Below are 71745 nucleotides of genomic sequence, written 5' to 3'. Positions count from 1 at the left end.
CAAAAATCTCAGACTGCCCAAAGGTTGAGGACACAGATGGTCTACGTGAGTTCAAATACGATCATGGTAACTGTCGTCTACGAAAGATAGCAATTTGTCGAGTTCCCAACCGCTCTTGGGATTACACGAACTATGAAGTTGTTGCTATCTTCGACAAGCTTGTTGCCTTCCTTACTTCCACGCCTCGATGGATATTTCTCAAAAATTAGTTTCTATACACGGATGAGTACTGTGATGCAATTCAATACGAGGATCTTGTGTTTGCTGCCACCACTCGTGGCACTGTTTTTGCATGGAATCCTCATGATTTCGGTATGTTTGTCTTCCACCATAATTATAATTGTTTCATCCACATGCATGTAGGTTAGCTAGTTTCCCTTTACTAATTAACCTTCTTGTGTTTCCAAGGTCCTATGGACATTCCACCACCTATAGTTGAAAATTTTATTCACGAGCATGAGGACGAGCAGGACCCATACACTCAGTGGCGCCTGGCAACTTATTCCGATGGATCACCTCTTCTTGTCTATATACGGGGCACTGCTGATGTTACTAAGGAAGCAGCTGTTGTCTCGTATGGTCGCACTCTCCGGATCTATTCCAACATCCGTTGCAGGGTATTCGGGATGGATACTGGTGTACTAGCGCCAACACCTTCTCCCTGGTTCAGTATTGAAAGTCTTGGAGGAAACTCGCTCTTCCTTGGACAAAACTATCCAATGATGGTGGAAGGCGATCCAGCTGCCGTTGACAGAACATTACTACCATTTATGAGAAGCAACTGTATCTATACCTCGGACATTACTATGTTTCCCTACCATCCCAATATGGGTATTGAAATAGGCCGCCTCAGCCTGGATGATCAGTCCCGTGTTGGTCTCGAGATTGACAGTAGCTGGCCCTTCTCAGAGAAACACTTCTGATTCAAAGCAAGTGTTTCCAACGCCGACGAGTGGTTGGGCTGAAGTTCATTTCATCGCTTTGATATTTGTTGTGTGAGAAAAACTTTACTAGAATGTTTTGTTGGAAATGATCTATAATCCAACGTGTATCCTCGTTGTCGTTGTGGGTTGATGACTTGTTCTATGTAATCAATGGTACGTTTGCATATGCGTCCATGAACTCACGCCTGCTAGTGGTGTCCATATGAACAGTGCTAGTGGTTTTAGTTGCAAAAATTAGATAGTGCTAGTGATTTGTAGCTGCATATTTTGACAAATCGCAATGTTACAAGGTTGACAAATGGCAATGTTACTAGATAAACAAATGTCAATCTTTCCAGTTTGAGAAATGGCAACATACCCAAAATGACAGAAATGCAAATCTTGCCCAATTGTTTGTACGTGGTTGCACATGGGTCATGTAAAACAACCGTTTGAGTTGAAGGGATGCAGAAATCCTGCTCGGCAAATTTTCCCTTGGCTTCCTAGGGAAGTTGTCGGTTTGCATACGGGGTATCTAACTAAAACGTTTGCGATGAGTGTTTTATATTTAAAAACCATTGACATTTTTTTCAAAAGAAAATCATTTGATAAGTCTGTACGTTAAGAGAGAAAATCCCAAGTTCGTTCAAACCATATCTTTCATTCAGCCACACTGCGAATTTATATTCATATGATCGAGAATTCGAGATACAGTATTAAACCCCAAAAAACTATTTCTGGCGGCGGCGGAGGCGGCGTGCCGCGCCGTTGTTGTCGTTGTCATCCTCCGGGACGCCGTTGTTGAAGTCTTCAAGGCAGCACAAAATGTTCTTCACTTGTAAATCAAACATCATGTCGTCACGCGATCGACGGGCGGGGCGCGGGAGGATGGCAACTGGCGCCGCTGAGAGGTAGCGATCGACGGCAGCGTCCCATGCCGTTGATGGGGGGCGCACGGGCATGGGCATGGGCATGGGCGAGGTGGGTGCAGCCAAATGCATTGGAACCGGCGCCGCGGTGGGTGGAGGGGCGCGCACGGGCGCGGCAGATGCAGCCAAACGCACGGGGCCGGCGGCACGATGGGTGGAGGGGCGCGCACGGGCACGGGCGCTGGCATGTACACGAGCTCGCGCTGGTCCGCGGAGACCTCGCTGACGCCCGCGGCTTCCAGCTCTGCGATAGTGCTCGGCGACCAGCCCGTCAATGCTACGGGGATGGGCGCTGGCGCGGGCGCGTGGATGGGAGCTGGGACGGGAGCGGGGGCAGCAACTGCCGCGGCCAGCTCGTTCTGGGCCATGTCCATGTGGCCCCATTCCTCCTTATTTTCTATCTCCTCCGGCTCGGAGTCGACTTCACCAAACCTGAAGACTAGTGGCAGATGATCATTCTGTGCCATGGCGGTGGAGGTCTGCGGGGGGGAGGGAGGGGAATGGGAGACAAACAGTAAGGCCGCCCATATTAAACAGCGGCTCGGGTGCCATTAATGGAGAGGAAGGTGGGCGGCCATGGAAGTCAAAGGGCTCGCTTCCCAGTGAGCCTGCGCAGCATAAAGCTCGCACGCTTCCCGGTGAGCCTGCGCATTGGAGGACAGCTTGCACGCCTCTCGGTCAGCCTGCGCACCGGACTGCGCTCGCACGCCTCCCGTTCAGTCAAGGTCAAGCAGCTATCCACACGGCACCTCCTACAGCCATTAAAACCAAGACACGTGGCGTCACGTGAATGGTTAACAGAACGCACATGTTTTGAATTATACAAAAGTTTGAGATATTAAGTGGCAGCTATTTTTTCAAAATGCCTTTGTTGGTTGTCATTATTCGAGTGCGCCTTCTCTCAAAATGGACACGAAAAATACCACATCATGTCGGGCGCCATTCCATGATAGCGTGCCAAGTTTCATGAATTTCACACGAGTTTTGGATTTACTAGAATTTAAAAACCAAGCATCTCAATGTTTTGTCGGCAATCAACGATACCCTAGTGTTTGAAATTCATTCCCATTTATTGCATGGGACCTAAGCATGCACCCAAGGACACAAATTTGATTTTTCAACCAATTTATATGCACTGGAGCATGTGCATGTAGTTCAAATTTGAATTATGCACATAAATGCATTGAAAACTCAGTTAATGCATAAAAATGTCCAAAAGAACCCCAAAAAATCACAAAAATTGACACAACACTCCTGTTGTTCTATGTTGACACGAGAAATTTTTTGGAAGCAATAAGAGGCAGTGGATATCATTTCGTCCCCAAAGGTGGGACGTTCCCTACCGAAACCATGATGCTTGTTGTGAGAAGCATATACCGAAACCTGCCCCAAACGGGACAAAATTTTTACCACGGCATGTTGATGCCGCTCCATGAAAGCATGCCAAGTTTCATGAATTTCAGACGAGTTTTGGATTTACTAGAATTTAAAAACGAGGCATCTCAATGTTTTGCCGGCAATCAACGGTGCCCTGGTGTTTGAAATTCATTCCCATTTCTTGCATGGGACCTAAGCATGCACCCAAGGACACAGATTTGATTTTTCAACCAATTTATATGCACTGGAGCATGTGCATGTAGTTCAAATTTGAATTATGCACATAAATGCATTGAAAACTCAGTTAATGCATAAAAATGTCCAAAAGAACCCCCAAAAATCCCAAAAATTGACACAACACTCATGTTGTTCTATGTTGACATGAGAAATTTTTTGAAAGCAATAAGAGGCAATGGATATCGTTTTGTCCCCAAAGATGGGGCGTTCCCTACCAAAACCATCATGCTTGTTGTGAGAAGCCCTGGTTCGTGAGAAGCATATACCCAAACCTGCCCCAAGTGGGAAAAAATTAACACGGCATGTTGATGCCGCTCCATGATAGCATGCCAAGTTTCATGAATTTCAGACAAGTTTTGGATTCACTAGAATTTAAAAACCAGGCATCTCAATGTTTTGTCGGCAATCAATAGTGCCCTAGTGTTTGAATTTCATTCCCATCTCTTGCATGGGACCTAGAAATTCACCCAAGGACACATATTAGATTTTTCAACCAACCTTAGTGCATTGGAGCATGTGCTTGTAGTTCAAATTTGAATTATGCACACAAAATGCCTAGAAAACCCAGTTAATGCATAAAAATGTCCAAACGAACCCCGAAAAATCACAAAAAATGACACAACACTCCTGTTGTTCTATGTTGACACTAGAAAATATTTGAAAGCAATAAGTGGCAATGGATATTGTTTCGTCCCCAAAGGTGGGACGTTCCCTATCGAAACCATCATGCTTGTTGTGAGAAGGTTATACCCAAACCTGCCCCAAACAGGACAATTTTTTTACCATGGCATGTTGATGCTGCTCCATGATAGCATGCCAAGTTTCATGAATTTCAGACGAGTTTTGGATTTACTAGAATTTAAAAACCAGGCATCTCAATGTTTTGTCGGTAATCAACAGTGCCCTGGTGTTTGAATTTCATTCCCATCTCTTGCATGGGACCAAGAAATTCACTAAGGACACACATGTGATTTCTCAACCAACTTTAGTGCATTGGAGCATGTGCTTGTAGGTCAAATTTGAATTATGCACATAAAATGCCTAGAAAACCCAGTTAATGTATAAAAAGGCCAAACTAACCCCGAAAAATTCCAAGGTTGAACACAACACTCCTGTTGTTCTATGTTGACACTAGAAATTTTTTGAAAGCAATAAGAGGCAACCAATGTCGTCCCCTCACCAAAGGTGGTACGTTCCCTATCGAAACCATCATGCTTGTTGTGAGAAGCTCTGGTTTGTGAGAAGCTTATACCCGAACCTACCCCAAATGGGACAAAATTTTCACCAGGCATGTTGATGCCGCTCCATGATAGCATGCCAAGTTTCATGAATTTCAGATGAGTTTTGGATTTACTAGAATTTAAAAACCAGGCATCTCAACGTTTTGCCGGCAATCAATAGTGCCATGGTGTTTGAATTTCGTTCCCATCTCTTGCATGGGACCTAGAAATTCACCCAAGGACACACATGTGATTTTTCAACCAACTTTGGTGCATTGGAGCATGTGCTTGTAGTTCAAATTTGAATTATGCACATAAAATGCCTAGAAAACCCAGTTAATTTATAAAAAGGCCAAACGAACCCTGGAAAATTCCAAGATTGAACACAACACTCCTGTTGTTCTATGTTGACACTAGAAATTTTTTGAAAGCAATAAGAGGCAACGGATATCGTCTCGTCCCCAAAGGTGGAACGTTCCCTATCGAAACCATCATGCTTGTTCTGAGAAGCTCTGATTTGTGAGAAGCTTATACCCAAACCTGCCCCAAATGGGACAAAAATTTTACCACGACATGTTGATGACGCTCCATGATAGCATTCCAAGTTTCATGAATTTCAGACGAGTTTTGGATTTACTAGAATTTAAAAAACAGGCATCTCAACGTTTTGCCGGCAATCAACAGTGCCCTAGTGTTTGAAATTTATTCCCATCTCTTGCATGGGACCTAGAAATTCACCCAAGGACACAAATGTGATTTTTTTAACCAACTTTGGTGCATTGCAGCATTTGCTTGTAGTTCAAATTTGAATTATGCACATAAAATGCGTAGAAAACTCAATTAATGTATAAAAAGGCCAAACGAACCCCGAAAAATTCCAAGATGGAACACAACACTCCTGTTGTTCCATGTTGACACTAGAAATTTTTTGAAAGTAATAAGAGGCAACGGATATCGTCTCATCCCCAAAGGTGGTACGTTCCCTATCGAAACCATCATGTTTGTTGTGAGAAGCTCTGGTTTGTGAGAAGCTCTGGTTTGTGAGAAGCTTATACCCAAACCTGCCCCAGATGGGACAAAATTTTCACCACGGCATGTTGACGCCGCTCCATGATAGCATGCCAAGTTTCATGAATTTCAGACGAGTTTTGGATTTACTAGAATTTAAAAACCAGGTATCTCAACGTTTTGCCGGCAATCAACAGTGCCCTGGTGTTTGAAATTCATTCCCATCTCTTGCATGGGACCTAAAAATTCACCCCAAGGACACGCATGTGATTTTTTAACCAACTTTAGTGCATTGGAGCATGTTCTTGTAGTTCAAATTTGAATTATGCACATAAAATGCCTAGAAACCCCAGTTAATGTATAAAAAGGCCAAACAAACCCCAAAAAATTCATTTCTATTTCTTCCATGGGACCTAAGCATGCACTGAAGGACACAGATTTGATTATTTTTTCAACCATTTTGTATGCACCGGAGCATGTGCATGTAGTTTAATTTTGAATTGTGCACCTGAAATGGCTAGAAAACCAGCTTAATGTATGAAATGTCCAAACGAACCCTGAATAATTCCAATTCTTTTACGACACACATACAGTTGCATGTTCACTGCAGATAAAGGTCTAGCAATTCCAACACCGTCCATTGCCGCTGTGACCCCATTTTGTAATTCAAATCAAGTAGATCCCACATAGTTTATTCTCACCAACCGTGTGAGATGTAGTACAAAATATCTTGGAGCACCGTCGGTGTATAGTACGCCTACGGCTTACGCGAGAAGGTGCGTCGGCTACAGTCCACAGCTGATGTGTCAAGCACACCAGCTCGCTCCCCCAAAACTCCCGCCTCTGCATCCCTCTCTGCTTCAGTCCCATGATTCAAATTTTCAGTAGCCTCGGCATTTTACTCCCGCCTCTCCATCCCTCGCAATCTCAAAAATATCTGCTCGGCCTTGATCCAAATTTTCAGTAGCCCCGCCTTGTTACTCCCACCTAGTAAAAAATTTAGTTGCCGCAGTATTTCCTCAAACACAACCTCCGCTCACACAGACACACACAACCTTCGAAACCATTGGTAGGTCGCCGCCATCGCCCGCCTCCATCCTCAACCTCTGCCTGTTTGCTGGGGAGCTGGAGTAGCCAATGGCCAAAAAGAGGTTTATCGCGGCCTTTTCGCCCGACGCCTGCGAGGTGGCCGCCGAGGTGTCCCCGTCGTCCTCCACGGGCCCGATCCGTCGTCGCCGATCCCCCGATCCGCCCGCCGCCACGCCCCTATGCCTATTCGACGACTTCCTCGTCCTCCCGCGGACCGGGCAGCCGACAAAGTCCTACCTCGGGGTCCGGCAGCGGCGGTGGGGGACGTGGGTCACCAAGATTACAAATCAAGAGACCCACACCCGCCGGTGGCTCGGTAGCTTCCACACGGCCGAGCTCGCGGCCATGGAGTACGACCGCTGGCAGGTCCGCTACCACGGCGCGGTGGCTAGGCTCAATTTCCCATTCGGCACACTTCCGGTCCATCTCGTTCCGCCGGAGCCAGGGATGGTGAGCTCGGCTATGGCGCGGGAGGACCGCGAGGCGTGGGAGCGTCTCGAGGCCAAGGCCGCCGACGAGGCCTACATGCAAGAGCTCCGCCAGCAGCACCCGGAGCTCGTGGAGGCGGAGCGGGCGATCTTTGCCGGCGCGGAGGGCGGCGAGGTTATCGCGCTCTCCTCCGATGACTTGGTCGAAGGCGGCGAGGACGGCGACGCGGAGGGCGGCGAGGTTATCGCGCTCTCCTCTGATGATGAGGTCGAAGGCGGCGCGGAGGGCATCGAGGTGGGCCCCTAGGACGAGGAGATCGGCGTTGACGAGTGGAGAGTGCCTTCCCCAACGACCCCGATGACGGTACTGGCCCGGACCCGGCTCGCGGCACACCGTACATGACGAGGAAGGATTGGCTCGACCTCTACTTCGACCGAAAGTAGTTTAGCTTAGTTTAAATTTATGTTTTATGTTCGGTTATGCAAAACTATCTATGTTTATGTTTGAATGCATGCTACTTTCGGTTGAACCTGCTTTGAACTTGATCAAATTGAAGTTTACAACCTTAAGTTTAGGGGATCGACTAGAAAAGGCCAAAAATTGTTGGAGTATATATATATCCACTAAGGGTTTTAGTCCTTTAACTTTTTAAGGATCGCCTAGAGATGTCCTTATGACTTGTTTATTTCAGTTCTTCACAATGTGATGCTCTATATGCGCAACTATTTGCCGTGCAGTCCAATTTCATCAATAACAGTTTCAACAGTACCACTATGAATTACGATATTTGGTTGTTGTTAAGGATATTGCAGTTAACATGCCTTTTCATTTTTCAATTGTTGTTTAGCAACATGCATTGTACTGAATGACTAAATATGCAATCCCAGGCTACATAGCAACAAGGAAGAGTGTTACCTTAATGTTCTGATGATGTCTAGATATACATGTAATAAAATCTTATATAATGGGATGGATGGAATGTTGTACTACATCATTTTTCAATTGTTGTTTAGCTTCTAATATTAACTTGGTGCTTTTAGGTACATATATCATTGCCAAAGATCCACACTTCGACCCTTTCTGCGCATGGGGCAATGAGATATTCATGAACCAGCATCAAGTGAGGAAACTGATAAAGATTCTTACTAAAATGGGTCAAAAGATGTCAATCGAACTATTTGTTTACACTTTATGCAAGACAACAGTGAACTGCAGGATGGTAAGTAAGAACCCTGTAGCCTTCTTTTTACTGCCCGTAATGAGTTGTGTTATATGACAATATCTGAATCTTTTTTCTTTTGCAGTGGATCCTGAAGCATTTTACTCAAGATTACCTCTCAAACTACATGATTGGCGGTCGGCCATCACAAGGGGTTGGACTAGAGTCCTGCATGCCTTCTACATCCAGGAGAGCACAATAGGGCCATTCCGCTTCATCTTGTTCAGCAACTGGAATGTTTGTCGCCTCTTTCTTTACCATCTGTAATAGTACAAGTATAGAACCCTGGTACATCATTCTTTATTTGGTGCTTATGTAATTCTTAAAAATATGTACCTATGAATCGAATAATGCATTGGTTGTTTGAACCTGATGGATATGAACAAAGCTATAGCTTACTTTCAAGTTTAAATTAGGTACAATTTTAAATAGCAGCAATTAAATTAGGGCGAAATTATGTTGTGCGGGTCATTACGGCACACACACGGTTGGTAAAACACAAACGTTGCGATATACACCATAATCCGAGACGGTTCACAGAGAGGAAACGTGTGCAAGAATGCACATAGTTGTCGTTCGCAAAGCGTGTGTGATGTCAGACACTATCACATACGGTGCGGGAAAACCAAATGTGTGTGATTGTCTACCCATCGTACACGGTTTATAATCATGACTGTTTGTGATGTGCTAGGCATCATAAATCTCCCGTGCTTGGAATCTGCCTAGAATCTTCTTGGAAAGCTCCCGTGCCTAGAATCTGCCTGGTTTAGGCAGAACCACAAAACTCCGACTGCGATGGCAATGCAAGCACAAACGAGTAGCAAGGATGGAGCATTTGGGATATTTGAGATATCGGAAACGGTTATATAGGGAAAACTGTATGCATCAAGGCTCCCTATCCCCGACGGTTTCTGGGTCGTGTGGGAAGGACCCCCCTATCGCCCACACTCACTTGCCGACGGTTCCAAATGCCATCGTGGAAAGGGGTAAAAACCCGTTTGTTTAGGACCGACGCGCACCAGTGTTATGTCATTGATATGAGTCATTATAATCTTTAAGAGTTATTGTCGACATGGTTAGTTATAATGCTGGCTGAAAACCTGGGTGCTGTCTAAACTTACTTATGCAAACAAGAGCAAAATAGTTCGTAAAAGTTTTTCTTTCTCACTTTCAGTTTATCAACTGAATTGCTTGAGGACAAGCAAAGGTTTAACCTTGGGGGAGTTGATACGTCTCCAACATATCTACATTTCTCACGCTTTTCCTCTTGTTTTGGACTCTAATTTGCATGATTTGAATGAAACTAACCCCGGACTGACGCTGTTTTCAGCAGAGCTACCATGGTGTTGTTTTTGTGCAGAAATAAAAGTTCTCGGAATGGAACGAAACTTCGTGAGGATTTTTTATATAATAAATAAGAATTTCTGGAGCCAAGACCTACCGGAGAGGGCCCCCTGGGTGGGCACAACCCACCAGGGCGCGCCCCCTCTCCTGGCGCGCCTAGGTGGGTTGTACCCACCTAGTCGCCCCATAGACCTCAACCCTGACACTATAAATTCCTATTTTCGGAGAAAAAATCAGGGAGAAAGAATTATCACGATCCACGAGATCGAGCCGCCGCCAAGCCGCGTTCTTCCTCGGGAGGGCGTATGGAGTCCATTTGGGGCTCCGGAGAGGGGGGATCTTCGTTCTTCATCATCACCAACCCTTCTCCATCGCCAATTCGATGATGCTCCCCACCGGGAGTGAGTAATTCCTTCATAGGCTCGCTGGTTGGTGAGGAGTTGGATGAGATTCATCATGTAATTAATCGAGTTAGTTTTGTTAGGGCATGATCCCTAGTATCCACTATGTTCTTAGATTGATGTTGCTATGACTTTGCCATGCTTAATGCTTGTCACTTTGGGCCCAGGTGCCATGATTTCAGATCTGAACCGTTTATGTTATCACCATTATATCCATGTTCTAGATCCTATCTTGCAAGTTATAGTCACCTACTACGTGTTATGATCCGGCAACCCCGGAATGACAATAACCGGGACTACTCCCGGTGATGACTGTAGTTTGAGGAGTTCATGTATTCACTATGTGTTAATGCTTTGTTCCGGTTCTCTATTAAAAGGAGGCCTTAATATCCCTTAGTTTCCAATATGGACCCCGCTGCCACGGGATGGTAGGACAAAAGATGTCATGCAAGTTCTTTTAACAAAGCATGTATGACTATTTACGGAATACAGACCTACATTATATCGATGAACTGGAGCTAGTCCCGTATCGCCCTAGGTTATAACTGTCACATGATGAATATCGTCCAACAAGTCACTGATCCAATGCCTACAAATTTATCTTATATTGTTTCTGAGAAGTTACTACTGCTATCATCACTGTTACACTTGCTATAAGATTACTGCAATCACTGTTACTGTTACTATTGCTGCTGTCACTACTGTCAAAACTATCAAACTACTTTGCTACTGATCACTTTGTTACTGTTACTATTTCGGTTACTGTTCCGGTTCTCTATCAAACTACTTTGTTACTGTTACTGTTACTATTGTAGTGGTGTTTGCTTGTGATAAATTTAGACCTTATATTGTTGATTCCAAAGTAACTATCCACACATACCATGCTGTTATTAAATATCTTATGGAAAAAAAGATGCTAAACCTAGACTTATTCAATGGGTTCTCTTGTTACAAGAATTTGATTTACATATCATTGATAGAAAAAGAGCTGAGAACCCAGTAGCTGATAATCTGTCTAGGCTTGAAAATGTGCTTGATGACCCACTACCTATTGATGATATTTTTCCTGATGAGCAGTTAGCTGCAATAAATGTTTCTCACAGTACTCCTTGGTATGCTGACTATGCTAATTACATTGTTGCTAAATATTTACCACCTAGCTTTACCAACGAAAGAGAAATTCTTCTATGATTTAAGACATTACTTTTGGGATGACCCACATCTTTACAAAGAAGGAGTAGATGGTATTATTAGACGTCGTGTACCTGAGCTTGAACAGGGACAAATCCTACGGAAATGTCACTCCGAAGCTTATGGAGGGCATCATGCTGGAGATAGAACTGCTCATAAGGTATTGCAATCTGGATTTTATTGGCCTACTCTCTTCAAGGATGTCGTAAGTTCGTCTTATCTTGTGATGAATGCCAAAGAATAGGTAATATCGGTAAGCGTCAAGAAATGCCTATGAATTATTCACTTGTTGTCGAACCATTTGATGTTTGGGGATTGGATTATATGGGACCTTTTCATTCCTCTAATGGGTATACACATATTTTGGTTGTTGTTGATTATGTTACTAAATGGGTAGAAGCTATTACAACCAGTAGTGCTGACGACAACACCTCTATTAAAATGCTTAAGGAAGTTATTTTCCCAAGGTTTGGATTCCCTAGATATTTAATGACTGATGGTGGTTCACACTTTATTCATGGTGCTTTCCGTAAAATGCTCGCCAAGTATGATATTAACCATAGAATTGCATAACGTTATCATCCTTATTCTAGTGGTCAAGTTGAACTTAGCAATAGAGAAATAAAATTAATTTTTCAAAAGACTGTTAATAGGTCCAGGAAGAATTGGTCTAAGAAATTAGATGATGCACTTTGGGCTTATAGAACAGCATATAAAAATCCTATGGGTATGTCTCCTTATAAAATGGTTTATGGAAAAGCTTGCCATTTGCCTCTTGAGTTAGAACATAAAGCATTTTGGGCAATCAAAGTAATCAATTATGATTTCAAACTTGCCGGTGAAAAGATGTTATTTGGTATTAGCTCTCTAGATGAATGGAGAACCCAAGCTTATGAAAATGCAAAATTATTCAAAGAAAAAGTTAAAAGATGGCATGACAAAAGAATTCAAAAGCGTGAGTTTAAAGTCGGAGAATATGTTCTTTTATACAACTCTCGTTTCAGATTCTTTGCAGGAAAACTCCTCTCAAAATGGGAAGGCACATATGTCATCGAGGAGGTTTATTGGTTTGGAGCCATCAAAATAAATAATTCTGAAGGTACTAACCTGAAGGTTGTTAATGGGCAACGAATAAAGCATTATATCTCAGGTACGCCTATTAGTGTTGAAAGTAATATTATCCAAACTTTGGCACGGAAACGGAACACTCTAGAATCTTAAAAATAAGGAGGTACGTGATACGGTAAGTAAACGGACTCCGAAAAATCCGCAAAAATATTTTTTATTAGTTTTGGAATATTTAAGAATTTTAGAAATAAAGAAACTTCCAGGAAGCATCCCCTGGTGGGCACAAGACACCAGGGCGCGCCAGGTGCCTGGCGCGCCCAGGTGGGTAGTGCCCACCTGGGACACCTTCCGTACTCCGTTTTTCTACAATATGCTTATCCTCCAAGATAAAAAAATCTATATATACTTTTCGAACCTGTTGATCACCGTATCGCAGAGAAATCCTCTGTTCTCTTTTCTTGCTGTTTTCTGTCAGATCTGTCGGGCCAGGCATCATGTCTTCTTCTTCCTCCAACAACATGGAAGGGGATGCTTGGTTGATGAAGATCGAGCTGAAGAGAGAAGAGCTCATGGAAGCCGTCGGAGGAGATGTGAGCAAGGAGGTTACCGTAGATCAGCCTCTGGTCTTCGAACAAGCACTGCCAGCTGAGGAGGAGGAGGAAGATATCCTTAAACCTTACCTTACTCATCTTACTCCTGCTGAGATTGAAGCCTTTCTCATCATTGAAATAGTTCGCATACAAAATAAGTGTCTCACTCGTGAAAATATTCTGCATCAAGAGCACATCACCCACCTCCGGAGCGGCATCCTTCGATTGGAGAATCTCTTAATCCTTAAGGATAGAATCGCTTCATCACCACCATCATCTTCTTCATCACCAAAAGAGAATAAAGTATCGGTTATGGGCACTCCCCTTGGCTTCCGCCAAGCTTGGGGGAGGTGCCCCGGTATCGTATCATCCCACTATCTTTTTGCTTTTACTTATTTTTAGTTCAATCTTTGGCTTTAGATGAATAAAAGTAGTTCGATCCCTTCTTCTTTGAGAGTTTGCTTAGTGACATATCCTTGTAATCATGTGCAAGTTATATAATAAAGTTTAGTTTGAGTTTTTGCTTTCTTTACTTTCGTATTGCAGAAATAAGAAAGAATAAAAGAAAGGGAAAAATAATGAAAAGATTATATACTAATCCTATGGTAGGTGATGGAACCACATAAGGAAAGGTATAAGTAGAAAATTTTATTAGAGATTGACAAACATAGCATGAGTCAATGATGCAACTCATGAAATAATTAATAAGGGAAGAGAAGATTCACATATAAATATACTATCCTAGAAATCTTTTATGGTTGTGAGCCCTCATCAAAATATTATATACCAAAATTGTTGAAGTTGGACAAGGAAGACAACTTAATGATTTATATTTGTTCATATTCACATAGAAGTCATATTGTCATGGATCCTTTAACATGTGGTGCTTGCCCCCTATCTTTGTTAGCCAAAAATTCCGCACTAAGTAGAGATACAACTTGTGCATCCAAAAAACCTTAAACCCAAATCTCATTTTCAAGTGTCCACCTACCTAGGGAGTGAGCAAGATCCCTCAAGTAAGTTGTCATCGGTGCAAAAAGGCAATAAAAATTGCTTCTAAAAATGCGAGATCATTTAGTGTAAGAGAAAATTGAGCGTTGCACGAACTTGTGATGGTGAAGAATAAAAGCAACAGACTGCATGATAAAGGTCGCTATCACAAGGGGCAATGTAACGTGGCGTTCTTTTGCACTAAGGGATTGAGCATACAAACAAATAAGCGCATGGCAACGTCTTCTTCCCTCTGCGAAGGGCCTATCTTTTACTTTTATGCAAGAGTCAAAGTTTTTCTCTCTATTCCTTTTATTTTTCTCCTTTGGCAAGCATCATGTGGTGAGGAAAGATCTAGGAACATATGTCCAGTTGAATATGGGTGGCATGAGTTATTATTGTTGACATCACCTTTGAGGTGAGTACGTTGGGAGGCGAAACCATAAGCCCCTATCTTTCTATGTGTACGGTTGAAACGTTTTGCTCATGTGTACGCGGTGAGTGTTAGCAATCATAGAAGACTATATGATGGTTGAGTATGTGGACATTCCTAAAGGCTCCGACACGTGACCCTTCCTGAAAAGATGATGAATTGTAGTTGCAAAGTTGACTGAGAACATAGTTTGTTGGTTTCTAATAGAGTTTTTGCTTTATACTTGGATTGTGTGATGAACTATTACTTATTCATGAGAAGTATATGATAAAAGTCCTATGTTTAATTGTGTTGTTGTTATAATAATCAACATGATGCTTCTATGTCCGTATTTTGTTTTTATCGACACCTCTCTCTCAAAACATGTGGACATGTTTTTCGATTTCGGTTTTCGCTTGAGGACAAGCAAGGTCTAAGCTTGGGGGATTTGATACGTCCATTTTGCATCATGTTTTCTTACTGTTATTTATAATGTTTTTATACATAATAATGTTTTTTTGAGTAATTCTAATGCCTTTTACCTCATAATTTGTAAGGTACACACCAAGAGGGAGAATTCCGGTAGCTGGAAATCTGGACCTGGAAAAGCTACGTCAGGCTACCTATTTTGCACAACTCCAAACAAGCTGAAACTTCACGAGAATTTTTTATGGAATATATAAGAATTATTGGAGCCAATAAGTACCAGAGGGGGCCTACCAGGTGGGCACAACCCACCTGGGCGCGCCAGCGAGCCCAGGCGCACCCTGGTGAGTTGTGCTCCCCTCGGCCCACCTCCGGTGCCAATCTTTTGGTATATAAGTCATTTTTACCTAAAAAAATATAGGACTTTCGGGACGAAGCGCCAACGCCTCGAGGCGGAACTTGGGCAGGAGCACTTTTGCCCTCCAGCGAAGCGATTCCGCCAGGGAAACTTCACTCCCTGAGGGGGAAATCATCGTCGTCATCATCACCAACAACTCTCCCATCTTGAGGAGGGCAATCTCCATCAACATCTTCAACAACACCATATCCTCTCAAACCCTAATTCATCTCTTGTGTTCAATCTTGTTACCGGAACTATAGATTGGTACTTGTGGGTGACTAGTAGTGTTGATTACATCTTGTAGTTGATTACTATATGGTCTATTTGATGGAAGATTATATGTTCTGATCCAATATGCTATTTAATACTCCTCTGATCATGAGCATGTTTATCATTTGTGAATAGTTACCTTTGTTCTTGAGGTCACGGGAGAAATCATGTTGCAAGTAATCATGTGAATTTGATATGTGTTCGATATTTTGATAGTATGTATGTTGTGATTCCCTTAGTGGTGTCATGTGAACGTCGACTACATGATACTTCATCATATTTGGGTCTAAGGGAATGCATTGTGGAGTAGCAATTAGATGATGGGTTGCTAGAGTGACAGAAATTTAAACCCCAGTTTATGCGCTATTTCAAGGGATCGATTGGATCCAAAAGTTTAATGCTATGGTTAGAATTTATTCTTAATACTTTTCTCGTAGTTGTGGATGCTTGCGGGAGGGTTAATCATAAGTAGGAGGTTTGTTCAAGTAAGAATAACATCTAAGCACCGGTCCACCCACATATCAAATTATCAAAGTACCGAATACGAATTAAACCAACATGATGAAAGTGATTAGATGAAATTCCCGTGTACCCTCAAGAACGCTTTGCTTATCATAAAAGACCATTTGGCTTGTCCTTTGCCTCAAAAGGATTGGGCTACCTTGCTGCACTTTTGTTACTACTATCATTACCTGCTCGTTACAAATTATCTTATTATCAAACTACACTGCTACTTACAATTTCAGCACTTGCAGACATTACCTTACTGGAAACCACTTGTCATTTCCTTCTGCTTCTCGTTGGGTTCGACACTCTTACTTATCAAAAAGAGCTACAATTGATCTCCTATACTTGTGGGTCATCAGCCATTAGGCCCATTACGTACTCTAACACCTGTCCTTCTCCCACTTGTTCCCTATCACCTACCATTTTTCTCTCGGCATAGTGACTTGTATGTCTGCCCCACCATTTTCTTCTTCTTCGTCATCCAATCCAATCGATAGTGGAACTAGACCCATGGATTTTTCTTCATCTTCTTCGTGCTGCTTTCAATCTCCTCGAGGACGGTTTGCCACTTAGGTTTTCCGTTCAATTTCATCCAACAATGTGACATATTGAATGGCTTCTTCTCGGGTTGATGGCACAAAGTCCTCGTCAAAGTTGCATGGGTTTGAAGTCCAATGCCGCTTTGGTTCCGGCTAACAGCTTGTTTGTGAAAACCAACAAATTGGCTCACATTTTCTTGGATGGTGGACAAACTATGTTGTATTGATTGGGTGTGGCCTCATAGGGTGTTTTTGCTCATGATAAAATATGTGAATTTTTTCCCAATATTTCTCGCCTTTTTTCACATATCGGATCCATGCTAGTGTTCAACCAACTATCAACCAATAAAACATCTTCAAATTGTGTGAATGCCGGACCTTTGGCTTCACTACCTTCTTCTTTTTAGTGTGTGATGTTTGCCCAACTTCAAACACTGAGGAGATTAGCATTCCCCATGTTAAATTGCAACCAACTTTAAACACCGAGGAAATTAGTATTCCCCATGTTAAATTGCAAAGACTTTTGACCATCAATTTTTTATCATGTTAAGTAATATTTGTTTTTTTAGACAAACTCGCAAAGCTTTTATTAATTCGTCACAACGTTTACATGGACAGATGGGAGATTGCCGGCATGACCTAACCAAATATGGCGGCCACCACCGAGTGCAAGAGAGCGCTTCTCTAAATTGTGAGCTCCTAAATTCATGAACTATTTTACGAGAAATAAAAGCAGTAGAATGGTCCGATATTTCATGTATAATCGCACCATAACTTGCTGCATTCCTTTGCTTGATGTCACTGACAACCACCATGCAGTCTGAAAGCAATGCTCCCACAATATGCATCACACTTGCACGCGGGGGACTTGGCAACACGAAGCTTCGTAGTACTACGGTAGCACTGATTTTCTATCTTATGCCTCGTGAAATTCCAAAATCTCCGCCTCTACTGCTCGTCCTATTCGTTGCGGCTGCCGGGAAGCTGAAAGGTGTAAATGCGTAAATCAACCTTAAGCGCTTGGCTCTTCGCATCCCAACCCAGAATTAATTGACAGGCAGACGGAATCCCACCGGCCCGCTACCGTGCGTGCCCTTTTATATCCATCGTCGACGGCGACACACCTTGCTGCAACCTGAAACCAAGCCCCACGCATTTGCAAGGCCTGCGACCGATCAAAAACTTCTGTCGCCGGAGCCCGGCGGCGCGGGAGTGGCAAGATGAGCTTCTACAGCTACGACAGCTACGACGACGACGACGACCTCGTGCTCGTGCGGCAGGGAAGCGAAATGACTGCACGGGCGGCAAATGATAGCAGGTACAGCATGTGGACGCAGACCGAGATAAAGAAGCAGATGTTCTCGTGGTCATTTGAGCAGGTGCGCAACAGGAATCTTCTCAAGAAAAAGGTAATTCTTCTCAGTTACGTAGCTTGTTCTACCTGTTTATCTTCCTTTGTTTTCCAGATGATTGCCTAGGTGTTACATAGGCAAGTTAGCAGATGTCTCTTCTACACTTCTGAATAATCAAGGCATGTTCGATCGTCAAAAAATAAGTGTCTACCTTTCGTGCAGACAGATTTGTTATAGGCGTTTTAGTGTCAAAGCATGCACTTCGTTTCTGTTAGAATTTTCAGTACATTTTTTATAGGATTTTGTAAGATGCTTTGGTTTTGTTAGAAAATAGTAAGTATCTGAGACGCGTCGTCCCAAAATACCAGTATACGTCTGAAAGGAAACATGACTGATCAATAAGGTTTGATAAAAGATCTATCAATTTGAGCATAGTATGTTCATCAAACTGTAAAGGTCAAATACACATTCATGGAACAAATATAAATATATTCACCCTGAAGCCCATATTTTTTTTTCGAAAAGGGGGACTCCCCGGCCTCTGCATCAGAATGATGCATACGGCCATCTTATTAACCAAATAAAGAAGTGCCAACAAGGTTCCAAAGTCTCCAAAAGTAATGAAAAGCAAAGAAAGCTCACATAGAGCTAAAAAGAGGCTAGAAACACCAACTAGCCATGAACAGACGCCACAACCGGCTGGCTAAAGCTAGGTAGGTAAACTAAACGCCTATCGTATTACATGGCCGCCATCCAAACCGGTTGAAGATATCCCGAGCTACCATCTCCCAGCGGAAAGATCACCCTGAAGCCCATATAATTCATGGACCAGCTAGGTATTTCTTATGTATCTCCTATATTTTGTTCTTCAATTGTTCTATCAGATTTATTAAGCTTTTCTTAATAACTGTAAATATGTTCGTTTCCTTAATAACTGTAAGGAGTACTACTGTTTTGTTGTGCACAGTTGGCTCGGTCCTGCACTCTGTGTTCTGTGCTCTAGTCTTATTCTGTTGCATTTACATCAGGTTAAGAAGGTACCAAGAACTTTCACTTCACTAGAGGAGTACATGGGATCATTTACCCTACCACTGATTGAAGAAACTCGTGCTGATCTCTACTCTGCGCTGGAGTGTATCAAACACGCACCAGCCACTGAAGTGAAACGGATCGACGAGCTTTGTTCAAAGCAGTCCATCTTCAGCATCTTGGTCAAGAAGGCTGACCCTATGAACACAAACCCGGGGGAAGTATATGCCCTCAAGGATGCAGACATACTTGTGTTCTTGGATAGGAAGCCGAGGCACATCTCGGACCTGGGGCGCAGCAAGGTGCCCTACGTGATTGCCTCGGTGCTGAAAGCAGAGGACGCCAACGGCAATGCGATCGTGAGGCTGTCAGGCGGGAAACGGGACCTTGTGCCGCCCCTCGTCGCGGTGTTCCTGATCAACATGACAACGTACAATCGTATATGGAATGCACTGGACATGCATGTTGCTGGTCTCAGGAACACTAGCATCATTGAGAAGATTGTACGTTATGCTCCAAAAGTTTGTACTCCAATTTACATTCGACAGGCTTTAATTTTATCTTGTAGGAACTACATCTTTAAGCAATGTAAATGTGTGTTTACTTTTTTGATGGTGGTTGGCCAGGAGGACAGTTCAGAACTACCTCTACATTTGCCAGACAGATCACTTGGCCTTGAAAAATTTAGGCTAAACAGGTCACAGCAGACTGTGTTTCAGCAATGGAGCAGCAGGGTACATATCCGGTGCGTCTGATATGGGGGCCTCCCGGCACAGGGAAGACGAAGACGATCAGCACGCTCCTGTGGTCCATGATGGTCAAGAACCACAGAACGCTGACCTGTGCTCCGACCAACACTGCGGTGGTGGAGGTCGCGTCTCGGATCCTCAGCCGGAGGTGGAAATGGCTGCTTTCTGAGTGATGTTGTCCTGTTCGGAAATGAGGATAGGATGAACGTCGATCAGGACCTCACGAAGATTTTCTTGGAGAAGCGCGTTCGCCGTCTCCAGAAGTGCTTGACGCCAGGTTCGGGGTGGACCAGCTGCCTGAGCTCTATGGTACGAATTCTCGAGGAACCTTTGGTTCAGTATGCTTCCTACGTTGAGCACACTGAAAGGCTGATCAAGGAACTTGCCAAGAAAGAAAAAGAGGAACTTGCGAAGAAGAAGGCGAAGAACAAAGGGGTGGAGGTGAAGGAGGATGTTGCTAAGAAGGAAGCAGATAAGAAAAGCATAAAGATACAGTCGTTCAAAGAATATTTCACGAGTAGCTACAAACGAATCGAGGATGAGCTCCGCACCTGCATCGAGACTTTCTGCGACGATCTCCCAAGATCAGCCACATCTAGGCAGAATTTCCGTTGCATGACGGAGGTTCTGCCCCTGCTTACAGAGTTTGGGAAACAAGTGCAGTCCGAGCCAGAGAAGCAGCTGCAGACGCTGTTCAGAGACACGTCGGACGGGAAGAACAGCTGCCTGTTTCAGAGTCTGGTGTCATACGCGGAAGACAGCGTGCGCTCAGAACTTAAGCAAGCGAGAGCCCAGTGCGTCGAGAAGCTGAATCACCTGTCCAACAACTTCGACCTCCCGGACATTTTCGACAAGCGGTCCATCGAGGAGTTCTTGCTGCAGAAGAGCAAGAGCGTGCTCTGCACCGCGTCCAGCTCCGCCCGCCTGCACTACCTGCAGAAGGCCGAGCCGTTCGACATCCTCGTCGTCGACGAGGCCGCGCAGCTCAAGGAGTGCGAGTCGATGATACCTCTGCAGATTCCTGGGATCCGGCTCGCCGTTCTCATCGGCGATGAGTACCAGCTTCCGGCGCTCGTGAAGAGCCAGGTGACACGGCATTGTCCTTGGTGCTTTTGTTGGTTGTTTTGCCCGTTGATCGCTAGCTAACTCTTGCGTTGCGTGCAGGTGTGTGATGAAGCCGACTTCGGGAGGAGCCTGTTCGAGAGGCTGAGTTCGCTGGGGCACCCCAAGCACCTTCTTAACGTGCAGTACAGGATGCACCCGGGGATAAGCAAGTTCCCGGTCTCGAGCTTCTACGGCGGCCAGATCGACGACGGCGAGAACGTCCTGCGCAGGGACTACGAGCGCAAGCACCTGACCGGCCCGATGTACGGGTCCTACTCCTTCATCAACATCGAAGGCGGAAAGGAGAGCTCCGGCAAGCACGACAAGAGCCTCATCAACACCATCGAGGTCGCCGCCGTGACCCGGATCGTGCAGAGGCTCTTCAGAGGTACGCACGCACGCTAGCTTAGCTTCACTATCCATGGATGAATTCTTTCTCCATTGCTTTGGCCACCGAAGAGATGAATGGATGATTTGTGCATGCTCGTAGAGTCGGTGGAGACGAGGAGGAAGCTTAGCGTGGGCGTGGTGTCGCCGTACAAGGGCCAGGTCCGCGCCATCCAGGAGAAGCTGGGCAAGACGTACGAGATGCACGGCGGGTTCTCGGTGAAGGTCCGGTCGGTGGACGGGTTCCAGGGCGCCGAGGAGGACATCATCATCTTCTCCACCGTGCGGAGCAACAGCACCGGCACCGTCGGCTTCCTCAACAACGTGAACCGCACCAACGTCGCGCTCACACGGGCCAAGTGAGCCGAGTCGAGCTCCCCGGTTCGCCTGCAGCATTTTCCTCCATGAGCTGCATGTGATTTTGTGTTTGCTTGCGCAGGCACTGTCTGTGGATCGTAGGGAACGCGACCACATTGGTGAGCAGCAAGACGGTGTGGCAGAAGATAGTGACTGACGCCAAGGAGAGGGGCTGCTTCTTCGACGCCAACGACGACCAGGACCTCTCGGGCGCGATCGTCAAGGCCGTCATCGAGCTCGACGAAGTGGAGAGCGCGCTGAGCATGGAGATGGGCAACCTCCGCATCGGCGGGTCACGGTCCGGGGTACGAAACAACCAAACCCCGTGCACAAATCCTGGTGCCAATTAGCTGACGGCGTTTTTTACTTCAGGCATTTCTTCTCTCTCTAAATAAACACCATGTTTTTGCTGCAGAAATCCAAGACAAAGTACGTGTGAAATTCTGGATGCTGCTACAAGAAAAGCTTGCACGGTTGTCTGGTCGTCGGCGAGCAGAAGAAATTACCAGCCGTGTGCTCTGCAAGACAGTAGTAGTAACTCTGATGCGGCGACGACTGCGACCAACCTTTCCCTAGTGTGTCTTGTACTGCTGTGTTCAAGACTGTCAATATTGTCTCAAGAACATATTTATTAAACTTCTTAATGGAGCAACCTTTATCAGTATGATATGTCTTGAAGGGCATATGACGAGCATCCACGCAAATATCCTAACTGTCGCGTCAAAGCCCACTGGCTCATCTTAAGCGCCGGGTTTCAGTGAACGATGCACGCTCATACTACTGTACTAAAAGTCCTTCAGTCTAGCCCAATCACCAGCAGCATTGAGCCGTTGAATCACGAGATTCCAACTTGAGCCCATCAACTTTGCTCACGAGATTCTAACTTCTAAGCATCCAATTAACAACGCACCATAACTACTGTCAAAAGACTCTGAACTTACTTAGTTTAGTGATCTAAAAGATCTTATTAGTTTACAGAGGGAGTAGGTAGCACAAATTCTCTATAAAAGCATCATCCTCGTTACAAACACAAGAAGAGACATTTTGAGCTTCCAGTTTGTGCTGCTTTAGCTGCTGGATCGTGCGCAGCATGGACCATGACATGTCCAGGAAGCCTCGAGATCAGCAGCACAAGAGCTGCAGGTCCAGGGCCCTGGTTCTACTTATCGCCGTCGCCACCAACACCGCCATCTTCCTCCTCTTCTCTGACACCAGCTCCGCAATCGGCATTCGCTCCGGTGAGCACGGCTTCTTCTGGAAGTCGACTAAGCTGTCATTCCGCGACATCAACATCACGGAGTATGCGCTGGCCGCTAGCCGCGACGAGCTCCTGCACCTGCACGATCGCCTCGCCACGGCAAGCTCCCTTGTCGTGACGCTCCTGGGCATAAACGACACTTCCAGCGACATGGCAGCCGCCAGGGACGAGCAGAAGCATGCGGGAGCCGACGGACTGTGGCAGCCGGAGCTCACCGGAGAGCTCCGGCTGGCCGTCGGCCCCCACAAACTGCCATTAGGCTTCACGAAGAACCTGGGGTCCGATCAGCTGTTCCCGGCGGTGGGGCAAGCGTGCCGCCGTTTCCCGGACGAGCTGGAGCGATATATGAACTACAAGCCCGGCGGCGAGTGTCCGTCTGACGAGCAGTTCTCACAGCGGCTCATGCTCAAGGGCTGTGAGCCACTGCCACGGCGGCGGTGCCGGACACGCAGCCCGGCAGGGTACGGCGAGCCCACACCACTGCCGGCGAGCCTGTGGTCCATGCCGCCGGACACCAGCATCATGTGGGACGCGTACACGTGCAAGAACTACTCCTGCCTTGCTAATCGCAGCAAGACCAAGGGATTCTACGACTGCAAAGACTGCTTCGACCTGCTCAACGGCCGGGAGAAGGGCCGGTGGACGCGCGACGACGGTGCACTCTCATACTCCATCGATGCCGTGCTTGCAACGAAGCCAAACGGCACAGTGCGCATCGGGCTTGACATTGGCGGCGGGTCAGGCACATTCGCTGCACGGATGCAGGAGCGTGGGGTGACCGTGGTGACCACGTCCATGAACTTTCAATAGCTTCATAGCTTCACGGGGTCTTGTCCCCATGCACCTCGCGATGGGCTTGACATTGGCGGCGGGTCAGGCACATTCGCTGCACGGATGCAGGAGCGTGGGGTGACCGTGGTGACCACGTCCATGAACTTCGATGGCCCATTCAATAGCTTCATAGCTTCACGGGGTCTTGTCCCCATGCACCTCAGCATCGCGAACCGGCTACCGTTCTTCGACGGCACACTCGACATCGTGCACTCGATGCATGTGCTCAGCCACTGGATCCCTGATGTGATGCTCGAGTTCGCGTTGTTCGACATCTACAGAGTGCTGAGGCCTGGAGGATTGTTCTGGCTCGACCACTTCTTCTGCCTCGGCACACAGATGAACACGACGTATGTGCCCATGTTCAATCAAATCGGTTTCAACAAGGTGCGGTGGAATGCGAGACGGAAGCTGGACCGAGGGATCAAGATGAACGAATGGTACCTTTCAGCGCTGCTCGAAAAGCCCACCACCTAAGTGACCATTTGCTATTTCACTCTCTGACATTATACTCCAGCAGTTTCATCATGATGCAGGAGAACAAGTAGATGAAGCAATGTATCCATTCCACAAATTAGTGGTGTACAGCATTAGCATAGACTGTACTTATCAACACTCTCAAAATCGATCATCTTGCCATGATCGCTTCAACTTATTCTCAAACCATGTAAACTGCATAATTCTTAGCCTACATATCAGAACTGCAAAACAGGAATTGCCGTCTCGAATTTCTCTCTGTTTGTATGATTCTATTGTACCATGAGAGCATCATGGTATCCCGCAAAAAAAATGAGAGCATCATGGTTTATTGGTTTTCCAACCTATATTTTTCCTTCAATTCAAAAGAAGGGACCAAATGCCTACCTTATTTGGTGATTCCAAATCCACTGCACTCACATTTTCTTCCCCTCCGCCTCTGTTTCCGCCTTCTCTGTCACGGACTCTCCCTCTGCCTCTGCTCCTGCTTCCACCTCCTTGGTTGCCGAGATCAGCATTGTTAAATTGGCGCTGAATGTCGCTGGCGATCGCGAGCAGAGGGAATTACCAGCCATGTGCTCTGCAAGACGGTAGTAGTAACAATTGGATGTAGCCACGACTGCAACCAACCTTTACCTAGTGTCTGTCTCTCTGTCTTGTGCTGATGTGTTGGAAGACTCTTAAGATTGCCTCAAGAACATGCTTCATTGTCACAACTATTTACACTTCTTAGTGCAGCAATCTTTATTAGTATGATATACATGTCTAGAAGCGCGGATGACCAGCATCCACACAAATATCCTAACTGTCGCGTCAAAGCCCACTGGCTCATCTTAAGCGCCGGGTTTCAGTGAACGATGCACGCTCATACTGAAAGTCCATCAGTCTAGCCCAATCACTAGCATTGAGCCGTTGAATCACGAGATTCCAACTTGAGCCTGTCTACTTTTCTCACCTGTCAAGCAACACCCCAGTTCTAAACTGTCAACTGTGAGGTGAGGTTGGACTCTAAACATTTTTAGTAAGAGTCGTAGTAAAAGAAAGGAGTAGTGGGATAGCACAGTTTCTATAAAAGCATCGTCCTCATTACAAACACAAGAAGAGGCATTTTGAGTTTCCTTGTGCTGCTTTAGTTGTTGTTGCAACATGCGCAGCATGGACTACCACATGTCCAGGAAACCTAGAGATCGGCAGCACAACAGCTGCAGGTCCAGGGCCCTGGTTCTACTTATCGTCGTCGCCACCAACACAGCCACCTTCCTCCTCTTCTCCGACGCCAGTTACTTAGTCGGCAATGGCTCCGGCGAGCACGACCGCAGCGTCCCCTTCTGGAACTCCGGTAACATCACGGATTACGCTCTCGCTGCGAGCCACGATGAGCTCGTGCACCTGCACGACCACCTCGCCACGGCAAACTCCCTTGTCGAGACGCTCCTGGGCCTAAAGGCTACTGCCAGCGACATGGCAGCCGCCAGGGATGAGCAGAAGCATGTCGGGGTTGACGGACTGTGGCAATGGGAGCTCACCAGCGAGCTCCAGCTGGCCGTCGGCCCCCACAAACTGCCATTAGGCTTCACAAAGAACCTGGGGTCCAATCAGCTGTTCCCGACGGTGGGGCAAGCGTGCCACCATTTCCCGGACGAGCTGGAGCGCTATATGGACTACAAGCCCGGTGGCGAGTGTCCGTCCGATGAGCAGTTTGCACAGCGGCTCATGCTCAAGGGCTGCGAGCCATTGCCACGACGGAGATGCCGGCCACGCCGCCCGATAGGGTATGCTGAGCCCACACCACTGCCAGCGAGCCTGTGGGCCATGCCGCCAGACACCAGCATCGTGTGGGACGAGTACACGTGCAAGAACTACTCCTGCCTTGTCAACCGCCGCAAGACCAAGGGTTCCTACGACTGCAAAGACTGCTTCGACCTGCTCAGCGGCCGGGAGAAGGGCCGGTGGATGCGCGACGACGATGCACTCTCATACTCCATTGATGCCGTGCTTGCAACAAAGCCAAATGGCACGGTGCGCATTGGGCTCGACATTGGGGGTGGATCAGGCACGTTTGCTGCACGGATGCAGGAGTGTGGGGTGACCGTGGTGACCACGTCCATGAACTTCGATGCCCCATTCAATAACTTCATAGCTTCGCGGGGTCTTCTCCCCATGCACCTGAGCATCGCGCACCGGCTACCGTTCTTTGATGGCATGCTCGACATTGTGCATTCGATGCATGTGCTTAGCCACTGGATCCCCGATGCCATGCTCGAGTTCACCTTGTTCGACATTTACAGAGTGCTGAGGCCCGGAGGATTGTTCTGGCTCGACCACTTCTTCTGCCTCGGCACGCAAATGAACACAACATATGTGCCCATGTTCAATCAAATCGGTTTCAACAAGGTGCGGTAGAATGCCAGACGGAAGCTGGACCAAGGGATCAAGAGGAACGAGTGGTACCTCTCAGCGCTGCTCGAGAAGCCCACGACCTAGGTGACCATTTCCTATAGATTTTTCACTCCTTGGCATTATATTCCAGCAATTTCATCATGATGTAAGAGAACAAATAAATGAAGCAATGTATCCATTCCACAAATTAGTGGTGTACAGCAGAAGTATAGACTGTACTTATCAACACTCTCAAAATCGATCACCTTACCATGATCGCCTCGACTTATTCTCAAACCATGTAAATTGCATAATTCTTAGCCTACATATCAGAACTGCAAAACAGGAATTGCCGTCTCGAATTTCTCTCTGTTTGTATGATTCTACTGTACCATTAGAGCATCATCATGGCGTTCCAACCTATATTTTCCTTCAAAAGAAAGGGAGCAAATGCCTACCTTATTTGGTGATGATTCCAAATCCGCTGCACTCACAGTTTCTCCCCCTCCGCCTCTGTTTCCGTCTTCTCTGTCACGGGCTCAGCCTCTGCCTCTGCTGCTGCTTCCACCTCCTTGGTCGCCGAGATCGGCATTGTCAAATTGGCGCTGAATTTGTCGCCGGCGATCGCCTGGCAGCGCTCGAGCATCGACTCCGACTCCGCCGCCCTGCCCAGAACAGAGTACAGAACGTACTGGCAGAACAGGGGGCGGTAGTCGCCGGGGTCCTCCCGCGCGAGCTCCTCGAAGGCGGCGATCGCCTCGTCGGCCTTGCCGTCCACGAAGAGCGTCTGCGCTGCGAGGAGCCGAGCATAGTCCTCGCCGCCTCCGGCGGCGGAGAGGCGGGTCCGCGCGGCCTCCGCGCCGCTGACATGGGAGAGGGCGGCGGTCTCGATGATGAGCTTCTCGAAGAGGTGGGAGTCGTCCTGGATGGCGTCCTCGGGCGAGACCGTGACGGTGGGCGCGGGCGGCGTGCACGCGATGGCCGGGGAGGTGGCCGCGAGGAGGACCGCGGCGGAGGCGGCGAGGCGGAGGGAGGAGATGATGGGGTGGTGGGGAACCGAATTCGAATTGGTGGTGGCCTTCACGGCCGTGGGTAGATCGTACCGGCGCCGGGAGGAGGAGACGAGGGCGAAGGGGCTGCGGATGGAGGCTGCGCCGGCGAGGAAGGCCATGGCGGCGGCTAGGGTTTGCGGCGCGGAGATTACCAAGGTTTGAGTTTGTATAAATCACGGACAGGACAGAGGTGGAGAGAGCAGCGGCGGAGTTTTGTTTTGTTTGCTGGAGAAAAGAATTGAAATTTCGGCTGGTACGCTCTATGCTGTTCGGTAGCCTGGCGGTAGGTGGCGTCGGCGCCTCCGACTATTCTTTACTTCTGTTTTTATTTCCTTTTTCTCTTTTCGATGAAAGCCGACTAAAACTGACTAGTACTCTACTGTGTCATGCACACAAATTTGAAAAAAAAAATTAGGGGTACACAAATTTGAAAAAATACCCAAAATGCGCATAAGATTATTTAACCTTTCTGCACATGATTTAACATTTTGTCTTTACATTTTTCAGTTGAACTTTTCGACTGAATTAAACTTTTCTTTTGAGCTGTCCTAAGAGATGATAAAGGCAGATTCATGGCTAGAGGAAATTGGAAAATTGATTGGTGCGTGGACATCCTGACAGCCGAAGCCTTGGCTCTAAGTATTGGCCTATAACTTGCACGCTTAGTTATTAACTTTGATAATTTAGAGGTACCATGAAGAATGGAGGGCGTTCTGATGCAGCGGTGGTGACTGCTTTTAACGATTTTTTATTTTATTGCTTGTGGTTTTCGTCTCGCTACTTTCAAACATTGTAATAAGGAAACTAATAAGGTTGCTTTAAGCGAAATTTTACCCCCTCATAAACGATGCAAACTGTTATTTCGAACGAATAAAGCTTTGTGTTTTTCAAAACAAAAATAGCTTATGAGGAATTTTGCCTGCTCAACAAGTGAAGATGCTTGATTTCTAATCACACCAACAGTAATTAATTACATGAAATTAGCACCCTTAAACTATCAAGTTAGTGGCTACATAAGGTAAGTTCACGCGTAGATTTCAGATCCCTGTCTGTACACATTTTGAACGATCAGACCATAGACCAGCCCTTTTTAAGTCTTGGGGTCGCATTCAGCTATGTTTGCAGCAACTTCTCTATATTTCAGCTCAGAAGGGGACACCGCTTTTATCTCTAGCCGCTGCTGAGGGGATGGTAATGTGCGAGCTTTAGCTTCGAAGGGATCCTCCGCAGAATGTACAGGACAAGAGCCGAAGGAACGATTTCGACAAGCTGTAGAAAAAAGGAGGTTAACATCAATGCCAATGATGGTTTCAATTTATAGACTAGGCAAAAATAAAACGAGGTGGTGACGTATGAGCTGCAAAAGTCACACATACGAGGTAATATATGAAATTCAGAATTGGATGGTCAAGAACATCCAGATCAGCATCTTTATTGAAGGCAGCGAAACACATCTGCAGAAAAACAAAAGTGCGTCAGCAACAGTGAGAAATGAACCATATGACTTGCAATCTCGTTCAAGGATCGGAGGACAGACATCCTTACCATTACGCATCTTGCCAAGAAGCAACAGGAACAAATAGCGGCCACTCTGCCAACCTCGCTCAGCTTTTGTTGCCTCCCTTTAGACTCGATAGGGAAACGCTTCAACATGAGGAATAGCCTGCCAAACAAATCAGGAGCACACGGATACAGTTAGTACCATAGTGTTATAGTTGTATTGTATAATTAAATAGATCAAACCCTGAAACAAATGGGTATAGTCTACAGTACCAAACTACAGAACCGTTACTAGACTGCGGCTAGCGTCACTGATTAACTTGACTGTAAACATGATCTAAGTGAATCATAATTCAAACTTTATGAAAGAGGTATTCTTACCTCCCTCCGTACAGCAGAAAACCCAGAGCAGCGGAAAATGAAAGTCCCGCAATGAATAACTTTGAAAGCACAAGCATAGATGAATTTGGATTCAACCACAACAATACCCACACCAAAACCTGAAAGCAAATGTATTCGAGTATTTTCAGCCAAGGCAGTCAAACGGTGATTGAGCACACATAATAAAAACAGATGAACGGAGCAGTTAGTTAAGCGAGAAGAACTCATGTAGAACAGGCATGTGAGGGTCAGTATTTAAATAAAAAACACCAACCATCAAAGACTACAATAAATGACTAAGTGCAAACTATTTCCCTATTACCTTCATGCATTTGTTTCTGTTATACTGTTCCAGATATGCACTACTCCCTCTGACAAAACATACGGCATCCACACATAACTTTGACCACCAATATAATTTATCTGCCTCGATGCTATAATTTCCATTGCAGATAAGTACAGAACACATATATATTACCAGTCTAATTGATGGTTACAGTTAAACCTCGAAATGCATGACATACATGACCCACATATACTATTGGTCTAACCGATGGTAAGTGTATCATAGTTTTTCATATTGAAAAGAGTTTTCACAAGAATAAATTTTCAGGATTCACCAGTACGATAAAAGGGAAAACATCCTGACATGTATAGGGTTTAGGGTCAGATAGTTCTCGTACAACTATACAAAATACTACTACTTCTATACCAAGATAAGACGTTTTTGCAGTTCAATTTGAACAACAAAAACATCTTATATTTTGATACAGAGGGAGTAGCTATGTACCACAATATAAGACATTTTTGCAGTTCAAAAGACATCACGTCATTACGTCTTATATTTAGTGCAAATTTATATTAAAAAAAACTGCTTTACCTGCATCGCATAAACGACACCGTTAATAGTATAGAAACCTGATCTGAGGCCATCAGTGTCTAGACCACGTGCTTGATAAGATATTTCAGCCCAGAAAAGTGCCAACATTGCATAGGTAGTGAAGAATGCAAGCCCCGGCAGATCAAGAATAACATGCTGAAAGATCTGAAATAAAATAAACACGATTAAAACTCTGATCAATCAAATTGAATATTTCATTCGAGTGACAGAAAATAATGAAGCTATCCAAACCTGAGGGTTCACTAGTTGCACTTGACGACGGAAAGCAAAGATGGAACACCTTGCTGCAGATTAGCAACAGAGTAAAATTAGAATTACACGGGATATAAATGAGCATGCAAATTTTACCCCAGTTGAGACTGAACAATGTACCTCCATTAACCAAGAAATTAAGGAACTGGAAGACCTTTTGTGTTGTCCATCCATATTCAGGAACTCTGTGCTGTATTCTGGCAACTTGGATCTGCATATACACATACATAGCACAGTGTTAATATTGCCTTCTCTTCCTCGAGTAAATTTATTCATCAAGCTGTAAACATTGGCATGTGCACATGACAAGTATAAACCTTACTAAGATATTTATTTATTTATTTGCAAGAAACCGAGGTATTTACAGTTGAGAGTTCATAGAATTATATGCATAATTCGGATGCTACCAGCGCATTCTTATCCACCAAGGTTTTCATGGATTAGAGAGAGATAAGCATGAAAGCAAACACAGGTCCTTGTCCACCTATCCGCATTCAGAATCACAGTTTTCCCCTTGATTGATCTAAAGCTCTGTGAGATGCTATTCGTTCGCATTATCGGCTTTCATACAAAAGCCTAGTATTATGCTCAAGCCACAAAGCAAATAAAAACAGCCTTTATTCTCTAGTGAAATCGCTGGTTGTGACATCACAAATTTATTCATCGGTACCCCTGCCAAATATTCTCTTGCCTCGCCACCAGGGCACCAACCTAGCAGTAGAAGGGGTACAGGTTTGTTCCTAGGACAGATTGGATGCTTACGAAGGAGGAGGCGGCGATGAGGCCGTAGAGTGCGGCGAGGGCCCAGAAGATCCCGTCCTGCCACGCCGGCGAGCCGTTCACGTGCTCCCACCACCCCGCGAAGGCCGCCGGCAGGGGCACCGGCGCCGGAGCCGGTAACAGCGCCGCTGCCGCCATCGCCGCCAGGCTGCACGGAGATCCCTGGAAGAGAGACAGACAGACAGACAGACAGACAGACAGACGGCCTTCCTCTCGGGTAGAATCAAAAATCAAAAATTTTGGGTGGCTTGGGGAATCTGGTGGTGCCGCTGGCGGCGACGTGGGTTTGTAGGGGCGGCTCGCGTCGCCTTCGTAGCTCGGAACACAGGTTGGATCGGAGCCGACGTGTTTGGTAGTTTTGTAGTACAGGTACAGCCGCGCTCTGCTTATATCTGCGCCCGCGTTCTTGGCTAGAATTAGGACGTACTCCGGCTCGGGAGCCCATCCGAGTCCGGGGAAACATCAGCTTTTGTGTCCTTGTTGTCCTAAAAAGAAAAGAAAAGGAAAGGAACCCGCAGGTACGTCGGATCCCGATCAAACGCATACAATTATTTATTGTAGCGCGACGATATTTTCTGATAGTAGTTTTTTACACTACATAAAGTTTTACTTTAGAACATGGTAAATTTTGCACGGCGGCATGATAAATTTATCTGTTTTCACATGTCCAATCTAGATGTTCGCTGGCAAAAGCTGGAAATCCGACGTCGGATTTTTAACATTTAGAAGAAGAAATAAACAGTCTGATTTAGTATGCGAGAGATTCGAAAGTGGAATAAAGAGTGTCTGCAAGAGGCCCCTCTACCCGCCAGCGAGGGAGCGGATCCCTGCCTCCCCTGCTTGCTTCCGCGGCGGGGGGAGTTGGGGACTCGCTCATCTTCTTTAGGCGTGTAGACATGCCATGTAGGTGTCGATTTGGAGAAGGGTTCGTCGCCGATCTGGAGAAATAAATCTGCCACTTCCCTTCTCCCGTGTCGGTGTTGGTTTTCCCGCCATGAGGGCGGCATTGCTATCGGTGTTCTGGGAACTAGGGTATCCAGACCTGCCTGCCTGCAGTCCACGGCGTGGCTCTATTGACGGCCTGGTACGGCCCATCTTCAGCTTCGGTAAGACAAGACCCTCGCGAGGCGGACGACACCAAGACCTCCGGAGGAAGCGGCCTCCCTAGGCTGGCTCCTGGGGGCTCCTGGGGAGCGGAGACTTCTATGCAAGCGTTCACCTCATGAGGCCGAGGTGACGCAAGCCATGACGACCAAGGCTAGACGGGCGCCAGCGGGCGCAGAGCAACAGGTTTCCTCTTTGGTGCTAAGGATGCAAGCGCAGGTGCAACGAGACTAAAACCGCCAGGACGGATGTTATCACCGAGCCCACCGTGGCGTCACGACCGGAAGCTTTGCAGGCGAAGACGACCTTTTGTCAGGATAGGATGTACTTTCTGTCTCCCTTCAAAATTGGCCATTGTGGGATCCCTTCCCGCCTTCGTTTGGGGGAAGAGGACCAATGCCACTATAAATATAGCTGAGCCACCACCGTAGGAGAGAGAGACTTCTCTTGCTCACACCTACACAAGAACAGTCCTCCTGAGGTTGTTCTTCCTCTGTAGTAGTTCATCCTCAGCCCCTCGCGAGGCTAATCCACCCGAAAGTAGGAGTATGGTCTTACACCGCAAGATGACCCGAACCTGAGTAAACTGCCGCTTCTCTTTCCTTCCCTGTTCGTCGAGCTAGGCCGGGAAAGCGACGATCAGTTGGCTTGAGAGGTTGAGTTCTTCGCACACGTCCCAGAGTTCGAACCTTTATTGGGTCTGCGGAGCCCTGAATCCGACAATTGCTCTCCCTTGATCTACGTATCAAACAGTAGTTTGGATCCCATGTCCGTTGGTGGCAGCGACGTTCAGTGGGATAATTTTGCTCATCGTGGGTCTCTGGATCGCTCTGGTTCTTCCATCAAACAGGGAGGCGAAGCGACGTCGGCATCTTCGTCTTGTGAGTTTTGTTCTGCCCTCCCTCCCCGTCATGGCGTCGGTGTATTCCCCATCTTCAGCGCGGTGGCAGAGTCCCAGTGTGCAAGTAGGGATGATCTATGGATTCGCGTGGTGATTCCTCGATGATGGTTATTGCTCCGGTGTGCTGGTCCTTGGTGGCCGAAGTTGGAGACTTCCCATCTGCCATGGCTGACTTCAAAAAGGTGTTGGCTCCGGGAGGAGTGTAGCGGCGGCGGCACGCCCTCAACTCGCTCCGGCGCGTGTAGTCTTCGTGAGGTGGTCTGAGGACCTCGTTGTAAATTTATTTATTTTTAGGATGCTTTGTACTACATCTGAATCATCAATGTTATCCTGAGGTCCTTTTCGCAAAGAAGAAGAAGAAGAAAAAAAACATTTGGATACTTTGTTGGCTGGGCGAGTCATGAAAACACCCGTTTTTGTGTTTGGTTATTATAATCCGACGCGGTCAGGTCCAGCCGTCCAGGGTCCAGCTTAATTGATAACACTCACCTTAATTATGGTCACACTACTTTGTTTTTTTGCAGGTAACTCGCGATTACCTACCATGTATTGATTGATTTTTGTTCCCATGTAGCCTCCCGCAAGCCGCAACTCACCAACCTCCTAACCTACCACAAACCTCACTATCCACAGCGTGTTAGCAATGCCGGTCAAACCTGATGAGCATCGTGCCAATATTCTACGGCACTTGCGTTGTTGTTGGTGGTGTAGCAGCCAGTGCGATGGGAGACGAGACCTTGTCGTTAGGCGACTCGTGAATCGCTGAATTGTTCTGCTACATGTTGCCAAGTTGTTTGTTTCGGATTTTTTCAGAGTGCTGAAAGTTCAGAGGGGGTATTCGGCCCAGAGGTTGCCATCTCACCGGTCCGTGTCACCGTCGGCACACATTCAGACAAAACCAACGATCAGCTTACCAGAACGAGAAGATATGTAACTTTCATATGTAAAAGCCACTTTCGGCTAGTTAGGCCTGTCTTTGTGACCAGAGAACAAGAATCATTCGAGCTTCGGTTCTCCCTTGTATTGTTTTCCTTTAAATGGCAGGATTCAGCATTAATTAAGAAAAAAATAGTTGATCAGTTAACTACAGAAAATCGAGCGAACACCATATTGTTTAATTAATTATAAAGAACCGAGTGAAAAATCATCACAACCGCTGAGCGGCACACATAAAATAGCCCACGCACAATACTTCAAAAAGTGTCTCGTCGAGACAGCAGTCGGGCGTTATCACCATCACTCCTCCCCTAGAAGCGTCATCGCAATTCCTAAACCGTGAGAAAACGACTCTGACTACACCATAGGCGATCGTCGACCCAACCCAACATTGTAGAGGCCATGTGGAGATGTATAAAGATCCGCGCCAAAACTCATGCACTTGTGACCAGACATCGCAGCTCCGACTCTGATAGAGAACCATGGAGGAGAACTAGACATGGCTGGCGCCATGAAAGATCATCGAACGAACCACCTGTTGCCCGTCATCGTACGCAACTGGGACCCTCCACCGCAACTCCGACTTCACAGTAACAAACCAGCCGAGGCAATCCCGCGGACACGTCGGAGAAGAGCCAACTACCTCAACCATAGCCACGTCTCCGACATTGCTCCCCCCATTATCGTTGCCCCAGAGGCCTCAGTGCCAACACCACTGTCTTCCACCGGCCCTGCTCGCCAATACTCAGCTGCAAAGACGAAACCCCCAAGGAGGAATAGGACACCATGGCAGCGACATCGTCCGATCAAACAAGATCAAAGTTTTCCTCCAGAGCTGCAACGATCCACGTGGGAGGGGTGTGGAACGATGCCTCCAAGAAGGTAAGTGACCACCATGGGCACCGCCAACGCTGGTCATGGCGACAATCGAGATAGGGTCTTCACCCAAGCTCACGACGCCACCTCACCGCGTGTCATCTCGCCACAGCGCCCACCTAGCACCACCACCGAGCCAGCTCACAGTTGAAGAAGCCCATCGTCGGAGCAGCCAACCGCACCTTGCAAAGGTAGCCGACCAACACTAGTTGCTAGCCACCGATAGGAAGTCGGGTCACAGGACGCAGCATGAACCATCTATCCTTGCCGAGTATCGCGCCGACAGGGACCAAAGATAAGCCAACCGAGGCCATGAACTACCTTGGCTTCCTGTCGTGACCAAGATCCCACGCGCACGTGCACCACGTGCACCCGCTGGAGAACGCAGAAGAACCAACAGCCGCAAGCGCCCTCCTGCTCCATCACTACACGTTGCTCCACCACGCCACCCACTAGCTGTCGCGCCGCCCGAGCAGCATCCCCTCAGTGCGCCTCTGTCCAACCTCACGGCGACAAATCCTCGCCGCCGGACCCCTTGTGCCGCACCTCCCCACGCAGACTCACCGCGACTCGGCCACGACCAAAGCACCTCACAAGACCACCGCAGAGGAGCCACAAAACAGATCAGCCACAACCAACCCTCCAAGCCCCTCCCACCGTCGCCGCCGCTCGCTACCAACACCTCTAACGGCCGCCATGATCAGGCTCGCCCTGCCGCGCCATTGTAGGCCTCTTGCGCCATCAGCCCCGCGCGTGCCACCATGTCACTGAGCAGCAACAGCGCCACAAAGTGGGCGCCACTACAACGTCCCGAGCAGCCGCCGCCACCGCCCTCATGCCCGCAACTGCTGCACCCACCATGCGGAAGGAGATGCCCTGCTGTCACCATCTTGGGGACCAGCCGAGCTTCGTTGGCGGCTCCTCTAGTGGCAGCAAGACGAGGGAAAGGGCGGGAGGTCGCTCGCGGGTGGTGAAATGCGGCTAGGGGTCCCCGTGCCACCACCAAGGGAGGGTGGCGCGAGGGGGTGGGGTAGGGAAGTACCACTCTTAGGTCGGTTGCGTGGTAAAAGATCGTGGATGTCGAGGGGGGTGAATAGGCGCTTTAAAATAATTACGGTTTTAGGCTTGAACAAATGTGGATTAAAACTGGAGTTTAATTTGTCAAGCACAAAATTTAAAACAACTAAGCTCATCTATGTGCACCAACAACTTATTGTAAGCAAGATAAACAACTAAGTGATGATATATATATATATATATATATATATCATGAAACACTATGGCTACCACAAGGTAAAGTGCATAAGTAAAGGGCTCAGGTAATAGATAACCGAGGCACGCAGAGACGATGATGTATCTCGAAGTTCACACCCTTGCGGATGCTAATCTCCATTTGAAGTGGTGTGGAGGCACAATGCTCCCCAAGAAGCCACTAGGGCCACCGTAATCTCCTCACGCCCTCGCACAATGCAAGATGTCGTGATTCCACTAAGGGACCCTTGAGGGTGGTCACCGAACCTGTGCAATTGGCAACCCTTGGGGTGGTCATGGAACTAGTACACTTTGAAAAACCTTGGGTGCGATCATCGGAACCCGTACAAATTGCTCGGGGCAATCTCCACAACCTAATTGGAGACCCCGGCGCTTGTCCGGAGCTTTACATCACACTGATTGAGTCTGAGACATTACCAACCATCTAGGGCGCCCAAGCACCCAAGAGGAACAAACTCTAGGGTACCAATCACCAATGAGTAATAAGCTTCTCAACTTTTCACTTCCATGAATTACCGTGAAGACCCAAACCGATGCAACTAATGCAATGGCAAGAACACACGAAGTGGTCAAGTCCCTCACTCCCAAATCCCACCAAAGCAATAAAAGCTATGGAGGAATATGAGAGGAAGAACAAGGAGATCACCAAGAACTCCAAGATCTAGATCCAACGGGTTCCCTTCACATAAAGGAGAAAGTGATTGGTGGAAACGTAGATCTAGATCTTCTCTCTCTCTCTTTTCCCTCAAGAACTAGCAAGAATCATTGGAGGGATTGAGAGATAGCAAGCTCGAAGAAGGTCAACAATGGGGGCAAAACACAAGCTCAAGAATAAGGTCCATTGGGGAAGAAGACCCCCTTTTATAGGTGGGGGGAAATCCAACCGTATGCCCTCTGCCCATGCACAAGCGGTACTACCGCTTCAGGTGGTAGTACCAGAAGGTACCGCGATACTAAGTTGGTTGACGGCAAGGCAGTACCGCACAAAAGCGGCACCGGGCAGTACTACCACCCTAGTACCATGAAAGTTGCGAGGGACTACAGAAGTAGAAAGATAAGCGGAAGTGCAAGCGGAGATAGAATGTGGCAGTACCGCACAAGCGGTACCACCGCTTAAATTCCCAGGGCCACAACAAGAGTTGCGGTAGTGAGGCATAAGTGTGAGCCGTAGTGCCACTTGAGTGGTACTACAACTCGCCACTACCTCCCTACTACCAAAAAAGTGTCCAGTAGCCCGAGAACAAGCGGTAGTTCCCATGACGCTGGACCGCAGAAGTACCGCACAAGTGGTACTATCGCTACCTAGGGCGGCACTACCACTAGTGAGCTTCAAAATAGCCTAAGAAAAACAGATGGATGCAAGAAAACCATAACTGCCATAACTTCTGTAAATGAGCTCCAAATACAACGAACTCGAGCTTGTTGGATAGATGACGACAAGTAGTATCCAAAAGTGATGTGAAACCTCCATCTGTGAAGAACGAGCATAAACTACATCATCAAAAACATCATAGAAGATGCATATGAACTTCGTTTTCGATGAAATCGAGGTTGTCATGAAGATGACTACTAGCTCAAAAACTCACATAGAGGAAACACCAAACAAGAACCAAGAAAGATGATGGAAGGATGCAATGGTTTGAGCTCTGTACGAATGATATGATCAAGCTAACCACTTAAGTGCCCCCTTGATAGTATGACAATCGGTCCTATAACCCGGTCTCCCAATTACCATTGTGAGACCGGTAAAATAGAAAACCTATCAAGGGCAAACCTTTGCCTTGTGCATAGTCCACTTGAGCTAGATGATGACGATCTTGTCCTCCTCAAGTAGGACCACCTCTCTTGATTGCGCTGGCTCGATGAAGACTAGTAGATTGCTCCCCCATACTCCACTATGGGTGAGCCCCTCTTCGGCACATCTTCACAAGTCAATTGTCACCACAATGGACGACAAACTTCAAGCATGATCTCTTCGTGATGCTGCACTTGAACTTGCACACCGCAGTCTTGATGACGGTCACCACTTGATGTCATCCTCCATGGGTTGTATGAGAGCTTCCTCTTGAAGGAAGCCCATGGAAACATACCTAACCCCACGTAGAAATCTCATGTAGGCCATGGGTTAGTACACAAAGCGCAATGGACAATACTTACCATATCATAGGATCACTTGATCCTTCTCGGTACATCTTCTACGCTTTTTGTGTTGATCAACTTGATTCACTCTTTGACTTAGTCGTGATCAACCTTGTATCATGTCTTCTCTATGATCAATCTGTTGGGGAATGTAGCATGCAATTTCAAAAAAATTCTTATGATCACGCAAGATCTATCTAGTAGATGCATAGCAACGAGAGGGGGAGAGTGTGTCCACGTACCCTCGTAGACCGAAAGCGGAAGCGTTAGGTTAACGCAGTTGATGTAGTCGAACGTCTTCACGATCCAACCGATCTTAGTACCGAATGTACGGCACCTCTGAGTTCAGCACACGTTCGGCTCGATGACGTCCCTCGAACTCTTGATCCAGCAGAGGGTCGAGGGAGAGTTTCGTCAGCACGACAGTGCGGTGACGGTGATGGTGATATGATCCGTGCAAGGCTTCGCCTAAGCACTACGATGCTATGACCAGAGGAGTAAACTATGGAGGGGGCACTGCACACGGCTAAGAGAACAATTTATGTGCCTTTGGGGTGCCCCCCGCCCCCATATATAAAGGAGGGGAGGAGGAGGCCGGCCGGCCCTAGGGGGGCGCCAAGTGGGGGGAGTCCCACTAGGACTCCTAGTTCTAGTTGGCTCCCCCTTCCTTCCAACGGAGAGGGGGAAAGGGGAAAAGGGGGGAGAGGGAGAAGGAAAGGGGGGCCGCGCCCCCACCCCTTGTCCAATTCGGACTACTGTGGGGGGGGGGCACCTCTTGTGGCCTGCCTCCTCCTCTCCATTATGGCCCATGAGGCCCATTAACTTTCCCGAGGGGTTCCGGTAACCTCCTGGTACTCCGAAAAATCCTTGAACCTCTTCGGAACCATTCCGGTGTCCGTACATAACCTTCCAATATATGAATCTTTACCTCTCAACCATTTCGAGACTCCTCATCATGTTTGTGATCTCATCCGGGACTCCGAACAAACTTCGATCACCAAAACAAATAACTTATAATACAAATCGTCATCGAATGTTAAGCGTGCGGCCCTACGGGTTCGAGAACTATGTAGACATGACCGAGACACATCTCTGGTCAATAACCAATAGCGGAACCTGGATGCTCATATTGGTTCCTACATATTCTACGAAGATCTTTATCGGTCAAACCGCAATAACAACATACGTTATTCCCTTTGTCCTCGATATGTTACTTGCCTGAGATTCGATCGTCGATATCATTGGTACCTCTTGAGCATGCGTTGGTTTTCCCTTGAAGAGGAAAGGGTGATGCAGCAAAGTAGCATAAGTATTTCCCTCAGTTTTTGAGAACCAAGGTATCAATCCAGTAGGAGACCACGCGCGAGTCACCTCGTACCTACACAAACAAATAAGAACCTCGCAACCAACGCGATAAAGGGGTTGTCAATCCCTTCACGGCCACTTGCAAGAGTGAGATCTGATAGAGATGATAATAATAAGATAAATATTTTTTGGTATTTTTATGATATAAATTGAAAGTAAAGATTGCAAAATAAAATAGATTGGAAACTTGTATGATGGAAAATAGACCCGGGGGCCATAGGTTTCACTAGTAGCTTCTCTCAAGATAGCATAAGTATTACGATGGGTGAACAAACTACTGTCGAGTAATTGATAGAATTGATTATAGTTATGAGAATATCTAGGTATGATCATGTATATAGGCATCACGTCCGTGACAAGTAGATCGACTCCTGCCTGCATCTACTACTATTACTCCACACGTCGACTGCTATCCAGCATGCATCTAGAGTATTAAGTTCATAAGAACAGAGTAACACTTCAAGCAAGATGACATGATGTAGAGGGATAAACTCATGCAATATGATATAAAACCCATATTTTTATCCTCGATGGCAACAATACAATACGTGTCGTTTCGCCTACTGTCACCGGGATCGAGCACCGCAAGATTGAACCCAAAGCTAAGCACTTCTCCCATTGCAAGAAAGATCAATCTAGTAGGCCAAACCAAACTGATAAATCGAATAGACTTGCAAAGATAACCAATCATACATAAAAGAATTCAGAGAAGATTCAAATATTGTTCATAGATAATCTTGATCATAAACCCATAATTCATCGGATCTTGACAAACACACTGCAAAAGAAGATTACATCGAATAGATCTCCAAGAGAATCGAGGAGAACTTTGTATTGAGATCCAAAGAGAGAGAAGAAGCCATCTAGCTAATAACTATGGACCCGAAGGTCAGAGGTAAACTACTCACACATCATCGGAGAGGCTATGGTGTTGATGTAGAAGCCCTCCGTGATTAATGCCCCCTCCGGCGGAGCGCCGGAAAAGGCCCCAAGATGGGATCTCACGGTTACAGAAGGTTGCGGCGGTTGTCGGTGTCAAAACCGGCGAATCTCGGGTAGGGGGTCCTGAACTATGCGTCTAAGGTTGATGGTAACAGGAGACAGGGGACACGATGTTTACCCAGGTTCGGGCCCTCTCTATGGAGGTAATACCCTACTTCTTGCTTGATTGATCTTGATGAATATGAGTATTACAAGAGTTGATCTACCATGAGATCGTATTGGCTAAACCCTAGAAGTCTAGCCTGTATGACTACGGTATTGAGTATATCCTTTCCGGACTACACCCTCCGGTTTATATAGACACCGGGGGGATCTAGGGTTACATAGAGTCGGTTACATAAGATGGAATCTTCATAATTGTTCACCAAGATTGCCTTCCATGCTAAGGAGAGTCCCATCCGGACACGGGGACGGTCTTCAGTCTTCATATCCTCACAGCCCATCAGTCCGACCCATAGATAACAGGCCGGACGCCCGAGGACCCCTTTGTTGGGGAACGTAGTAATTTCAAAAAAATTCCTACGCACACGCAAGATCATGGTGATGTATAGCAACAAGAGGGGAGAGTGTTGTCTACGTACCCTCGTAGACCGACAGTGGAAGCGTTATGACAACGCGGTTGATGTAGTCGTACGTCTTCACGGCCCGACCGATCAAGCACCGAAACTACGGCACCTCCGAGTTCTAGCACACGTTCAGCTCGATGACGATCCCTGGACTCCGATCCAGCAAAGTGTCGGGGAAGAGTTCCGTCAGCATGACGGTGTGGTGACGATCTTGATGTTCTACTGTCGCAGGGCTTCGCCTAAGCACCACTACAATATTATCGAGGACTATGGTGGAAGGGGGCACCGCACACGGCTAAGAGAACGATCTTGAAGATCAACTTGTGTGTCTAGAGGTGCCCCCTGCCCCCGTATATAAAGGAGCAAGGGGGGTGCGGCCGGCCCTAGGAGGAGGCGCGCAGGAGGAGTCCTACTCCTACCGGGAGTAGGACTCCCCCCTTTCCCTAGTTGGATTAGGACTTGGGGGGAAGGAGGAGAGGGAAGAAAGAAAAGGGGGGGGGGGGGCGCCGCCCCCCTTCCTTGTCCAATTCGGACTTGGGGGGGGGAGGGGCGTGCGGCAGCCCCTAGGCCTCCTTTCCTCTTCCTCCACTAGGCCCATTAAGGCCCATTAGGTTACCGGGGGGTTTCGGTAACCTCCCGGTACTCCGGTAAAATGCCGATTTCACCCGGAACACTTCCGATGTCCAAACATAGGATTCCAATATATCAATCTTTATGTCTCGACCATTTTGAGACTCCTCGGCATGTCCGTGATCATATCCGGGACTTCGAACAAACTTCGGTACATCAAAATATATAAACTCATAATGAAACTGTCATCGTAACGTTAAGCGTGCGGACCCTACGGGTTCGAGAACAATGTAGACATGACCGAGACATGTCTCCGGTCAATAACCAATAGCGGAACCTGGATGCTCATATTGGCTCCTACATATTCTACGAAGATCTTTATCGGTCAGACCGCATAACAACATACGTTGTTCCCTTTCTCATCGGTATGTTACTTGCCCGAGATTCGATCGTCGGTATCTCAATACCTAGTTCAATCTCGTTACCGGCAAGTCTCTTTACTCGTTTCGTAATACATCATCTCGCAACTAACTCATTAGTTGCAATGCTTGCAAGGCTTATGTGATGTGCATTACCGAGAGGGCCCAGAGATACCTCTCCGACAATCGGAGTGACAAATTCTAATCTCAAAATACGCCAACCCAACATGTACCTTTGGAGACACCTGTAGAGCTCCTTTATAATCACCCAGTTACGTTGTGAAATTTGGTAGCACACAAAGTGTTCCTCCGGCAAACAGGAGTTGCATAATCTCATAGTCATAGGAACATGTATAAGTCATGAAGAAAGCAATAGCAACATACTAAACGATCGGGTGCTAAGCTAATGGAATGGGTCATGTCAATCACATCATTCTCCTAATGATGTGATCCCGTTAATCAAATGACAACACATGTCTATGGTTAGGAAACATAACCATCTTTGATTAACGAGCTAGTCAAGTAGAGGCACACTAGTGACGTTTAGTTTGTCTATGTATTCACACAAGTATTATGTTTCCGGATAATACAATTCTAGCATGAATAATAAACATTTATCATGATATAAGGAAATAAATAATAATCTTTATTATTGCCTCTAGGGCATATTTCCTTCACCCTTTGTCCAGGACTCCCTCAGTAGCCCCTGAACCTGGCTTCAATGACAAGGTATCCGACGCGTAGTGCTGTCTTCGGCATTGCAAGGCAGGTTCCTCCATCCGAACTTCCGAATAGTCTCTAGATGAATTGATCGTGCCCGGACCTGTAACACACACCGCACACAACCGCAGAGAGAATATAATAACACACGAGTCCAATCTGCTGACAACTTTAGTAATGTGACGTCATGCCTGTCCGATCATAATTTCGAACCGGTTTTCACCCCACGTTTCGAGACGCGGTTGCCATTGGCACGTCTTGTCAAAGCAGAGATCATGTCCCCTTATTACGGGATTCTCATCAATACGAGCGTGGGTAACCCAATCGTACCGTTTACACAGCCCTTGGGAGCAGGCAAATTTTAAGGCGAATGGGGGGGGGGGCGTTCCATATTCACCGCCCTTATAAGGATATAAGATTCACCTTTCTTCTCCCACGCTTTCTTCCTGCCTCTCCGCTCTTGAGCTCCAACGCCCAAGTCCTCATTCGTTCCCATTTAAACAAACACCCAATCATGTCCGGATCCAGAGCCGGCGACAAGTGGATGGCCTCCTTCGTTAAGAGGAAAGATATAGAGGAGCTCCAAGAGGCAGGATACCTGGCCAAGGAGACCGTTTACCGACTTCAGGCCAAGGGACAGATCGTACCCACCCCCGAGCCTCATGAGATAGTGGTGTTCCTCACGCATTTTGTCCGTGGGCTGGGATTCCCTCTCCACCCGTTTGTCTGCAGACTGATGTTTTATTATGGGCTAGATTTCCATGATCCAGCCCCCAACTTTATTCTCAACATCTCAGCATTTATAGTCGTGTGCGAGGCCTTTCTCCACATCCCACCTCATTTCGGCCTATGGCTGAAGACTTTCAATGTGAAGCCGAAGGTGGTGAGCGATCAACAGGCAGAGTGCGGAGGAGCTATGTTGGGTAGGATGCCCAACGTCACCTGGATCGAAGGTTCTTTCATGTAAACGGTGAAGGGGTGGCAATCAGGGTGGTTCTACATCACGGAGCCGCGCGACACCAACTAGACAACGGCCCCCAATTCCGATCTGGAGCCCCGATGCGGCTCACCTCCTGGAGAGAGAAGGGCCTAACCTAGGGTTCTCCGGGCGAGCTGACAGGGCTCCAGATGTGTGTCCAGAACATAATATCCAACAAGATCAAGCTTGTCAATGTGATCTAGGTTATGCCCATCCGCCGGATCCTCCCATGCCAACGCCGGACTTGCTATTTGTGGGAATTCGATCCGGCCAAGCACCAGACACTGCTAGAGCTCTTCGGCACAACGCATGAGGATATCTGGAAAGTGCTATTCAAGGCCGGCGAGATGCCACCACCTACAACCGAGGATCGTGGGCTTAGCTCAAAGCGCCAAGCCAATTCGGTAAGTTCTTTCACGCTCTCAAGGCATAATATTTACTAGCGTATTGTGAGAAAGAAGTCTAATCTCTCCTATCAATTTTTTCCTTAGGCCTGGACCGACATAGCGAGGCAGATTAACTGTCCAGCCCCGCTACCCAAAAATAAAGAGACCCCACTCCTGACGAAGATGTTGTTCTCGTCGCCTTATGAAGTGCTAGAGAAGAAGACCAAGAAGGCGACCAAGGGGACCAGGAGTGGCCTTCGTTGAAAGGATACTTCGGACCTGTCGTCTGAAGACGAGGAGGAGGAGGAGGAAGAAGACAACTCCCCCTGAGGGGGAAGGAAGAAAAGGGTGGCCTCCATGAACCTGGAGGTGAAGGCACCCAAGAGGGGGAAGGGCTCCCTCGCGGAGAACTCCGCGTGGGATGTCGATAGCAGTCCGTAACGAATGCACCGGACCAAGCCTCGGGCCGCTTCGTAAGTACCAAAGACCTTATACTCGTCCAGATGTATGGCCCTTCCCCTTTGCCATATTAATATGTTTAATTTATGCTATTGCAGTCCGGCCCGCGATAGTTCTCCACAATCCTCGATAGAGGGCTCGCTAGACTCAAAGGAGATGGCTATCATGTCGCCACCACCTGCTCACTCTACCTCGCCCAAAGGCGATGATGAGGTGGTGTCCCAAAGGGCCTTTACCAACCAAGGGGAGGCTCCGTAGATCATCAGGGCAGAGTCCAAGGATGACTCCACGGTCGCCGGACACATGGGGGAAGAAGCCCCCATGGGGACTGATGGTGGTGGCCGAGTTCCATTCGGCCCTCAGCCGGACCTGCACGGCTCCGGAGTCCAGCGAACGGTCTTCCCCAAAAGGAGGGGGTGTGCCTGTTCCGCTGGTGACCTCCTTCCAACCAGAGGCGCCAGATGATCTGCTGGAAGCACTGCGAGGTGCTTCCATTGTAGATGAACACCGTGTCCTCATGGGTACGGTGATAAAAAAAGGTTCAGTCTGCCAAAAGCGGGCTGACTGAAGCCTGCACTAGCCTTTTAACAGGCTTTGAGGTAATAATAATTGTAGAAAGAATATCACAGCATAGACAGTATCCCCTGACGCTCTGTTCGGTGTTCGGAAAGAAAAGCCGAACAGAGGATCAAAACAATTTTTGCAGGAGTCTAACATATGATGTCTATGAAAATAAGCAGGCGTTGCTGCTGGCTGCTGCCGCTCATACTGCGGAGGTCTTCGAACTGAAGCGGAGTCTGGAGCGGGCCGAGGAAGAGCTCAGCCTTGTGAAGAAGCAGTTGGAGGACAACCAAGGTATGCAGTAACCCGTGCGTGTATGTTAGGAAGGATGAATACTTCGTGCTGACTAAAGTGTCATGGACTATGCTAGGGGCCACGACCGAGGTGGTGGCCCTCAAGAAGGCATTAGCCGAGGCCGAGGACAAAGCGGCCAAGGAACACGCTGTACACGAAAAGCACGAGGCCCGGGTCAGCGAGGTTCAGTAAGAGCTTCAGGATGCCGTCAAGAAGTACGAGTCCCTGGAGCGTGATTCTAAGACGCGGGCGTCTGAACTTGCGAAGGCCGGCCAGAGCGCACAAGAGGCTTGAGCCGAGGCCCAGAGCGCCCTTCAGGAATTCCAGGCAGCTAAGAAGATTGCGACGGGTAAGGCTTTCATTATGCAAAGCAAGTCTGTGAAGGAAACACTCCTTTTACCTACCCGAATTTGGTGCTCTACACAGGCGTTTACGGATTTGCCGCGCAGCGTATCCGATGCTGCTGAATTCTATCGAGCCGGGGAAGGGAGTTCGACGGAGAAGCTGTTTTGGTCTCAATAACTTGGGCCAGAACATCCGGTATACTACAGCGACCAACTGAAACAGTTGGTCGAGCTGCACAAGGCGGCCGAGCTGGCCATGAGGGACCTGATAGTCCGGCTATGGCCTGCCGCGCTGGTACCCAGCAGCTACTTCGGGCTTGTGAAGCGGCTTGTTAGTGACTGCCCGCGGCTTGAGGTCGTAAAGCGGTCGGTCTGTATTGAAGGTGCCCGGATGGCCTTTGCTCGTTGCAAGATGTGGTGGGCGAAGATGGACACCGTCGAGCTGACCAAGGGGCCGCCGAAGGGCAAGGAGCACCGTACACCCGAGCGCTACTTTGCGGATGTCCTAGCGGGGTCTCGTATTGTAGCCGCGCAGCGCGGGTAGGACATTATTTTCGAGTGAATACACTCGTATTTTGTCTTGTATGATGTCGACAAATCCGCTTTGTAATATAATTTATGTTTTGATTGTGTCCTCCTGTGCGGCCGTGTTGTATGAAATCTGAGGGTTGGCCAGTCGTCGGCTTCTACCCTCACGTAGGTAGAACGGAGGTGTTCGGGATGGTATCTAAACAATCTTGATCCAATTATATGGTCCTTGAAGGAGTTGTTTACTGCAACAAACCAGGCAACCAGACTATACGGCTTGAACGCCCTCACTTAGCCATAGGAGTTTTATAATAAAACATTAGCGCAACCCCTGGTATATGAACCAGAGTGCTGTCAGCGTCTTATCGGGAAGTACGATCCTTTGCGAAATGCGGAAAAACCTCCAACGATTTGAGACCTTCGAACAGCTGACCGACTCTCGCCGCATCATGACAGTCAGTTTTCGGCTTTCTCCACTGAGGTGCTCATCCGTTTTAGACCAGGGCACAATCGCAGCAGTTCTCTCTTTACTATCCTAGCTAATGTAGCGGAACGTAGGGTAGCAAGCACAGGAGCCAGGCAACCCCACTATTGACCAAAGACATGATTCGGAGCCAATGCATATAATGCTAAATTCGGGGTGCCGAACTATACTTATAAGAAGTGTTCGGACTTTTGTTGCCGTAATGTGGGGCGCTATAAAGCCCCTGGCAAACATCAAAATGTACCAAAGTGTATGGGTGCTACCTGATGGGGTTATCCACAGGGAAACTGAAAAAAAGGAAAGAGAGAAAGAAAACAAAAAAGATGTAAAGGTAAAAAGCTGGGGACCTATAGCTCCAGCTAAAAATTGTTTTCATTGTAATGTAATTAGTACGTCAAGGTGCATTGATACAAGTAGTGCAATAAGCAACATGCTATTTAACATGCCGAAACCAGGGGAGAGTAGCATATGGGTCCTGGAAGACAGGTAGAGTTATCGTTAACGGAATCACCTAAAAAGTCCCCGTATGTCTGCGCTCCTTGCCATCTTGGTGTATTTATCCTTCAAGAGGACCGATAACTAGACCACCCGATGGGGCCTGTAGGATTAAAACCTGAAATAAAACAAGAAAAAGTGAAAGTATGTGTGTATCCGATGTCGGTTGAGCCGTGCCATGGATCACAAGCTAGCTATGCCTCCGTCGATGCCCATGGAATTTTGTGTGCATAGTTATGTATGCGCGGCACGTAGGCCACCGCTTGATCAGGACTGAGACGGAGGCTGGATTTCTAGTCGAGCTCCTGAAGAGCCAAGCCCTCCTGCTGCAGAGTAGTCCGGACCCTCTTAAGAGTGTCTGAGGGCTGGGCAGCCGAATGAAGGTTCTGCTTGAGAAGGCCGCTTTGTACTTCTGCTGCTAGGGCAGCTGTGTGCTCTTCTGTACGAAGAGAGCGTTCCGTATTGCCATTGACTATTATGACGCCGCATGGGCCGGGCATCTTGAACTTGAGATAAGCATAGTATGGCACTGCATTGAATCGAGCAAACACAGTTCATCCGAGCAGTGCATGATAGCCACTGCGGAATGGGACGATATCGAAGACTAACTCCTTGCTTCGGAAGTTGTCCGGAGATCCGAAGACAACCTCTAGTGTGATTGAGCCCGTACAATGGGCCTCTACGCCTGGGATGACTCCTTTAAAGGTGGTCTTCGTAGGCTTGATCCTTGATGGGTTAATGCCCATTTTTCGCACTCTATCCTGATAGAGCAGATTGAGGCTGCTACCGCCGTCCATAAGGACACGAGTTAGGTGGAACCCATCAATTATTGGGTCTAAGACCAGTGCGGCTGAGCCTCCGTGACGGATGCTAGTCAGGTGATCCTGGCGATCAAAGGTGATCAGGCATGACGACCATGGATTGAATTTTAGGGCGACTGGCTCTATCGCATAGACGTCCCTGAGCGCACGCTTACGCTCCCTCTTGGGTATGTGGGTAGCATATATCATGTTCACCGTTTTGACCTGAGGGGGAAACTTGTTCTGTCCCCCTGTGTTCGGTTGCCGTGGCTCTTCGTCATCGTCCTTGCTTTGCGATCCCTTTTCCATGTTCTTGGCGTTAAATTTGCCGGCCTGTTTGAAAACCCAACACTCTCTATTTGTATGATTAGGAGGCTTGTCGGGGGTGCCGTGAATCTGGCACGGACGATCAAGTATGCGGTCCAAGCTGGATGGGCCCAAATTGTTCTTTTGGAACGGCTTCTTCCGCTGACCGGACTTAGAGCCATTGAATCCGGCGTTGACCGTCGTATCCTCGGTGTTGTCACTATTGTTTCGGCGCTTGTATCTATTGCGTCGAGACTTGTCTTTGTTGCTTTTAACTTCAGGGGTGCCGGCGTCGCTTGCATTGTTTTTGCTACAGGCCAACCAACTGTCCTTGCCCGCACAAAAGCGGGTCATGAGTGCCGTGAGGGCTGCCATGGATTTTGGCTTTTCTTGGCCGAGGTGGCGAGCGAGCCATTCGTCGCGGATGCTATGCTTAAAAGCTGCTAGAGCTTCGGCGTCCGGACAGTCGACAATTTGGTTCTTTTTAGTTAAGAACCTTGTCCAGAATTTCCTGGCGGACTCTCCGGGCTATTGAACTTTATGGATTAAGTCATCAGCGTCCGGAGGTCGAACATATGTACCTTGGAAGTTATCGAGGAAAGCCTCTTCCAAGTCATCCCATCTGCCAATGGAATTTTCAGGCAGACTGTTTAGCTAATGCCGAGCTGGCCCTTTGAGTTTTAGAGGGAGGTATTTTATGGCGTGGAGGTCATCTCCGCGGGCCATATGGATGTGGAGAATGAAGTCTTCGATCCACACTGCGGGGTCTGTGGTTCCATCGTATGATTCTATGTTCATGGGCTTGAATCCTTCGGGGAATTCGTGATCCAGGACCTCATAAGTGAAGCAATGAGGGTGTGCGGGGCCTCTATATCGGGCCGTATCGTGACGCAGTTCTGATAGAGTCCGCCTGCGGTGTTCGCCCCCCGCATGAATGGGTTTGTCATGTCCGAATAGGTGGCCGTGGTCATGTGTCGAGGCGCGTCCTCGTGATCCGTAGATTGATCTTGTATGTCCTGCTTTATTGTTCAGGTTCTGCCAGAGGTCATATGTATGGTCGTGGGCTAATTTACCTCTGCCTGAGTGATGAGGCGGGGCGGGCTGGTGTTCGGCATGAGTTGCCATTTTGTCCCGACCACGTGGTGGTCGGTCGGCTGTATTGTGAGATGGTGGTATGTACTCCGACGCCTCCTCGTCGAACTGAGGTAGCAATTTGCGCTTTGGGTAGCTTTTGGTTGGGCGCTTGAGGCCGTACTCTTCGGCTGCTAGGACATCAGTCCATTTATCATTGAGCAGATCTTGGTCAGCTTGAAGCTGCTGCTGCTTCTTTTTCAGGCTCCTTGCCATGGCTATTAGCTGGCGCTTGAAGCGCTCCTGCTCAAGAGGTTCCTCGGGCACGATGAAATCTTCGGTGCCGAGGCTCACCTCATCTTCGGAGAGCGGGAGGTAATTATCGTCCTCCGAATCTTCGTGCGTGGCATGTTTAACAGGGCTAACCTACTCATCTTCCCGTTCATCTTGTTTGTTTGCTTTATCGACGGGGTCTTCATTGTCTTCAGCACCTTCCGGAGTGTCATCTTCTCCTGTGCCGGTGTTGATGTCTTTACTGCAGCGTGACTTAGAGCGGCACCGCTGACGCTGGCGCTTGGACTGTATTTCGGAAGGTTTATCCTCAACTGGGTCTTCCTTATCGTCGCCGCTGTTCTCCTTTGGTGCATCCACCATTTATACGTCATACGAGGAAGTGGCCGTCCAGCGTCCGGTGAACGGTGGGTTCTGGGCCTCTTCTTCTCCGGCATCGTCGTCCATACCGTCGATGTCCTCGGAGTCGTAATCAAGTTCGTCGGCCAAATCCTCGATCGTGGCTATAAAGTGGGTGGCGGGTGGGAAGTAAAATTCTCCATCGTCAGCCCCTAGTTCGAGCCGGATATAGTTCGGCTGAGAGTCCTCTGCCAAGGACAGGTTTTTTAATGAGTTTAGCACATCGCCCAAAGGCGAGTGCTGGAAGATGTCTGTGGCGCTGAATTTCAAGATCGATAAACGATCAAGCTCGGCGTCCACGGGCTCGCGCAGTTCGGAACCTACGGCCGGAGACGAGTCCGGCGTTCCGGTGGCATAGGCATCGTGTGAGACCAGGTCCATGTGTGGCTCCAACGCCGTGGAGTCTATGGCCTCCGAGGTGGGGTTAATCCTCCCGTCTTTGGATGGCGCAGCCTGCTCCGGCTCTAGGGCCAGAGCGGATACAGGAGTGATCTCCTGGATGTGGCCCGATGACAGATTTAGGTCATGATCATCGGGGTGACCGGGAGCGGCCACCGCGACATCGAATCCGGCGAAGTCAAGTGTTCACGGATGTCCACGACGTAGTTCAAGCTCCCGAATCTGACCTGATGGCCACAGGCGTAGCTTTCGATCCGCTCCAGATGGCCAAACGAGTTGGCCCGCAGTGTGAAGCCACCGAACACGAAGATCTGCCCGGGGAGGAAAGTTTCTCCGCAGACAGCGTCATTATTGATGATTGAAGGGGCCATCAAACCTTTCAGCCATAGCACAGAGGAACTCTCAATGAAAGTACCAATGTCGGTGTCAAAACCGGCGGATCTCAGGTAGGGGGTCCTGAACTATGCATCTAAGGTTGATGGTAATAGGAGACAGGGGACACGATGTTTACCCAGGTTCGGGCCCCCTCTATGGAGGTAATACCCTACTTCCTGCTTGATTGATCTTGATGAATATGAGTATTACAAGAGTTGATCTACCACGAGATCGTAATGGCTAAACCCTAGAAGTCTAGCCTGTATGACTACGGTATTGAGTATATCCTTTCCGGACTACACCCTCTGGTTTATATAGACACTGGGGGGATCTAGGGTTACATAGAGTCGGTTACATAAGATGGAATCTTCATAATTGTTCGCCAAGCTTGCCTTCCACGCCAAGGAGAGTCCCATCCGGACACGGGGACAGTCTTTGGTCTTCATATCCTCACAGCCCATCAGTCCGGCCCATAGATAATAGGTCAGACGACCGAGGACCCCTTAGTCCAGGACTCCCTCCGCGGTGGAATTAGGTTTTCGTGGTGCTCCCTGATGTTTTCAGAGTACGTAGGTATATATAGGAGGAAGAAGTAGGTTGGTGGAGCCACGAGGGCCCCACGAGGGTGGAGGGCGCGCCCAGGGGGGGTAGGCGCGCCCCCTGCCTCGTGGCTTCCTCGTTGGTTTCTTGACGTCCACTCCAAGTCCTCTGAATCACGTTTGTTCCAAAAATCACGCTCCCGAAGGTTTCATTCCGTTTGGACTCCATTTGATATTCTTTTTCTGCGAAACACTGAAATAGGCAAAAAAACAACAATTTGGGCTGGGCCCCCGGTTAATAGGTTAGTCCCAAAAATAATATAAAATTGTATAAATAAGCCCATTAAACATCCAAAACAGAATATGTAATAGCATGGAACAATAAAAAATTATAGATACGTTGGAGACATATCAAGCATCCCCAAGCTTAATTCCTGCTCGTCCTCGAGTAGGTAAATGATAAAAACAGAATTTTTGATGTGGAATGCTTCCTAACATATTTCTCAATGTAATTTTCTTTATTGTGGCATGCATGTTCAGATCCGAAAGATTCAAGATAAAAGTTTAATATTGGCATAAAAATAATAATACTTCAAGCATACTAACTAAGCAATCATGTCTTCTCAAAATGACATGGCCAAAGAAAGTTATCCCTACAAAATCATATAGTGTGGCTATTATCTATCTTCATCACACAAAATATTAAATCATGCACAACCCCGATGACAAGACAAGCAATTGTTTCATACTTTTGACGTTCTCAAACTTTTTCAACTTTCACGCAATACATGAGCGTGAGCCATGGACATAGCACTATAGGTGGAATAGAATGGTGGTTGTGGAGAAGACAAAAAGGAGAAGATAGTCTCACATCAACTAGGCGTATCAATGGGCTATGGAGATGCCCATCAATAGATATCAATGTGAGTGAGTAGGGATTGCCATGCAACGGATCCACTAGAGCTATAAGTGTATGAAAGCTCAACAAAAGAAACTAAGTGGGTGTGCATCCAACTTGCTTGCTCACGAAAACCTAGGGCAATTTGAGGAAGCCCATCATTGGAATATACAAGCCAAGTTCTATAATGTAAAATTCCCGCTAGTTTATGAAAGTGACAACATAGGAGACTCTCTATCATGAAGATCATGGTGCTACTTTGAAGCACAAGTGTGGAAAAAGGATAGTAACATTGTCCCTTCTGTCTTTTTCTCTCATTTTTTATTTGGGCCTTCTTTCTTTTTTCTTTCTTTTGGCCTCTTTTTTTCGTCCGGAGTCTCATCCCGACTTGTGGGGGAATCATAGTCTCCATCATCCTTTCCTCACTGGGACAATGCTCTAATAATGATGATCATCACACTTCTTTTTACTTACAACTCAATACTTAGAACAAAATATGACTCTATGTGAATGCCTCCGGCGGAGTACCGGGATATGCAATGAATCAAGAGTGACATGTATGAAAAAAAATATGAACGGTGGCTTTGCCACAAATACGATGTCAACTACATGATCATGCATGGCAATATGAGAATGATGAAGCATGTCATAACAAACGGAACGGTGGAAAGTTGCATGGCAATATATCTCGGAATGGCTATGGAAATGCCATAATAGGTAGGTATGGTGGCTGTTTTGAGGAAGGTATATGGTGGGTGTATGATACCGACGAAAAGTGTGCGGTAATAGAGAGGCTAGCAAATGTGGAAGGGTGAGAGTGCGTATAATCCATGGACTCAACATTAGTCATAAAGAACTCACATACTTATTGCAAAAATCTATTAGTTATCGAAACAAAGTACTACGCGCATGCTCCTAGGGGGATAGATTGATAGGAAAAGACCATCGCTCGTCCCCGACCGCCACTCATAAGGAAGACAATAAATAAATAAATCATGCTCCGACTTCATCACATAACGGTTCACCATGCGTGCATGCTACGGGAATCACAAACTTCAACACAAGTATTTTTCTCAAATTCACAACTACTCAACTAGCATGACTATAATATCACCATCTCCATATCTCAAAACAATTATCAAGTATCAAACTTCTCATAGTATTCAATGCACTTTTATGAAAGTTTTTATTATGCCTAAAAGCAAATTACCATGCTGTTCTAAAGGACTCTCAAAATAATATAAGTGAAGCATTAGAGATCAATTATTTCTATAAAATAAAACCACCACCGTGCTCTAAAAGATATAAGTGAAGCACTAGAGCAATAACTATATAGCTCAAAAGATATAAGTGAAGCACATAGAGTATTCTAATAAATTCCGATTCATGTGTGTCTCTCTCAAAAGGTGTGTACAGCAAGGATGATTGTGGTAAACTAAAAATCAAAGACTCAAATCATACAAGACGCTCCAAGCAAAACACATATCATGTGGTGAATAAAAATATAGTTCCAAGTAAAGTTACCGATGAACAAAGACAAAAGAGGGGATGCCTTCCGGGGCATCCCCAAGCTTAGGATTTTTGGTGTCCTTGGATTTTACCTTGGGGTGCCTTGGGCATCCCCAAGCTCAGGCTCTTGCCACTCCTTGTTCCATAATCCATCAAATCTTTACCCAAAACTTGAAAACTTCACAACACAAAACTTAACAAAAAAATCTCGTGATCTCCGTTAGCGAAAGAAAACAAAACACCACTTCAAGTTACTGTAATGAAATCATTCTTTATTTATATTGGTGTTAAACTTAATGTATTCCAACTTTTCTATGGTTTATAAACTCCATTACTAGCCATAGATTCAGTCAAAAACAGAACAGTCTGTAGTAATCTGTATCAAACGCATACTTCTGGAACCACAAAAATTCTAAAATAAATTGTTGGACGTGAGGAATTTATCTATTAATCATCTACAAAAACAATTAACTAAATAGCACTCTCCAGTAAAAAGTTGTAGCTAATCTCGTGAGCGCTAAAGGTTCTGTTTTTTACAGAAAGATCAAAAAGACTTTCCCCAAGTCTTCCCAACGGTTCTACTTGGCACAAACACTAATTAAACACAAAAAACACAACCAAAACAGAGGATAGATAAATTATTTATTACTAAATGGGAACAAAAAGGAAGGAATAAAAATAAAATTGGGTTGCCTCTCCCAACAAGCGCTATCGTTTAACGCCCCTAGCTAGGCATAAAAGCGAGGATAGATCTAGGTATTGCCATCTTTGGTAGGCAATCCATAAGCGTCTCTCATAATAGATTCATATGGTAATTTAATTTTCTTTCTAGGGAAGTGTTCCATGACTTTCCTTAATGGAAATTGGAATCTAATATTCCCTTCCTTCATATCAATAATTGTGCCAATCGTTCTAAGGAAAGGTCTACCAAGAATAATAGGACATGAAGGATTGCAATCTATATCAAGAACAATGAAATCTACGGGCACATAATTCCTATTTGCAACAATAAGAACATCATTAATTCTTCCCATAGGTTTCTTAATAGTGGAATCCACAAGGTGCAAGTTTAAAGAACAATCATCAAATTCACGGGAACCTAGCAAATCACACAAAGTTTTTGGGATCGTGGAAACACTAGCACCCAAATCACACAAAGCATAGCATTCATGATCTTTAATTTTTATTTTAATTGTAGGTTCCCTCTCATCATAAAGTTTTCTAGGGATAGAAACTTCCAACTTAAGTTTTTCTTTGTAAGATTGCATTAAAGCATCAACGATATGTTTAGTAAAAGCTTTATTTTGGAATGAGGAGAATTTAGCACGGATTGCAACAAGGAAATACAATCTATCAAAGAGCAATTATCATAATTAAATTCCTTGAAATCCAAGATAGTGGGTTCGTTGCTATCTAAAGTTTTAACCTCTTCAATCCCACTTTTACCAATTTTTGCATCAAGATCTAAAAACTCCGAACTTTTGGGACGCCTTCTAACTAAAGTTGACTCATCTCCAGTCCCATAATTATCAAGATTCACATTGCAAAACAAGGATTTAATAGGGGACACATCAATCACTTTTAGATTTTCATCTTTATTCTCATAAAAACTTTCCGGCTTGGCGGCCATCTTATTAACTAAGGTGGACTGCTTATCCGAAATTTCAGCTATTAATTTTTCAAAATGAGCAATCTGAGATTTCAAACCATAAAATTCCTTAGACATGTCATCAATTTCTTTATTCATGTACTCCATAAAGCCTTTTTGTTCCTTGAGCTCGTTTCTAAAGAAATTATTATGCTCAAATTGTAAAGTCATAAAGCTTCTGACATTGCTTTCAATCTCTTCCAACCTTTTAAGGTGAAGATCACCAAATTTAGGCAGGACCATAAGGGAAACAAGCAACAAGAGGCAAGCGAAAAAGAGGAGAACGGAAAAGAGGGTGAATAAAACGGAAAGGGTGAAGTGGGGGAGAGGAAAACGAGAGGCAAATGGCAAATAATGTAATGCGAAGGGTAAGAGTTGTGATGGGTACTTGGTATGTCTTGACTTGGCATAGATCTCCCCGGCAACGGCGCCAGGAATCCTTCTTGCTACCTCTTGAGCATGCGTTGGTTTTCCCTTGAAGAGGAAAGGGTGATGCAACAAAGCAGCGTAAGTATTTCCCTCAGTTTTTGAGAACCAAGGTATCAATCCAGTAGGAGACCACGCTTGAGTCACCTCGTACCTACACAAACAAATAAGAACCTCGCAACCAACGCGATAAAGGGGTTGTCAATCCCTTCACGACCACTTGCAAGAGTGAGATCTGATAGAGATGATAATAATAAGATAAATATTTTTGGTATTTTTATGATATAAATTGAAAGTAAAGATTGCAAAATAAAATAGACTGGAAACTTGTATGATGGAAAATAGACCCGGGGGGGCATAGGTTTCACTAGTGGCTTCTCTCAAGATAGCATAAGTATTACGGTGGGCGAACAAATTACTGTCGAGCAATTGATATAATTGAGCATAGTTATGAGAATATCTAGGTATGATCATGTATATAGGCATCACGTCCGTGACAAGTAGATCGACTCCTGCCTGCATCTACTACTATTACTCCACACATCGACCGCTATCCAGCATGCATCTAGAGTATTAAGTTCATAAGAATGGAGTAATGCTTTAAGCAAGATGACATGATGTAGAGGGATAAACTCATGCAATATGATATAAAACCCATATTTTTATCCTCGATGGCAACAATACAATACGTGTCGTTTCGCCTACTGTCACCGGGATCGAGCACCGCAAGATTGAACCCAAAGCTAAGCACTTCTCCCATTGCAAGAAAGATCAATCTAGTAGGCCAAACCAAACTGATAAATCGAATAGACTTGCAAAGATAACCAATCATACATAAAAGAATTCAGAGAAGATTCAAATATTGTTCATAGATAATCTTGATCATAAACCCACAATTCATCGGATCTCGACAAACACACCACAAAAGAAGATTACATCGAATAGATCTCCAAGAGAATCGAGGAGAACTTTGTAGAGATCCAAAGAGAGAGAAGAAGCCATCTAGCTAATAACTATGGACCCGAAGGTCTGAGGTAAACTACTCACACATCATCGGAGAGGCTATGGTGTTGATGTAGAAGCCCTCCGTGATCAATGCCCCCTCCGATGGAGCGCCGGAAAATGCCCCAAGATGGGATCTCACGGGTACATAAGGTTGCGGCGGTGGAATTAGGTTTTCGTGGTGCTCCTTGATGTTTGCAGGGTACATAGGTATATATAGGAGGAAGAAGTAGGTCGGTGGAACCATGAGGGGCCCACGAGGGTGGAGGGCGCGCCTAGGGGGTAGGCGCGCCCCCTGCCTCGTGGCTTCCTTATTGGTTGCTTGACATCCACTCCAAGTCCTCTGGATCACGTTTGTTCCAAAAATCACGCTCCCGAAGGTTTCATTCCGTTTGGACTCCGTTTGATATTCTTTTTCTGCGAAACACTGAAATAGGCAAAAAAACAACAATTTGGGCTGGGCCTCCGGTTAATAGGTTAGTACCAAAAATAATATAAAAGTGTATAAATAAGCCCATTAAACATCCAAAACAGAATATATAATAGCGTGGAACAATAAAAAATTATCGATACGTTGGAGACGTATCAATCATCATACCTAGTTCAATCTCATTACCGACAAGTCTCTTTACTTGTTCCATAATGCATCATCCCGTAACTAAATCATTAGTCACATTGCTTGCAAGGCTTATAGTGATGTGCATTACCGAGAGAGCCCAGAGATACCTCTCCGATACTCGGAGTGACAAATCCTAATCTTGATCTATGCCAACACAACAAACACCTTTGGAGACACCTGTAGATCATCGTTATAATCACCCAGTTACGTGTGACGTTTGATAGCACACAAAGTTTTCCTCCGGTATTTGGGAGTTGCATAATCTCATAGTCAGAGGAATATGTATAAGTCATGAAGAACGAAATAGAAATAAAACTTAACGATCATTATGCTAAGCTAACGGATGGTATTGTCTATCACATCATTCTCTAATGATGTGATCCCGTTCATCAAATGACAACACATGTCTATGGTCAGGAAACTTAACCATCTTTGATTAACGAGCTAGTCAAGTAGAGGCATACTAGGGACACTCTGTTTTGTCTATGTATTCACACATGTACTAAGTTTCTGGTTAATACAATTCTAGCATGAATAATAAACATTAATCATGATATAAGGAGATATAAATAACAACTTTATTATTGCCTCTAGGGCATATTTCCATCAGTATCCCACTTGCACTAGAGTCAATAATCTAGATTACATAGTAATGATTCTAACACCCATGGAGTCTTTGTGCTGATCATGTTTTGCTCGTGGAAGAGGATTAGTCAACGGGTCTGCAACATTCAGATCTGTATGTATCTTGCAAATCTCTATGTCTCCCTCCTTGACTTGATCGCGGATGGAATTGAAGCGTCTCTTGATGTGTTTGGTTCTATTGTGAAATATGGATTCCTTCGCCAAGGCAATTGCTCCAGTATTATCACAAAAGATTTTCATTGGACCCGTTGCACTAGGTATTACACCTAGATCAGATATGAACTCCTTCATCCAGACTCCTTCATTTGCTGCTTCCGAAGCAGCTATGTACTCCGCTTCACACGTAGATCCCGTCACGGCGCTCTGCTTGGAACTGCACCAACTTACAGCTCCGACATTCAATATAAATACATATCCGGCTTGCGATTTAGAGTCATCTGGATCAATGTGAAATCTTGCATCGACGTAACCATTTACGACAAGCTCGTTGTCACCTCCATAAACGGGAAACATATCCTTAGTCCTTTTCAGGTATTTCAGGATGTTCTTGACTACTATCTAGTGATCCACTCTTGGATTACTTTGGTACCTCCCTGCTAAACTTATAGCAAGGCACACATCAGGTCTAGTACACAACATTACATACATGATAGAACCTATGGCTGAGGCATAGGAAATGACTTTCATTTTCTCTCTATCTTCTGCAGTGGTCGGGCATTGAGTCTGACTCAACTTCACACCTTATAACATAGCTAAGAACCCTTTCTTTGACTGATCCATTTTGAACTTCTTCAAAACTTTATCAAGGTATGTGCTTTGTGAAAGTCCAATTAAGCGTCTTGATCTATCTCTATAGATCTTGATGCCCAATATATAAGCATCTTCACCGAGGTCTTTCATTGAAAAATTCTTATTCAAGTATCCTTTTATGCTATCCAGAAATTCTATATTATTTCCAATCAACAATATGTTATCCACATATAATATTAGAAATGCTACAGAGCTCCCACTCACTTTCTTGTAAATACAGGCTTCTCCAAAAGTCTGTATAAAACCATAGGCTTTGATTGGTGGGGAACGTAGTATTTCAAAAAAATTCCTACGATCACGCAAGATCTATCTAGGAGAAGCATAGCAACGAGCGAGGAGAGTGTGTCCACAAACCCTCGTAGACCGAAAGAGGAAGTGTTAAGTAGCACGGTGATGTAGTTGAACGTCTTCGCAATCCAACCGATCAAGTACTGAACGCACAGCACCTCCGCGATCTGCACACGTTCATCTCGGTGACGTCTCTCGAACTCTTGATCCAGTTGAGGGAAAGGGAGAGTTTTGTCGGCACGACGGCATGGTGACGGTGATGATGAAGTTCACCGGCGCAGGGCTTCACCTAAGCACTACGACGATATGATCGAGGTGTGTTTCTGTGGAGGAGGGCACCACACACGGCTAAAAGATCAACTTGTGTGTCTACGGGATGCCCCCTCCCCCATATATAAAGGAGGGGAGGAGGAGGGCCGGCCATAAGGGGCGCGCCCAAAGGGGGGATTCCTACTCCTAGTAGGAGTAGGTTTCCCCCTTTCCTAGTCCAAGTAGGAGAAGAAGGAAGGAGAGGAGAGGGAGAAGGAAAGAGGGGGGCGCCGCCTGAGGGAGTCATGGACTAACGGGTCCTCGGGCGTCTGGCCTATTGGACATGGGCCAGATTGATGGGCTGTGAAGGAACAAGACCGAAGACTGCACCCGTGTCCGGATGGGACTCTCCTTGGCGTGGAAGGCAAGCATGGCGATCAAATAAGTAGATTCCTTTCTTTGTAACCGACCTTGTGTAACCCTAGATCCTCCCGATGTCTATATAAACCAGAGGACTTAGTCCGGAGGGGGGACAATCATTATCATAGTCATACAGGTTAGGCTTTTAGGGTTTAGCCATCTCGATCTCGTGGTAGATCAACTCTTGTAATACTCATATTCATCAAGATCAATCAAGCAGGAAGTAGGGTATTACATCCATAGAGAGGGCCCGAACCTGGGTAAACATCGTGTCCCCTGTATCCTGTTACCATCGACCTTAGACGCACAGTTCAGGACCCCCTACCCGAGATCCACTGGTTTTGACACCGACATTGGTGCTTTGATTGAGAGTTCCATTGTGCCATCCTCAAAAGGTTTGATGGCTCCTTCAATCATCCACAAAGACGCTGTCCAAGGGGAGGTCTTCCTCCCCGGACAGATCTTCGTGTTCGGCGACTTCACACTGCAGGCCAACTCGCTTGGCCATCTGGAGCAGATCGACAGCTATGCCCCTGGCCATCAGGTCAGATTCAGGAGCTTGAACTACGTCGTAGATATCCGCGGAGACTTGATCTTCGACAGATTTGATACCACAGCAATCGCTCCCCGTCACCTCGATGAACATGACTTAGATCTATCATCGGGCCATACCCAGGAAATTGCACCTGTAACTGCTCTGGCCTTAGATCCGGAGCAGGTCGCGCCATGCGAGGACAGGAAGCTTAACACCACCACGGAAGCCGCAGACTCCACGGCATTGGAGCCGCACACAGACCTAACCTTTGGTAATGCATATGTCACCGGAACCTTGGGCTCGTTTCCGGCTAAAAGTTTCGAACTATGTGTGTCCGCGCATGTCAAGCATGATCGGTTATCGATCGCCGAATTCAGCGCCCCGGACATCTTCCGGCACTCACCCTTGGGCGATGTGCTGAATTCACTAAAAAATCTATCCTTAGTGGGGGATTCACAGCTGAACTATATCCGGTTCGAACTAGAAGCTGATGACAGGGAATTTTGCTCCCCACCCGCCACCACTTTATAGCCAATGTCGAAGTCTTAACAGACATGCTCGATTACGGCTCCGAAGACATCGACGGTATGGACGACGATGCAGATGAGGAACATGGCCAAAACCCGTCGTTTACCGGACGCTGGACAACCACCTCTTCGTACGACGTATACATGGTGGATACACCTAAAGAATCTAACGACGACGACCAATAAGATCCAGTCGAGGACAAACCTCCGGGGACACAGCCTAAGCGCCGACGTCAGCGCCGCCGCTCCAAGTCACGTCATGCACAAGATAGCAATACCGGCACAGGAGAAGATAATACTCCTGACGGTGCCGGCGATAATGAAGACCCCATTGAAGCAACTTACGAACAAGAAGAACGGGAAGATGGGCAAGTTAGCCCCGACGAACATGCCATAAACGAAGACTCGGAGGACAGTAATTATATTCCGCTCTCCGAGGATGAGGTGAGCATCGCGACGAAGATTTCATCGTGCCTGAAGAACCTCTCGAGCAGGAGCGCTTCAAGCGCGAGCTAATAGCCACCACAAGAAGCCTGAAAAAGAAGCAACAACAACTTCAAGCTGATCAAGACCTGTTAAATGATAGATGGACTGATGTCCTAATAGCCGAAGAATACAGCCTTAAGTGCCCAGCCAAAAGTTACCCGAAGCGCAAACTGCTACCTCAGTTCGATGATGAGGCACTGGAGCCCATACCATCATCACATAATGAGGTCGGCCGACCACCACACGGCCGTGATAAAGCGGCAACTCAAGCCGAACACCAGCCCGCCCCGCCTCATTATAAAATAGCTCGTGGTTGTCGGTTCAATATCCGGCGTATCTCGTAGTAGGGGTCCTAAGCTAGGCGTCTTGGAGCGATGGTAACATGGACACGGCTTTTACCCAGGTTCGGGCCCTCTTGTTGGAGGTAAAACCCTACATCCTGCTTTTGATTGTATTCATATGGGGTGTCGTACATAGTACATGTATCTACCACAAGATTGTAGTAATGAATATGAGATTGTCTATTGACTAGCCTGGCCTCGGTTTATATAAGACACCGGAGGCCTAGGGTTTTAGGAGAGTCCTTGTCTTGGGCACCAAGTCTTGTGGAGTCTTCCTTGTATGCGGCATCGGTTGTCCAAACTGGCCCAATAGTGAACCACCATGGGGGTCCTCGGCCCGATACACCTATTAGGGAGACGATGTGTTGAGTACCCCCTAGTCCAGTACACTGTCAGTAGCCCCCTGAACCGGTCTTCAAGTTGGGGACGCTCCTCGATTCTTCCGAACTGTTCTTCATCTTCGGTCGTCGGTCTTGAAAACTGGTTCGACAAATCTTCTCATCTTCGATCTTGAGGATCGCCGAAGTGCATCCAAAGAGTTTACACGTCGGGTATTCGAGGAGCCCCTTTAAGTTTCTGGCCTTTATCAACGCCTTGTTATTTTTATGCCACACCTCAGGTTTGAAGTTGTTCTCGGGCGGCAGCATCCTCTTGCGTCCGATCTCCAACGCCGGACTGCATTCGAGGTATCCTTTGTAGCCGAGCACCAACGTCGGACCGCTTCCGAGCTCCAACGCCGGAATGTATCCGAAGAGTATTATTACAATCGAGCTCCAACGCCAAACTGCATCCGAGCTCCAGTGCCGGACCATATCCGAGCTCCAACGCCAGACTATTTCCAAGCTCCAACGCCGGACTGTATCCGAGGTGTCATAGATCACCTTGGTTCAAAAAAGTTGAAGGAGTTTAGCTGAGCTTAATGCCGAAAATGCCCTCTATGGAGCCAGCCGCTAGCGCCCGAGCTTTATGCCAGACTGCTTCCGAGATGGTGCACCACCCCAACTGCGGGCCGATTTTTTGTCAATATTTTTGATTGGTGCAATTTATTCTCTGCCTAGATATATAGCCAGTAGCCCTCAAGGTGTGTATCGGTCTAAAACCCGAGATGCACCTGAAGGATGACATAAGACCGCTGATCCCAGTAGCCCCTGAGACTCAGGTTGAGGATCAACTCCTAGCTCGGAAGAATACTTAGGGACACAAAAAGCGGTGTGCAAAGTCCTCGAGACTCAGGTTGGGTGCGGTCGACCAACCTGAGGATCATAATCTCCTCGAAAACTATATTGCACTTAAATTCTCTGCATTGGATTGCCAATGCAGTAGCCCCTTCATACGTCTCCAACGTATCTATAATTTTTGATTGCTCCATGCTATATTATCTACTGTTTTGGACATTATTGGGCTTGATTTTTCACTTTTATATTATTTTTGGGACTAACCTATTAACCGAAGGCCCAGCCCAGAATTGCCGTTTTTTGCCTATTTTAGGGTTTCGAAGAAAAGGAATATAAAACGGAGTCCAAACGGAATGAAACCTTCGGGAACGTGATTTTCTCACCGAACATGATCCAGGAGACTTGGACCCTACGTCAAGAAACAAAGGAGGAGGCCACGAGGTAGGGGGGCGCGCCTACCCCCCCAGGCGCGCCCTCCACCCTCGTGGGCCCCCTGTTGCTCCACCGACGTACTCCTTCCTCCTATATATATGTACATACCCCCAAATGATCAGATACGGAGCCAAACCCTAATTCCACCGCCGTAACTTCCTGTATCCACGAGATCCCATCTTGGGGCCTGTTCCGGAGCTCCACCGGAGGGGGTATCCATCACAGAGGGCTTCTACATCAACACCATAGCCTCTCCGATGAAGTGTGAGTAGTTTACCTCAGGCCTTCGGGTCCATAGTTATTAGCTAGATGGCTTCTTCTCTCTTTCTGGATCTCAATACAATGTTCTCCCCCTCTCTTGTGGAGATTTATTCGATGTAATCTTCTTTTTGCGGTGTGTTTGTTGAGACCGATGAATTGTGGGTTTATGATCAAGTCTATCTATGAACAATATTTGAATCTTCTCTGAATTCTTTTATGTATGATTGGTTATCTTTGCAAGTCTCTTCGAATTATCAGTTTGGTTTGGCCTACTAGATTGATCTTTCTTGCAATGGCAGAAGTGCTTAGCTTTGGGTTCAATCTTGCGGTGTCCTTTCCCAGTGACAGTAGGGGCAGCAAGGCACGTATTGTATTGTTGCCATCGAGGATAACAAGATGGTTTTTTTATCATATTGCATGAATTTATCCCTCTACATCATGTCGTCTTGCTTAAGGCGTTACTCTATTTTCATGAACTTAATACTCTAGATGCATGCTGGATAGCGGTCGATGAGAGGAGTAGTAGTAGTAGATGCAGGCATGAGTCGTCTACTTGTCTTGGACGTGATGCCTATAAACATGATCATACCTAGATATTCTCATAACTATGCTCAATTCTGTCAATTGCTCAACAGTAATTCGTTCACCCACCGTAGAATACTTATGCTCTTGAGAGAAGCCACTAGTGAAACCTATGGCCCCCGGGTCTATCTTCATCATATTAATCTTCCAATACTTAGTTATTTCCTTTGCTTTTACTTTGCATCTTTATCATAAAAAAAAATACCAAAAATATTATCTTATCATATCTATCAAATCTCACTCTCGTAAGTGATCGTGAAGGGATTGACAACCCCTTATCGCGTTGGTTGCGAGGAGTTATTTGTTTTGTGCAGGTACTAGGGACTTCGCGCGCAGCCTCCTACTAGATTGATACCTTGGTTCTCAAAAACCGAGGGAAATACTTACGCTACTTTGCTGCATCATCCCTTCCTCTTCGGGGAAATCCAACGCAGTGCTCAAGAGGTAGCAAGAAGGATTTCTGGCGCCGTTGCCGGGGAGGTTCGCGCAAGTCCAGATCTGACTTCCGACAACAAGCCATTTCTGGCGCAACATACCAAGTACCCATCACAATCCTTATCTCCCGCATTACATTATTTGCCATTTGCCTCTCGTTTTCCTCCCCCCCACTTCACCCTTGCCGTTTTATTCGCCCTCTCTCTATATCCTCCCTCTCTTTCTCTATTTGTCTCTTTTTGCCCGCTTGCTTTTTGTTTGCTTGTGTGTTGGATTGCTTGCTTGTCACGATGGCTCAAGATAACACTAAATTATGTGACTTTACCAATACCAACAACAATGATTTTATTAGCACTCCGATTGCTCCTCTTACCGATGCCGAATCTTGTGAAATTAATGCAGCTTTGCTGAATCTTGTCATGAAAGATCCGTTTTCCGGCCTTCCTAGTGAATATGCCGCTACCCATTTAAATAGCTTCGTTGATTTGTGTGATATGCAAAAGAAGAAAGATGTGGATAATGATATTGTTAAATTGAAGCTATTTCCTTTTTCGCTTAGAGATCGTGCTAAAGCTTGGTTTTCGTCTTTGCCTAAAATAGTATTGATTCTTGGAACAAGTGCAAAGATGCTTTTATCTCTAAGTATTTTCCTCCTGCTAAGACCATCTCCCTTAGAAACGATATTATGAATTATAAGCAACTTGATCATGAACATGTTGCACAAGCTTGGGAGAGGATGAAATTAATGATACGTAATTGCCCTACTCATGGTTTGAATTTGTGGATGATTATACAAAACTTTTATGCCGGATTGAATTTTGCTTCTAGAAATCTTTTAGATTCGGCCGCGGGAGGCACTTCTATGGAAATCACTTTAGGAGAAGCTACTAAACTCCTAGATAATATTATGGTTAATTATTCTCAATGGCATACTGAAAGATCTACTAATAAAAAGGTGCATGCGATAGAAGAAATTAATGTTTTGAGTGGAAAGATGGATGAACTTATGAAATTATTTGGTAGTAAGAGTGTTTCTTCTGATCCTAATGATATGCCCTTGTCTACTTTGATTGAGAATAATAATGAATCTATGGATATGAATTTTGTTGGTAGGAATAATTTTGGTAACAACGCGTATAGAGGAAATTTTAATCCCAGGCCTTATCCTAGTAATCCCTATAATAATTATGGTAATTCCTACAACAATTCTTATGGAAATTATAATAAGATGCACTATGATTTTGAATCTAATATTAAAGAATTTATTACTTCGCAAAAGAATTTCAATGCTTTGATTAAAGAAAAATTGCTTAAGATTGATGATTTGTCTAGGAACGTGGATAGAATTTCTCTTGATGTTGATTCTTTGAAACTTAGATCTATTCCTCCTAATCATGGTATCAATGAGTCTCTCAAAGCCATGAGAATTTCCATTGATGAGTGCAAAGAAAGAACCGCTAGGATGCGTGCTAAGAAAGATGCCTTTATAAAAGCGTGTTCTTCTAGTTCCTATGAAAATAAAGATGAAGATCTAAAAGTTATTGATGTGTCCCCTATTAAATCTTTGTTTTTCAATATGAATCTTAATAATGATGGGACTGAATTTGATCCACCTTTACCTAGAAGGCGTTCCAAAAATTCAGAGTTTTTAGATCTTGATGCTAAAATTGATGAAAGTGGGATCGAAGAAATTAAAACCCTAGATGTTGCTAAACCCACTATTTTGGATCTAAAGGAATTTAATTATGAAAATTGCTCTTTGATCGATTGTATTTCCTTGTTGCAATCCTTGCTAAATTCTCCTCATGCTTATAGTCAAAATAAAGCGTTTACTAAACATATCGTTGATGCCTTAATGCAATCTTATGAAGAAAAACTTGAATTGGAAGTTTATATCCCTAGGAAACTTTATGATGAGTGGGAACCAACTATTAAAATTAAGATTAAAGATCATGAGTTCTATGCTTTATGTGATTTGGGTGCTAGTGTTTCCATGATTCCAAAGACTTTGTGTGATTTGTTAGGTTTCCGTGATTTTGATGATTGCTCTTTAAACTTGCACCTTGCGGATTCCACTATTAAGAAACCTATGGGAAGAATTAATGATATTATTATTGTTGCAAATATTAATTATGTGCCCGTAGATTTTATTGTTCTTGACATAGATTGCAATCCTTCATGTCCTATTATTCTTGGTAGACCTTTCCTTAGAACGATTGGTGCAATTATTGATATGAAGGAAGGAAATATTAGATTCCAATTTCCGTTAAGGAAAGGCATGGAACACTTTCCTAGAAATAAAATTAAATTACCTTATGAATCTATTATGAGAGCCACTTATGGATTGCCTACCAAAGATGGAAATACCTAGATCTATCCTTGCTTTTTATGCCTAGCTAGGGGCGTTAAACGATAGCGCTTGTTGGGAGGAAACCCAATTTTATTTTTATTCCTTGATTTTTTCTCCTATTTAGTAATAAATAATTTACCTAGACTCTGTTTTGGTTGTGTTTTTTGTGTTTAATTAGTGTTTGTGCCAAGTAGAACCATTGGGAAGACTTGGGGAAAGTCTTAATATCTTGCTGTAAAAAACAGAAACTTTAGCGCTCACAAGAACTGCTGCCATTTTTATTTGAAAAGTGATATTTAGTTAATTACTTTTTCAGATGATTAATAGATAAATTCCTCACGTCCATAAATTTATTTTAGAATTTTTGGGGTTCCAGATCTTGCGCTAGCTACAGATTACTACATACTGTTCTGTTTTTGACAGATTCTGTTTTTCGTGTGTTGTTTGCTTATTTTGATGAATCTATGGCTAGTAAAATAGTTTATAAACCATAGACAAGTTGGAATAAAGAAGGTTTAACACCAATATAAATAAATAATGAGTTCATTACAGTACCTTGGAGTGGTCTTTTCTTTTCTTTCGCTAACGGAGCTCACGAGATTTTCTACTTTGAGTTTTGTGTTGTGAAGTTTTCAAGTTTTGGGTAAAGATTTGATGGATTATGGAACAAGGAGTTGAAAGAGCCTAAGCTTGGGGATGCCCATGTCACCCCCAATATAATCTAAGGATACCTAAAAGCCAAAGCATGGGGATGCCCCGGAAGACATCCCCTCTTTCGTCTACTTCTATCGGTAACTTTACTTGGAGCTATATTTTTATTCGCCACATGATATGTGTTTTTCTTGGAGCGTCTTGTATGATTTGAGTCTTTGCTTTTTATTTTACCACAATCATCCTTGCTGTACACACCTTTTGAGAGAGCCATACATGATTTGGAATTTGTTAGAATACTCTATGTGCTTCGCTTATATCTTTTGAGTTATATAGTTTTGCTCTAATACTTCACTTATATCTTTTAGAGGACGGTGGTGGATTTGTTTTATAGAAACTATTGATCTCTCATGCTTCACTTAGATTATTTTGAGAGTCTTAAATAGCATGGTAATTTGCTTAAATAATCCTAATATGCTAGGTATTCAATATTAGTAAAAAAATTCCTATGAGTGTTTTGAATACTAAGAGAAGTTTGATGCTTGATGATTGTTTTGAGATATGGAGGTAATAATATCAAAGTCGTGCTAGTTGAGTAGTTGTGAATTTGAGAAGTTCTTGTGTTGAAGTTTGCAAGTCCCGTAGCATTCACGTATGGTAAACGTTATGTAACAAATTTGAAACATGAGGTGTTCTTTGATTGTCTTCCTTATGAGTGGCGGTTGGGGACGAGCGATGGTCTTTTCCTACCAATCTATCCCCCTAGGAGCATGCGCGTAGTGCTTGGGTTTTTGATGACTTGTAGATTTTTGCAATAAGTATGTGAGTTATTTATGACTAATGTTGAGTCTATGGATTATACACACTCTCACCCTTCCATCATTGCTAGCCTCTTCGGTACCGTGCATTGCCCTTGCTCACATTGAGAGTTGGTGCAAACTTCGCCGGTGCATCCAAACCTCGTGATATGATACGCTCTTTCACACATAAACCTCCTTATATCTTCCTCAAAACAGCCACCATACCTACCTATTATGGCATTTCCATAGCCATTCCAAGATATATTGCCATGCAACTTTCCACCATTCCGTTTATCATGACACATTCATCATTGTCATATTGCTTAGCATGATCATGTAGTTGACATAGTATTTGTGGCAAAGCCATCCGTTCATAATTTTCATACATGTCACTCTTGATTCATTGCATATCCCGGTACACCGCCGGAGGCATTCATATAGAGTCATCTTTTGTTCTAGTATCGAGTTGTAATCATTGAGTTGTAAATAAATAGAAGTGTGATGATCATCATTTTCTAGAGCATTGTCCCAAGTGAGGAATATAAAAAAGAAGAAGAAGAAAGGCCATAAAAAAAGAGAAGGCCCCAAAAAAATGAGAGAAAAAGAGAGAAGGGACAATGCTACTATCCTTTGCCACACTTGTGCTTCAAAGTAGCACCATAATCTTCATGATAGAGAGTCTTTTGTTTTGTCACTTTCATATACTACTGGGAATTTTCATTATAGAACTTGGCTTGTATATTCCAACAATGGGCCTCCTCGAGTGTCCTAGGTCTTCGTGAGCAAGCAAGTTGGATGCACATCTGCTGTAACTTCCTGTATCCACGAGATCCCATCTTGGGGCCTGTTCCGGAGCTCCGCCGGAGGGGGTATCCATCACGGAGGGCTTCTACATCAACACCATAGCCTCTCCGATGAAGTGTGAGTAGTTTATCTCAGACCTTCGGGTCCATAGTTATTAGCTAGATGGCTTCTTCTCTCTTTTAGGATCTCAATACAATGTTCTCCCCTCTCTTGTGGAGATCTATTCATGTAATCTTCTTTTTGCAGTGTGTTTGTTGAGACCGATGAATTGTGGCGTTATGATCAAGTCTATCTATGAACAATATTTGAATCTTCTCTGAATTCTTTTATGTATGATTGGTTATCTTTGCAAGTCTCTTCGAGTTATCAGTTTGGTTTGGCCTACTAGATTGATCTTTCTTGCAATGGGAGAAGTGCTTAGCTTTGGGTTCAATCTTGCGGTGTCCTTTCCCAGTGACAGTAGGGGCAGCAAGGCATGTATTGTATTGTTGCCATCGAGGATAACAAGATGGGTTTTTTATCACATTGCATGAATTTATCCCTCTACATCATGTCATCTTGCTTAAGGCGTTACTCTGTTTTCATGAACTCAATACTCTAGATGCATGCTGGATAGCGGTCGATGAGTGGAGTAATAGTAGTAGATGCAGGCAGGAGTCGGTCTACCTGTCTTGGACGTGATGCCTATATACATGATCATACCTAGATATTCTCATAACTATGCTCAATTCTGTCAATTGCTCAACAGTAATTCGTCCACCCACCGTAGAATACTTATGCTCTTGAGAGAAGCCACTAGTGAAACCTATGGCCCCCGGGTCTATCTTCATTGTATTAACCTTCCAATACTTAGTTATTTCCTTTGCTTTTACTTTGCATCTTTATCATAAAAAATACCAAAAATATTATCTTATCATATCTATCAGATCTCACTCTCGTAAGTGGCCGTGAAGGGATTGACAACCCCTTATCGCGTTGGTTGCGATGAGTTATTTGTTTTGTGCAGGTACTAGGGACTTCGCGCGCAGCCTCCTACTGGATTGATACCTTGGTTCTCAAAAACTGAGGGAAATACTTACGCTACTTTGCTGCATCATCCCTTCCTCTTCAGGGAAATCCAACGCAGTGCTCAAGAGGTAGCACCCCCCGGGAATTGGGTTGGGTAACATGGCCGACCCTAGGATCGTACCTCCTCGGGAACTAGTTCAACTGTCATGTATGTTTTGACAATACCGAGGTGGGGTTCGGCAGAAAAGATGCCGAACTGTAGTTTTATAAAAGAGTTTCACGCCGAACACCTCAACCAAGAGAATGTCCTACTTCCTGAAAGGAAAACATAAAATATGTGAAAAGATGTTATAAGCTCAAAGGCCAAAAACATGCGTAAAACTTTACGTCTAGATTGAATCAAGCTATTTTGGTGCCAATAAGAAATTGGTCTTAAAATTGTACTTCCGGCGTGCTTTGACATGACAAATCCGATCTCTAGACTTCAAGTGGGTCAACCTTCAGCTTCAACCTCCCTATCCCGAAGGCGGAGTGTTTCTCATGCCAGTTTAGCGAACTAAACGCGAGCGACTTTAGAGAGAAATCAGGCTACCTGGCTATTGATCATACACCTGGTCGATAAAGGAGTGGTAGAAAAAGATTTTGCAACGACTAAGAACAAAACTGCTCATATTAATTTAAGAGCCCCCAAGTGATTTGGCTAAAAGAATTTTATCTATAATGAGTGTACGTACCGAAGTACTTATATCATATTTGTGTTCGCCCGAACTTTAAACGCGTCTTAACCGACCGTCGGCTTCTCTCTCTTCGGCCAAGGGCCGAAAAGTGTTATGTACTCCACCTGTCGAGAATATCGACGGTGTTTTCGATAACCAGGCAATCAGGCCATAAGGCTGTAACAGACAA

General features: G+C 45.9%; 5 protein-coding genes across 5 annotated transcripts; 3 read left to right on the top strand and 2 right to left on the bottom strand.

Moving 5' to 3' along the window:
• Positions 1 to 19606: 19606 nt before the first annotated feature.
• LOC125514141 (ATP-dependent helicase NAM7-like) lies at positions 19607 to 22244 on the top strand. The gene is given in 6 exon segments (XM_048679412.1): positions 19607 to 19835; positions 19837 to 20785; positions 20864 to 21191; positions 21294 to 21549; positions 21630 to 21852; positions 21963 to 22244. Coding segments are annotated over 6 exon segments (1944 nt in total). The 5' UTR covers positions 19607 to 19671; the 3' UTR covers positions 21987 to 22244.
• A 205-nt stretch (positions 22245 to 22449) lies between these two features.
• Positions 22450 to 24365, top strand: LOC125514144 (probable methyltransferase At1g29790). The gene is made up of 2 exons (XM_048679416.1): positions 22450 to 23547; positions 23683 to 24365. The coding sequence occupies exons 1-2, from the start codon at positions 22638 to 22640 to the stop codon at positions 24111 to 24113; spliced, it is 1341 nt and encodes a 446-aa protein (XP_048535373.1). The 5' UTR covers positions 22450 to 22637; the 3' UTR covers positions 24114 to 24365.
• Positions 24366 to 24371: 6 nt separating this feature from the next.
• Positions 24372 to 26516, top strand: LOC125514143 (probable methyltransferase At1g29790). Its single transcript, XM_048679414.1, has one exon. It carries the CDS (start codon positions 25260 to 25262, stop codon positions 26514 to 26516), a length of 1257 nt encoding a protein of 418 aa, XP_048535371.1. The 5' UTR covers positions 24372 to 25259.
• A 155-nt stretch (positions 26517 to 26671) lies between these two features.
• LOC125514142 lies at positions 26672 to 27795 on the bottom strand. Its single transcript, XM_048679413.1, has one exon. The coding sequence runs from the start codon at positions 27661 to 27663 to the stop codon at positions 26983 to 26985; it is 681 nt and encodes a 226-aa protein (XP_048535370.1). The 5' UTR covers positions 27664 to 27795; the 3' UTR covers positions 26672 to 26982.
• A 662-nt stretch (positions 27796 to 28457) lies between these two features.
• LOC125514140 (tobamovirus multiplication protein 3-like) lies at positions 28458 to 31736 on the bottom strand. Its single transcript, XM_048679411.1, has 8 exons — positions 31341 to 31736; positions 30699 to 30789; positions 30558 to 30610; positions 30306 to 30470; positions 29426 to 29544; positions 29090 to 29207; positions 28921 to 28998; positions 28458 to 28813 (listed from the first exon to the last, which is right to left on the bottom strand). The coding sequence occupies exons 1-8, from the start codon at positions 31494 to 31496 to the stop codon at positions 28715 to 28717; spliced, it is 879 nt and encodes a 292-aa protein (XP_048535368.1). The 5' UTR covers positions 31497 to 31736; the 3' UTR covers positions 28458 to 28714.
• Positions 31737 to 71745: the final 40009 nt, after the last annotated feature.

Source organism: Triticum urartu, chromosome 6 (assembly GCF_003073215.2).
Source record: "Triticum urartu cultivar G1812 chromosome 6, Tu2.1, whole genome shotgun sequence".
NCBI classification, from domain to species: domain Eukaryota; kingdom Viridiplantae; phylum Streptophyta; class Magnoliopsida; order Poales; family Poaceae; genus Triticum; species Triticum urartu.
Note: the sequence above shows the minus strand (reverse complement) of the source record. Positions and strands in the feature narration are given on the sequence as shown.

Excerpts from the sequence above, each read along its gene's own strand:
- LOC125514144 (XM_048679416.1), top strand. The coding sequence starts at position 22,638 with ATGGACCATGACATGTCCAGGAAGCCTCGAGATCAGCAGCACAAGAGC. Across the intron at positions 23,548-23,682 it reads TGACATTGGCGGCGGGTCAG|GCACATTCGCTGCACGGATG; the intron begins GCACATTCGCTG and ends GCGGCGGGTCAG.
- LOC125514143 (XM_048679414.1), top strand. The coding sequence starts at position 25,260 with ATGCGCAGCATGGACTACCACATGTCCAGGAAACCTAGAGATCGGCAG.
- LOC125514142 (XM_048679413.1), bottom strand. The coding sequence starts at position 27,663 with ATGGCCTTCCTCGCCGGCGCAGCCTCCATCCGCAGCCCCTTCGCCCTC.
- LOC125514140 (XM_048679411.1), bottom strand. The coding sequence starts at position 31,496 with ATGGCGGCAGCGGCGCTGTTACCGGCTCCGGCGCCGGTGCCCCTGCCG. Across the intron at positions 29,208-29,425 it reads TTTCTGCTGTACGGAGGGAG|GCTATTCCTCATGTTGAAGC; the intron begins GTAAGAATACCT and ends TTTGTTTGGCAG. Across the intron at positions 28,999-29,089 it reads TCTTGGCAAGATGCGTAATG|ATGTGTTTCGCTGCCTTCAA; the intron begins GTAAGGATGTCT and ends GTTTTTCTGCAG.